Source organism: Blennius ocellaris, assembly GCF_963422515.1.
Source record: "Blennius ocellaris genome assembly, chromosome: 7".
Taxonomy (NCBI): domain Eukaryota; kingdom Metazoa; phylum Chordata; class Actinopteri; order Blenniiformes; family Blenniidae; genus Blennius; species Blennius ocellaris.
The window spans coordinates 1496158-1568246 of NC_137656.1; the positions used below are offsets into that span (position 1 = coordinate 1496158).

The 72089-nt window shown below is 44.5% G+C and overlaps 4 protein-coding genes across 4 annotated transcripts in view; all 4 read left to right on the plus strand.

Moving 5' to 3' along the window:
- Positions 1–653: 653 nt before the first annotated feature.
- Positions 654–11164, plus strand: fgf5 (fibroblast growth factor 5; the record flags this gene model as incomplete). Its single annotated transcript, XM_080499915.1, has 3 exons — positions 654–873; positions 2108–2211; positions 10790–11164. The coding sequence occupies 3 exons, from the start codon at positions 654–656 to the stop codon at positions 11162–11164; spliced, it is 699 nt and encodes a 232-aa protein (XP_080356041.1).
- Positions 11165–11694: 530 nt separating this feature from the next.
- Positions 11695–45267, plus strand: cfap299 (cilia and flagella associated protein 299; the record flags this gene model as incomplete). The annotated part of the gene is made up of 7 exons (XM_080499916.1): positions 11695–11755; positions 12785–12897; positions 15655–15689; positions 22152–22242; positions 38993–39135; positions 44982–45115; positions 45263–45267. 7 exons carry the CDS (start codon positions 11695–11697, stop codon positions 45265–45267), a joined length of 582 nt encoding a protein of 193 aa, XP_080356042.1.
- A 3568-nt stretch (positions 45268–48835) lies between these two features.
- On the plus strand, positions 48836–55511 carry bmp3 (bone morphogenetic protein 3). The gene is given in 5 exon segments (XM_080499079.1): positions 48836–49302; positions 50545–50577; positions 50580–50689; positions 50691–51395; positions 54208–55511. Coding segments are annotated over 5 exon segments (1137 nt in total). The 5' UTR covers positions 48836–49205; the 3' UTR covers positions 54400–55511.
- A 1986-nt stretch (positions 55512–57497) lies between these two features.
- eeig1a (estrogen-induced osteoclastogenesis regulator 1a) overlaps positions 57498–72089 on the plus strand; it is a 19412-nt gene continuing 4820 nt past the window's right edge. The window contains exons 1-6 of the mRNA XM_080499078.1: positions 57498–57917; positions 67301–67421; positions 67898–67927; positions 69235–69351; positions 69586–69632; positions 70265–70416. Coding sequence (XP_080355204.1) covers positions 57775–57917; positions 67301–67421; positions 67898–67927; positions 69235–69351; positions 69586–69632; positions 70265–70416 — 610 coding nt within the window. The 5' untranslated portion in view covers positions 57498–57774. The remainder of the gene's footprint in view (positions 57918–67300; positions 67422–67897; positions 67928–69234; positions 69352–69585; positions 69633–70264; positions 70417–72089) is intronic.

A 72089-nucleotide genomic window follows, 5' to 3' on the forward strand; every position in this document is an offset into this window, starting at 1 on the left:
CACATTTTTCTTTACTTTAAATTGACCGTCAGCCGAGAGAAGAGCCAGTCTGTTACAGATACAATCACACAGAGAGAGACAAATGTTTATTTCCATATCAGTTGAGCCCGTTGTTGAAGACTTCCGTCCTATAAATACTGCAGGACTGTCCCGCTGTCCCAGCTGAGGGTCTGTCCTATAAACCGTCCTTGTGTCATCATCTTAACCACACGTGTGGAGAGAAAGCGTGATCCACACGGCTCTCCCGTCTCCTTGGCCGCGAACGGCGCGCGCCGCGTCCGCCTGAAAGCCGCTCTGGTCCCTGTGCGTAAAATGCCGCGCGTCGCGCGTCTTGGCGCGGACGCTTCCCGGTGGAAACGTGCGCCGCCAGTGGCGTTTCCCTCGCGCTCCCTTCCTCTCGCCCGGCGCGCGGAGCGGCGACTCAACCTCGGCGACAATATCTGGATGAAAGTAGTGCTGAGGCATGCGTCGAGTCGTGAGATCATTGGCGTTATAAATATCTCCGCGCGCGAGCTGAGCCGTTCCAAGCTCGTGCAGCCGGGCGTAATGCCCGCGGAGCGCACCGCCGGGTTTTTTGTTTTTTTCCAGTTGCCGGACGTGAAAGGCGACAGCAAAATGCCCGTGGCCTAGCGAATGCCTCCTGCTGTGGAAGAATGAACGTTTACCTGCTGACCTTGGCTCACCTGGTTTGCGCCGCGGCGGCGGCGGCGGCGGCGGCGCGGCGCGTCTCCCCGGAGCGCCTGCGCTGGGAGGCGGAGGGCGCAACTTCTGGACGCAGGACCTGCAGGCTGTACTGCCGGGTCGGGATCGGCTTCCACCTGCAGCTCCACCCGGACGGCCGCGTGAACGGCAGCCACGAGCCCAGCCGGCTGAGTGAGTCTCTCCCCCCCTCCACCCCCCACCCCCCTGCCGCGCACTTTTTTTTTTCCCGCACGGTTCACGGAGCGAGCGCAACTCCTGCATTATAGATAAGCGCACAGCCGCGGGGGGGGGGGACCGGCGCATCCTGCACGCGCGTCGCTTTAACGACGGTGAGGACCCGCAGTGGAGGAGAAGCTCGCGCACAAACTTAAGACGTGATAAAGTTAAAGTGGCGGCAGGTGAAGTGTTGACAGACGTAGCAGGTGCAGCAGCGGGACGGCGGGACGTGTGAGGAGCGCGACGTCATCGTTTGTAAGAGTTTCGGGAGAAATAACTTACTTTACGCTACGACCAAGGCCAAAAGAAACTAATTATTATTATTTTCTTTAATTATTATTATTATTACTTTTTTTTTAATCCTCAACTTTTCTTTCAGAGATTTTTTTCTCTTTTTTTCTATATATAATAAATTCATATATATTCTAAAATGTAAATACATTCTCCAAATAAAGTCAGAATTTTGAGATTTAAAATGAAAAATAATCTCAATTGAAATCAAAACCCTGAAAATAAAGATAGAATCTTAGAATTATTATTATTTTTTAATACTGATTCAAGTCTGGTTTTGTAGCTTTTCCTTTGGTATGTTGTTGAAGGTTTTTTTTTGTTTGTTTGTTTGTTTTCATTCATCTTGTGACGTTTACCAGTGAATCAACACGACTTGAGACCTTAACCGAGGTTCAATGGAAGCTAAATGTTCTGATATCATATTTTATTGTGCTTTTAAAAGGAACACTGGCAAAACACACGGACGTGAAGTTTGTGTAACCGAAGTCATTTGTCAACTTCGCGTCTCGCAGCTTCTGTAAATAATGATTTCAGCTGTTCTCAGTTCAGAAAAGAGTCGTTCTAAAAAAAATAAAAAAAAAACGGAGCTGACCCTGAAGGAGCACGTTTCAGAGGAGGTGTCAGGTTACATTGACGTCATCGCCAGAGAGTTAAAGAAGACACCTTCCATCAAACTAATTTGACAGGTCTGGGTCAAAGGTTAGCCCCGCCCCCTTTCCCCTCAAGGTTCTTGAAACGTTCCTGTGGAACTTTAACCACAGAGCAAATTCAATGATCTTACTCTGTGTGTGTGTGTGTGTGTGTGTGTGTGTGTGTGTGTGTGTGTGTGTGTGTGTGTGTGTGTGTGTGTGTGTGTGTGTGTGTGTGTGTGTGTGTGTGTGTGTGTGTGTGTTCTCAGGTGTCCTCCAGCTGTTTGCCATCTCTCAGGGGGTCATCGGGATCAAGGGCGTCCACAGTAACAGGTTTTTAGCCATGAATAAAAGAGGACGTCTCCACGCCACCGTAAGAACCGCCGCCACGCATGTCTCCACTCAGGGTGTCCAACATATTGTCCAATACACTGCCCAACACGCACTGTCCAACACATTGTCCAATACACTGTCCAACACACACTGTCCAACACACTGTCCAACACACACTGTCCAACACATTGTCCAACACACACTGTCCAACACACTGTCCAACACACTGCCCAACACACACTGTCCAACATATTGTCCAATACACTGTCCAATACACTGTCCAACACACATTGTCCAATACACTGTCCAACACACACTGTCCAACACATTGTCCAACACATTGTCCAACACACACTGCCCAACATGCACTGTCCAACACACTGTCCAACTCACACTGTCCAACACACACTGTCCAACACACTGTCCAACACACACTACCCAACACACACTGTCCAACACACACTGTCAAACACACTGTCCAACACATTGTCCAACACACACTGTCCAACACATACTGTCCAACACACTGTCCAACACATACTGTCCAACACACACTGTCAAACACACTGTCCAACACATTGTCCAACACACACTGTCCAACACACACTACCCAACACACTGTCCAACACATTGTCCAACACACACTGTCCAACACACACTGTCCAACACATTGTCCAATACACTGTCCAACACACACTGTCCAACACACACTGTCCAACATGCACTGTCCAACATACACTGTCCAACACACTGTCCAACATACTGTCCAACACACACTGTCCAACACATACTGTCCAACATACACTGTCCAACTCACACTGTCCAACATACACTGTCCAACACGCACTGTCCAACACACACTGTCCAACACGCACTGTCAAACACACTGTCCAACATATTGTCCAACACATACTGTCCAACACATACTGTCCAACACATTGTCCAATACACTGTCCAACACACACTGTCCAACACACATTGTCCAATACACTGTCCAACACACACTGTCCAACACACACTGTCCAACATGCACTGTCCAACATACACTGTCCAACACACTGTCCAACATCCTGTCCAACACACACTGTCCAACACATACTGTCCAACATACACTGTCCAACACACACTGTCCAAGACACTGTCCAACTCACACTGTCCAACATACACTACCCAACACGCACTGTCCAACACACACTGTCCAACACGCACTGTCCAACACACACTGTCCAACACACACTGTCCAACATGCACTGTCCAACACACACTGTCCAACACACTGTCCAATACACACTGTCCAACACACACTGTCCAACACACACTGTCCAACACACTTTCCAACACACACTGTCCAACACACACTGTCCAACACACACTACCCAACACACACTGTCCAACACACACTACCCAACACACACTACCCAACACACACTACCCAACACACACTGTCCAACACACACTTTTTGAGTGGAGCATTAAGAGACCCAGAAAGCACATTCATTGGCCGAACAACCAAACTTGTGAACCGAGTTAGCATCGCGAGCATGACAGCCGTTAGCTCATAGCGGTGCTAACTAGGTAGCTCAGGTAGCTACATCCCTGTGAGAAACGCTGAGCAGGGAGCGTCTCCATGGCAACAGACGCTGATCTCCTTTTATGTCATCCATGAGGCGCCTCTCTCATCCGCTTTGTATGGGACATTACTTTGCAGTCTTTCGGGGGATTCGTTTGGAAATGGTTAAATGTTAACGTCGCAAAATGCAACAGTTTGCTTCTTGGATGATGACAAATCATCCCTGGAATTTTTATACAATTTGGTTGAGTAATTTTTGCGAAAAGCTGGTAAAATACAGACGTACAAACCAATAAGTAAAAAATACATGCAGACAAAGACATAACCTTCTTGTGATCAGGGCCAGGTCCTTTTCCTGCTGCATGTCAGGCTCTAATAGCACTTTATGGTTGTTTTATGGTTCATCCTTGTCTTTGTTTCATGATATTGTGTTTATATGTTTGTAACCTTGTGTGGTTTCATGTGTGGGACAACGGAGGATCAGCAGCCTTGAGCTAAATCCGGCTTATTTACAGCAACCTGCTTGTCTCGGCCAAATAAACAAATAAATGAAAATGAAATCTGCCACCTTTCCCACCACAGCAGATATTTTTACCCTTTTTTTTTTTCAAACCCAGTTTCTTTCCGCTCGTGGAACTTACCGGTAAACCAGAATCACCTGCGGTGAAGCAGACTGAGGCTCACGGTTCAACTGTTCTTTCACTTTTTAAAAATAAACCGGACTGGATTTGCAGACGACGGGTTTCCTCACTGGGATCAACCAAGTATATGAAGGCTTCTTACTGGTTTTAACGGACGACGATGCATCGCTCCTATCCCGGCTTCCCCCCATTTGATCGCTGTCCGTTTTAGAATTAATTTTAAGATTTTGCCCTTTACTTTTAAAGCTTCCCCAAGTTACATTACTGATACAAGCCGGCTCGCTGCTCCAGGGGTGGATCTCCTTCTGGTCGTCTCAAAGTTAAAGTTTAAATCTTAATGGGGGCCGTGAGTTCTCCGCCAGGACCCCTGGAATCTGGAACCTAAGGAGACAAGGTCTGCTTCTAAAAACCCCACTTCTATCGACTTGCTTTAAATTGACGCTTTTGTTTTGACTTGTTTTTATATTCCATAGATTTATTTTTCTTATATATGTTCTCTCTTTTTCGCCGCCTTGGACTTTAGTGTTTTCTTGCCTGTAATTTTTGCCTGTAATTTCCATCTATTATTATTTTCTTATAAATAATAAGAGTAACAATAATAATAATAATAATAATAATTATTATTATTATTATTATTATCATTATAGCAATGAAACCTATTCAGAATGGATTCTAAGAAATTAGTTTATTTATAAATACATTATTATTAAAAACAACAACAACAACAACAACAATACTAATAATAAATACTGCTCGTAGACTCACCTTCTGAGTTTGCCGTCCCTTCATTATTCCGCTGGTATTATTTCCATGGAGCAGGACCTACATAACAAGAAACAACAAATGTAAAAAAAAATTATCTAAACTATGAATAAATAAATTAGATAACTTATAGACTTTGTGTCTATGCTGCTTGACATAATCCAAAACTCTGACGTCACTGTTTGGTGACACACTGCTCTAATCTCAGAGTGTTTCGTTGTCGTTTTCGTTGTTGTTTTCCCTCAAACACACAGCGAAGTGAAACACGGCCGCTGCAGTGAAGTGGAGGAGTGACGAGCGGCAGTCCGGACGGCGAGCGGCTCCCCTGCTAGCATGTGTGGTTTGGAGGCGGCAGATTAAAGCCTGTCTGGGATGTCTGATAACATTAAACCCAGAGTCACTGTGGTGAATAAAGACCGGCTCTGATCCGGGAGCCGCCGAGTGTGTCGGCTCCGTTCGGAGGAGATTTACGTCCCTCGGCTCCCGCCGCCGTTGTTTGCTAGCGGACGGATGCGACTCGTTTCCCCTCAAAGGAACTTCTTAGCCGCGGCTCGTCCACAAAGAGACTCGCGTTGACCGTCACTTGGAGTCGCCGGTTCCGCGCCGATATCTCGTCAAGGTCAAGAGCACATTGCAAAACAGCTCAAAACTGCTTTGGCTGGAAGGACGAACGTGACAGAGCTCCGCAAAAACCAATGATCGCTTCTCAAATGTGCCGAGTTTTCAGCCTGACTTTGTTTCTTTCGTGGTCTGTTTTTTATTCAAGCAGCCATGATTGTAAAACGTTTGTCTTGTTTTAGCTCAAGCGGAGGTCTGAGACGTCTTCGTTGCGAGTCCTTCGGGAACGTCTGAGCGTCGCCTCGTTCCAACGCCACGCCGTTTCCTTGGCTAACAAAAGTTGGACGAGAAAGTTATGTCTTTGTCTGCACGTGTGTGTGTATATTTTACCAACGTTTCGCAAAAACTATTCACCGCAATTGCCTGAAATTTCCAGGGACGATTTGTCATCATCCAAGGACCAATAGATTAGATTTTGGGATGTTAGCGGCTAACTGTTTCCAAATAATCCCCAAAAGACTAGAAAGCGGATGAGAGAGGCACCCCATGGAGGAGATCAAAGGAGATCAGCGTTGTTGCCTTGCTCAGTGTTTCACAAAGTGATGTAGCGACCTGACCTAGCGAGTTAGCGTCGATATGAGCTAAGAGCTAGCACGCGAGCCAATGTGGTGTCGGGGACGGTTTGCGCTCTACCGAGTGTAGCTCTATCTCATCCTGCTTCTATCAGCGTTTCTCTGGATCGAATGAGTCGTCAGGTTCGGTTTTGACGTTAATGAAGTTACATTATGATATTAGGATTACGTTGATTTAATGTGTCAGAACAAAATAACAATAGATAGATAGATAGACAGAGATAGATATATGATATTAGTTGGTAGATAGATAGACAGACAGATAGCCAGATATAGATATATGATATTAGTTGGTATATTGATAGATAGATAGATATATGATATTAGTTGGTATATCGATAGATAGATAATAGATAGATATAGATATATGATATTAGTTGGTATATTGATAGATAGATAGATAGCCAGATATAGATATAGAGATAGATATATAATATTAGTTGGTAGATAGATAGACAGACAGATAGCCAGATATAGATATATGATATTAGTTGTTATATTGATAGATAGATAGATAGATAGACAGATATAGATATATGATATTAGTAGGTATATTAATAGATAGATATATAGATAGATAGATAGATGTAGATATAGATATATGATATTAGTATTTATATTAATAGCTAGATAGATAGATAGATATAGATATATGATATTAGTAGGTATATAATAGATAGATAGATGTAGATATAGATATATGATATTAGTATTTATATTAATAGCTAGATAGATAGATAGATGTAGATATAGATATATGATATTAGTAGGTATATTAATAGCTAGATAGATAGATAGATGTAGATATAGATATATGATATTAGTAGGTATATTAATAGATAGAGAGACACCAGACCAGGTTCTATTCACCTATAAATCACAAAGCGTTTCCCGTCTTCACCACACCTCCACACATTTCGCTCGGCGGTACGACGGCGCTGCCTTGCTCGTCAGTTGGAGTCACTCTTGTTCTCGCGAGCGGCCATGTTTGTGTAGCTGAAAGTGAAATCTGTGTCTCCAGCTGCGCCGTGAGAGTAAACTCGGAGGGCTTTAGCCGGCTCAGGCCTCGTGCCGCAGTGCTGGGCGACTTCCAGGAGCTCCTCCAGTGTGTGTGTGTGTGTGTGTGTGTGTTTGTGTCGCGGGCAATTTACAAACGGGATGTTTTCCGCCGCGGGGGTTTTATTTGCAGAATAATGAAGACAGATGCACGTCGCATGTCATCATCAGCAAACAGGCACCAGATGAACGCGCCTCCGCAAACAAGAGTGGATCCACGACTCCGGGTTTCACATCGACGGTGGAATTCGTTGGATTTTTTGTTTTGTTTTGTAACTTCCTGAAATGATTCGACTGCATACTTGATGTATTAACGACGTTTAGCTGGAGGATAAATCATATTTTATCTGATGCAGAGCTGGAGGTTAATGACAAGTAAAATACTTGGCAGATGTTGACCGTTTACATTTTTTCCCTTTTGAGTGAAATTTTTCCACAAACATTGAAAGAATCCCAGCCTGATGTTTTCTCACTGCCTCCAGCACAGAGAGCCGCAGGGTTTTCATTCATTTTATGGCATAAAGAGCCTTTTTTTTTTTGTAATTCACATTCAGAGAATCGATGGTCGGCCTTCTTAGTCGATTATCGCCGACTTTATTTCAAAGATTGTAAAGAGCTTCTAAAGTCCCAACAGGTTTTATCTCTTAGTCTTGTGCGATTATTAATTGTTCCCACACAATATCCATTTACAGTGAACTCATGCGCGTCGTTAATGACTTGTGATGCACAGACATTTTCATCTGTTTGTCGGTTTTCTGTACTACGTACTCACGTCACAACATTTGAGTTAAGATGTAAACTTTGCCCAACGAACAATATTGAATCCGTTCAACCTTTATTTTATTTGTTAGAATGCTTAAGAGCAGATTTCCCAGATTATTTGTTCATGCCTCGACCACATTAGACCAGATTTTCAGATTTGTGTAATTTTGTTTAAAGAGGTCTGGTGGGAATTCAGTCATGTTTTGTGTGTATTTCTGACATGTTTGGGAAGTACACTTTTATGTAACACAGAAATTACAGGGTGCTTGAGGACCATGGGAAAGGTCAGCCAAAGAATTATTATTGTTATTATTATTATTACTATTATTGTTTTTATTATTACTATTATTATTTTCTTTTTATTATTACTATTATTTTTACTATTATTACTATTATAATAATTATTATTATTATTATTCATCCATCCATTTTCTTCTGCTTATCTGGGGCCGGTGCGTGGAGGCAGCAGTCCGAGCAGAGTTGCCCAGACTTCCCTCGCCCCAGACACTTCCTCCAGCTATTATTATTATTATTGTTATTATTATTATTATTATTATGATTACTATTATTATTACATTTTTATTATTTGATTTTTATTTTTTATTTTTTTTATTATTACTATTATATAATTGTTTTATTATCATTATTATTACTATAATTTTTTTATTATTATTATTACTATTATAATGATTTATTTTTGTTATTAATATTACTATTATTATTAATACATTTTTATACTTTATTATTACTATTATTTTTTTATTATTATTACTATTATAATTATTTTATTTTTATTATTACTATTATTATTAATGCATTTTTATACTTATTTAGTATTACTATTATTTTTGTTATTATTATTGCTATTATTATTATTATTATTTTATTTTATTTTTAATTGTTTCATTTTTATTATTATTATTATTATTATTATTATTATTATTATTATTACAATGAATTCTGCTGTTGAAATTCAATCCCAGGTCCCGGCAGGTTGAAAGTCTTCTCTATATGATCACTGTGTGTGAATCGTCTCTGACCAGGTATTTGTTTGCGATTGTCTGCTGACGTCGGAGGAGTCGTTCGCTGCAGTCGCCCCATTGGGCCGACTGGTTCTGGCGCTTGGCGGTTCCACATCTGCTCACGTCTCCACGGCCCCTCGGCCCCTCGGCCCCTCGGCCCCTGGGCCCCTCGGCCCCTCGGCTCGCCGTGAACAAGGAGCGAGAGGTTTCAGTACAAGTGGTGGAGGCGGAGCTCCCCGCTGACTGCCATGTTTACCAAACGCTGTAACAGCATCATTTTCTGCTGCGCTGCACTCGAAGCAGAACAGTTTGTTTTATTTAAGAATGACTTGGGGGGGGGGGGGGGGGGGGGGGTCGCTCGCTGCATGTCAGAGTTTCCCACAAGGAGATATTTTTAAACACGAAACGAGCGAATACATTATATGAGCTTTCAGAGCAGAGATCATTGAGAAGTTTCGCCGTCACGACCAGAAGGACAGACGTTTTGATGAGACGGAGAGAAATGTGACTTGACGTGAGGCTGAGATGTAGTTGGAATGAAACGTCGTCTTCTCTTCACCTGAGAAACACGTTTATGGAGTCAATCTGCTCCTCGTCAGTCACGTTTGAACTCTGAACTGAGTCTTCGTCACTGTAGGTGCACCGATCCCCTCCTGGCCAGCAGGGGGCGGTGTGGGACGTCACTCTGCATGCAGACCAGCTGAGGCTGGAAGCAGGAGGACGATTTCTGTGTTTCAGTGTTCAATCGTCCAGCAGGACAGGAGAAGTCAATACTGAGGAGAACGGAACACAATACAATCTGTGCTCGCTCGCTCACTCTCTCTCTTTCTCTCTCTCCTCCTTTCCTGCTCGCTCTCTCTCTCTCTCCTCCTTTCTTGCTCTCACTCTGTTCCTCTCACTCTCTCTCTCCCTCTCTCACTCGTGCTCTCTTCCTCTCTCTCTATCTCTCTCTCTCACTCACTCTGTCTTCCTCTCTCTCTCTCTCTCTCTCTCTCCCTCTCTCACTCGGTCTGTCTCGCTCACTCTCTTCCTCTCTCTCACTCACTCTCTTCCTCTCTCTCCCTGTCTCACTCACTCTCTCTTCCTCTTCCTCTCACTCTCTCTTCCTCTCTAACTCACTCTCTTCCTCTCGCTCTCTCTTCCTCTCTCGCTCACTCACTCTCCCTCGGTCTCTCTCACTCTCACTCTCTCCTCTCTCTCTCCCTCTCTCGCTCACTCTCTCTTCCTCTATCGCTCTCTCACTCACTCTGTCTTCCTCTCTCTCTTGCTCACTCTCCCTCTATCTGTCTCACTCGGTCTCTCTCACTCTCTCACTCACTCTCTCTTCCTCTCCCTCTCTATTTCTCTTCCTCTCTCTCTCACTCTCTCTCACCACCAGTGTTATCAAATGGCTCTTCCACATTACTTTTCTACTACAATATTGTCCAGGACGCGGAGAAATGTCGGGTTAAAATGAAAGATGATTTGTAACTTTAGGTTTTAACACATTTATCAAATCTGTAAATTGTAAATTCAACTACGTAAAGAAAAAAGAAAAAAAGACCAAACTTTTCAAATGTTAATTCTCCATCTTCCCCTCTTCTTCTTCTTTTTTTTTTTGTTGTTGTTGTTGCAGGACATCTTTACCGACGACTGTAAGTTCAGGGAACGCTTCCAGGAGAACAGCTACAACACGTACGCGTCGGTGCTCCACGGGAACTCGCGGACCGGCCGCCAGTGGTTTGTGGCGCTCAACAAGAAGGGCAAAGCCAAAATGGGCTCCAGCCCGCGGGTCAAGTCGCAGCACGCCTCCACTCACTTCCTGCCGCGGGTCGGTTCGCGCCACGCCAACGAGAGCGGCTTCACCATCGCCGAGAAAAACCGGGGCGAGCGGCGAAAACCCGCGGCGACCATCGCCGCCGCCGCCGCTTCCAGACCGCCTCCGTCCAACGCCAACGTCCCGCCGAGGACCAGGCAGGTGAAGTACTGGCCCAAGTACAGGCTGGGATAGAGGCCCGGGGCGCGTGGACTTTTAATTCATGCTCTTATTTTGATACGAGGACGAGCGTCACGGACACTTTGGACGCTTCCGGGCGTGGCCGCGGTGCCGCGCACCTCACAGGACCATCAGGTACGGTCACCGAGCTTCCCTTTGTCGTTTCCCCGCAGAACGGTGTCCGTTTTATGTACGTGTAAATTATTATTATATATTTTTTTTTTTTACATTTTTTGTATTTTCTTGACATTGTATACTTTATATTAAAGGTACTTTAAATGCTTTTTGGCTACTGTGTGGCGCCTCATTTAGTAAAACGTAAAGAAAGCTGCTGTCTGTTAGCCTTGTTAGCCTTGTTAGCGCTCCTACAGCTAAAGACACAAAGTGCGTCTTTGGTTGTGTTCCCACGACGACGCCTTTTCATGTAACCACATGGGGGGGGGGATCATCCACACGGCGCCGCGATTTAGGAGCTGGAAAACGGGTTCCGGAGTGGATAGATTTTTTTTTTTTAAACGTTGACGTGTGGACGGACAAGATGCACGATGACTCAGCAGCAACAACAACAACAATGGCGGACCAGACATCTGGAACTCACAGCCGACAGTGTGTTGCAGAGTAATTATGTATAAATACTCTTCACCAGTAGAGGGCAGCACAGAACTTTGCCGGTGAAATGTAAAGTGACAGACGTCAGTGTGGTTCATCTCCACCTCCTGCTACCATCTTGTATCAAAGTACTGTGTCAGTGACAGTGATGGAGAAGTTTTTGAAAACCAGGATCTCAGCTCTTCATCCATCAGGTCCAGGTTTCACACTGAGGGAGTCACTATTAAAAAAAGGACTTTGTTTCTGTATTTACTGGATTGCTGTTGATAAAACTTTGATGAGAAAGACTTTATATTGTTAATCGAGGCTACAGAGTTTCACATTTTAACATTTTCGGGTGGTGGAGGTGTGACTCCAGATTTTTCCAAAGAAAAAAGTGTGCCTCGGCTCAAAAAAGGTTGAAAAACACTGTTATACAGGTTTGACTGTGACACACTGACCTGGTTTCTTTGTCTCTCTTAGATCTCAGAACAAGACCGAGTCGACAGATATTCAATGAAACGATGACAAAATAATCTAGAAAGTTTCACCACAAGAAAGCTTGATTTGAATAAATGAATGATTTATTTCAATTACAGCTTCAGTGCAAAAAAATTGTTTTGTGCTTTCAGTTTGTTGTGCTTTAAAGTTCACACACATGTTTTGTTTTTTCATTTTTTACCCTTTCTGTAGCTGAAATGGGTAAAAGGTAAAGCCAAGCCCTATTTTTGCTTTTCCATTTAAAAAAAAAAAAAACCCCATCAAGTTACCCAGGAAACCAGTGATAGAAGAAAAAAACTACGGTAAACAAAACATAACTGAAGTTTTTCAAAACATAACTGAAGTTTTTCATTGTAATCATTGATTATTTTACCTGTTTTTAAAACAATTTTAAGTCCATTCCATAATATGGCAGTCACAAAGAGAAACACATCAGCATTGATTATCTTTCAAAGACACACAATCCTCTGAAACTTTAATTATTTTGATCTTTTCTTCAGTCGTGTGCCTGTCTATGGCGGGGAACACGTGACTCGGTTGCCATAGCAACCGTAAACAAACACACGAGCGTTTTTCAGTGGGTCGTTTCCACACAATTTGAAGTCTATGAAGAATATCTGGATTCTAAAGTCGCTCCTCAGGATTCATTCTATTTAAAAGTGAGTCACATCCATTCTTACTGTTGATTCTTTCTCTCATTTAGCACTTTTAATGTTCTTTTTTTTTCATTTTTAACCCCTACAAAGTGTCACATAGTATAACACATCACGATATCTTTATAATAACTTATTATATAATGTTGATTGAGGCTCCATTTCAGTGTTATTGTGTAGAATTATAGTGCGAGTGAATAATGTGTCAGTTCAATGTGAATCAAGTGATTTGTGGTGTTTTTTTATTATACTTCTGACTTGTAGTGTTTCTGAGATGCACTGCAGGGGGCGCTCATAGGCAACTTTTAATACAAATGAGATTTTCATTTTAAAAAAAACCCCAAATTAAATCCTATTTTTGTCGTTTCCTTTTAGAACATAATCACATTAAATTCACTAAATTCAGATCGTCTATTTTCCATCCATCTATTTTTGTATATATGACACACATCCTGTTCAGGCTGGAGTCAATCACTGCATTTAAAATGAGGTTGTGAAGGGAAAAGTCAATCTATGACTGTTAAATAGATGCAAAACAGAGCATTTTATTCCGTACGGGAGGGAAACATGAGACATTTTACTGGAGAAATTCTTTATTGTCTGTGAAGTTTGTGGTCTTTTCCCCTGTTGTATAATGATGTTCTACATTAATCTATACTTAATACTTCTGGTAGTAAAGACGGGGACGTCCTTTCTCCGTCTAAATTACTCAATGTGTAAATTATTGTTCTGTTGGATTTATCAGTAAGAACAACAGAAAATAAGATTTAATTTGATAACAACACGTGGCATTATTATTCTCATCTTGAAAATGGCTTTTTTTTATGACGTCATGTACGGCCAGAATGTAGTTTTTCTTGTTCCTGTGGCCAAAACACGGCTCATTCATTTGAAATTCAGAAATAATATCTAGAAAAGAAAAAAAAAAACACAGTCGGGGCCTTCAACTATTAAAATGTCTGTGATTATTATTTTACGTTATAGAAAAGAAGATATAAATTCCCAGAAAATGACCATATAATTCTAAAATATATATATATATGACTTTAAGTCTCTCTGACTGTATTTCTGAGATTCACCCGTCTCATGTGAAATGAACAGTTCCACATCCGTCCAGCAGGTGGCAGACTTGCGCAGCAGCTGGCGGTTTGTTTGAACACCTGAATCCACAAAAGAGGAAGAACATGTGAGTTGATAAAGAGCTGCTGGACTCACCTTTCAGCCTGACGAGACGAAACGACTCCTCGCTTGAGGAACAAAGTTGTGTTGATGCGTTCTGGTGTGTAGCTGCAAACAAACAAACAAACAAACAAACCAAAACAAACCAAACACACGGGTCACAACAATGTGCTGACACGGATTTGAGAGCAACAACATCTTTATTTTGTGTTTGAGGATCTTGGGGTTCTGCTACTGTAATGTAGAATATAGGTCACGTTTTGTCGTTTGTGCTTTTCCTACATCAGGAGTTTTTATACAGTCTAACGTTTCACATACGTTTGTTCTTGTTGATTTTTTTTTTTTACACATTTGTTTTGTTAAGTCGACACCCAGGGTGATGCTCCGGAATGTCTTTGTCTTGTACCTGTGAAAGGTACGGGACGACGTTTCAAGTGACAATGTTTAAAAAAAAACTTGAATAATAAGTGTATTTACACTGCAGCAGCAGACACGTCGATGTAGTTAGTCTGCCCGGCCATGCGAGGGCGCTGTTCCTTGATTTTGTCATGAAACCACACGGACGTTTGCGGAGAAGAAAACGCTATTAACGTGAAGAAAATGGAGAGAACCAAGCGTCGGATGCTACCAGGGGTGAGTCTCGAGTGTAAAAACTACTGATATGGACGATAAATGTAGAACACGGACGGTGAGTCGTACCGCGACGCGTCCGCCATATTTGTTTACAAGTGGACGAGCGGGAGGCAGGCGGAGAGATACGCGCATGCGCAGAAACAGCAGCTGGCATTGCGACTCTTCCCGGTATGATAAAACTTTCACTGAACCACACTTGGACTCTGTCAACTAGTTTAGTTAACTCATCACCTGTCAGTAACCTGCCAATACCAGTACTGGTGCTGATGGGAGGAAGACAATATGTTTAGAGGATCTTGTGTTTCGGGGGTTAATTGGGGCGACACGTGCCATTACTTTTTTATTTTTTATTTTGTTTAAGTCTGCTGGTTGACTGAGTTACTAGCAGGTTGTTCAGTTATTATCAACCAGTGATACAGTCTCTCATCAAACATTCATATTTAGTCCAGGGGAAAAAAACAACAACATTAAAACCAACCAGGAAACGAGACGAGAGAGAGTTTTGGAAAAGATGGGCACATTTTCTTGAACAGAAATTAAAAGCTTTATTTGTATTTTGATTTTGATTCTGTAAAAAAAAAAAAAAATCAGTGTCCGACACCTGATCGACTGATCAGTGCAGTTTGTGTATAAGACGTGTCAAAACACTGAGCAGAACACACTTTCTATTCTTTCTTGTCTTTATTTTTTTTAATGTCTGCTGGTGAAGTAATCCAAAAGTAACTAAAAGTACTCTGATTCGTTTTTGTTTTTGTTTTTGTTTTGTTTTTTAGTACTTGGAGTAAGTTACTGATTAAATTTTTTTGACAAGAAACCTGTAATTGTAACGGACGACAGTTTTCAAGTAACCTCCCCAACCCTGGCGATCACGGTACTTTACGGTAAATATCCGGCCTGACAGTCGCGGTTCTGTCCTCATACTGACTCTTCTGGGTTCCTGGTGTCTTGCAGAGCCGGGATCTTGCAGATGGAGGACGACCAGCGAGGCTCAGTCCTCAGCAGGACGGAATCTGAGGAGGCGAAGGCGGCGGGCCGCCGGGCCTTCTTCAACAGAGCGCCGCCACTGTGAGTCGACGCTTCACCTTCACACCAGAGGCTCTTCTGACATATTTTGCCAATTCAAGTAGTCTCTGGAAGTCAAAATGGAAATGAAGATGCAAAAATTGACGGGAGCGACGTGGAGCATTTTTAAATGTTCGTCTCAGTGCAGAAACAGAAGTTTAAATGAACATTTTGAAAGTAAAAGTTTTCAATCTTTCTTGGAGGCCCTTTACCAAATGATGTACAGAAAGGTATCAGTCTACGGTTTTCATCATCCAGTCGCCATGACAACAACTGCAGTAACGTAAACAGTCGGAATAATGACGTTATAATACTAGTGTATGTGTGTGTGTATAGTGGAATACATATTTACTATGTCTTTGACATTATTGGACATTCTTACCGTACATTTTAATATACTAAACAATATTTTCAATACAGGAAGATTTATATATATAAGATTATTAGTGTTGAATATTGGAGAAGGGGGTAGGATTATAAAACATGTGTGTGTGTGTGTGTGTGTGTGTTGACAGTAAATATGTAGATTATTTGTTTTGTGTGAAAATATTTTTTTTTTCATAAAATACGGATGTATTGTTTAATATTATCAATATATCAATAAGGGTTTATGTATCTGGATATATGCATGTACACTTGACCTGTCACATGACTGGAAAGGATTAATTAATTAATTAATTAATTTCTTTATTTTGAAGTGAGTTTAACAGAACAATGAACAATAAAAAAAATTTTGGTCATAAATCCATTCAGCTCATGTACTTTTTTTTCTTTTTTCATTTTGACCTTCATTCATTGAGCTTTCTCAACAAACTGGGGTTATATCCTGTGGTTGCCACGGCAACAAAAGGAAGTCGATATCGCGTCACGGCCCTTAAAACTACAGCCGTGCATTTCCTTTTCGATTCTTCTTTATGAATTCCGTGGCTCGTCCTCCGGTCCTGCATCTTCTGAGCGAGTCTTCAACCGTCTCACTGTTACCATGGGAACGTAAACAAAAACAGCTGATCTGAGATGTTGTGCGGAAGCCGATTTCGCTCGTAATTTATGCCGATGCAGAATTGGCCGGTGTTTGTTTCAGGCCACAGCGCCCCCTAACCAGCAGCTGGTGTAACTGCAGGACATTTTCCAGGCGGTTTGATCCGTGAACGTAAAGTGAACGTCGGACGATCCAAGTGAAGCGAACTCCCGAATGGCCCTTCACTTATTCCTTCCTCCTCCTCCTCCTCCTCTTCCTCATCTCTCTCTCTCGCTCTCTCTCTCTCTCTCCATGTTCAAGCTGCTCGTTCTGCCTCCTGTTCAGGAAACCAGCGACCCCTCCCCCCGCTTTTCCTGTGGCTTCCACTGGTGAACCCCACATTCCAGCCCCGGACCTCCTGGTGGCCACAGGGCTCTTCACTGGGCTCTTCACTGCCGTGATCTCAGCCGGGGCCCAAACGCGTTACGCAATAAGTCGGGCTTCGCCTGTGGAAGGACGTCAGATTAGTCCTGCTCAGTTTAGAGATTAGGGACGTTTTTTATTACGCTCTCATTGGGTTTCTCTTTTGGTCAAGCTCCCCAGAGTGTATCTCGTTTATATGGCTCAATTCAATTACTGAGTCTATTCTATTCTATTCTATTCTATTCTATTCTATTCTATGATGTGCTATTCTATTCTATTTAATTGAGTTTAATTTAATTTTAATTAAATTTTACTTGACTTTATATTTATTGTCTATACTTTTTAATTTTATTTAATTGTATTTATTTATTTTATTTATATTTTATTTTATTTTATTTTATTTTATTTTATTTTATTTTATTTTATTTTATTTTATTTTATTTTTTTATTTTTATTTTTATTTTTATTTTTATTTATTTATTTGTTTATTTTTTTTTTTTTTTTTTATATATATATATATATAGCACCAAATACAACACAAGTCATTTCAAGCCACTTCTACAGGAGGAAAAAAAACAAAACCAAAAACAAATCTCCATAAGCAAGTAGAGGAGATGGTGGGAAGGAAAAAAAATGTCTTTCACATGAAGAAACCAGCAGAAAAAGTCTCAGAGGAGAATTACTGCTGTTCTGTTGGGGTCGATGGTGAAAAGGAGATTATAGGAGTGACAGAATCACTGAAGGTCAGACTAGAATGTTGAATCAGAATCAGGTGAAGAGGATTTGGTGATAGATGATTATTCATCAATTTCAATGAAATGTTAAAACGTTAGTGTTTGTCTACACAGCTGTTTTAATATATTGGGTGTTTATAGATATGTACTTGTGTCAACTGTTATTGCATATTGAGGTGAACAAGTTTTAAATACTTCACTTTCTACCTTCTGAGGCGACGGACGAATCTTTTCTCATCAGAAATGGTCTGAAAGCAGATTCCTCTTTCTCTCTTCTCTGATTTTTTTTTTTTTTTTTTTGCGGGGCCTGTCTGACAGCACTCAGACTTCAACCTTCTGTTATTCTTGCCTTGTGAAAACAGGAGCGAACATACGAAGAACCACCTGCAGTCTGCAGCCAGTCTGACGGAGCCTGTACATCTGGGAAAGTTCTTTGTCCAGTGAAACACGAGTGAAAATCATCCTTTCCTCTCCTCTGTACTTTTTTTTTTTTTTTTTTGTTTTGTCTAAACTCGGTTGTTTGGTGGCTGCAGGTGTACAAATAGAAGTGTTGCCGGATGTTGCCTCATTAATGAGTCTGTCTCTTTTATATTTTTATTTTTCTTAAAGACCCAACATGTTGCTCAACAAACAAAAAGCTCAGCTCAGTAATTTTTCAGGTATTCGGTTACAAGAAAGCCAAAAGGACGTTCACAAATAGGTACTACGAGTATCAGGAGGTCACCATAGCCGCGGATTCCACCGGTGTTTCGGATCAACTGGTTTCCCTGTTGACCGGCGTCCTCGACCGTCGGTTTTTTCCCCCAGCAGACGTTAAAACGACCAAAATCCCTCGCTGTCCTGGCGAACGCCATATCGTGTCCGTATGCCGCTCAGTCACTAGTTAACAGGGGCACCAGTTGAACCGCAACACCGGACAGCGACGCATCGGGAGACAGGTTCTACCGGGGGGGGGGCGTGACGACAGGGAAAACACTCCGGTGACTCCGCCCACTTCGCCGTGGTACTTTACTGAAAGTCTTTACCAAGTGATCCACCTGCTCAGAACCTAGAACCTTTTAAAACCTGCTCCGATATACAAGCTACTGACGAACAAGCGAACGTCGATGCCCCACGTATTTCGTGTGGAGCAGGAATCCCCCCCCCGAAAGAGCAGACGGTAGGGGTGGGGGGGGGGATAGAGGAGCGCCGGCGGGCCTCCGTTTCCTCTTTATTCTGGCCGGCGCTCAGCAACCCCGAAGTCCATGTCAGCAGACGTCCTGACCTCGCGTGCTCGCTGCAGCGCCGCCAGCTTTCTGTCAGGAACCCCCCCCGCAAGGCTCCCCACGGGCCAAAACCACAGCCACGCTCATTGTCCTTTGTGCTGCTTGCGCCTTTTAAATATATATATATATATATATATATTTGGTCCATCCCAAGAATTCTCCGCTCTGCTCTCGATTAACAGCCTGCGATCACTTGCAGTGAATACATTTCACCCTGATTTCAAGCTCCAGATGTGGAGCGGAATGAGATTGTAGACGACATGCGAAGCTCCGCGCAGCTGAGCTCGGGCTGGTTTTATTCTTCTTTTTTTTTTTTTATATATATAGCGAGCCAGTCTCCGGCTGCCACTGTGGTCGGAGCCCTCGGGTGGTGAACGTTTGCAGGCTCTATTACATGAGCTGTCAAGACAATTGCCGTCTTTGCACTTTGTGACTGTTAGCAGGTGTGTGTGTGTGTGTGTGTGTGTGTGTGTGTGTGTGTGTGTGTGTGTGTGTGTGTGTGTGTGTGTGTGTGTGTGTGTGTGTGTGTGTGTGTGTGTGTGTGTGTGTGTGTGTGTGTGTGTGTGTGTGTGTGTGTGTGTTGAGCTCTCTGCTTCATACGAGCTCCTAAAGTTCCGTCACGAATGGTGGGCAATGAACATCTCACTTATTTACGTGGGTGAAGGTGTCGGACCGGTTGACCTCTGACCTCCGACACGCCTGAGAGCGGCGACCCGGGAGATGCTGCAGTTTTGTTTAGTTTTTTTGCAAAAGCAAAACTGCATTTATCAATTATCAATTAAGTGCTCCACACACAGCTTCTTCCGAGTTCTGGCTCGGTAAAAAGATTTCGAAAATTCTGTCAAAAATTAGAAAAGAGCAACTGCGTTTTAAAAAAAAAAAAAAAAAAAACCTTACAATTGGTCATCATCATCATCATCATCATCATCATCATCATGCTCCTGATACCTTATGGAAACACAGCTATTTCTGCTTGTTTCTATTTACTCAACCTTTATGCTTGCAGACTAATTGTTGCAGTACCACTAGTGTCCATGTGGGGCAGTGTTACAATAACAGATAACAGTGGCGATATCATGGTGGGGGGAAAAAAAAAACAACAAAAAAAACATCTGTCTGACACTTTGATGTCGTGAACCCAGCAGCTTCTTCTGCTTCCTCTTGGTATTCCGCCAGTTTAACACAGACTAGCGCCCCCTGCTGGATTTAATGCTAAACGTTGATTTGGGATCCATTCGTCCCAAAGCTGAAGACGCGAGGCCGGATCGCCGTTACATAATCCTTAAGAGCTCATAATCAGTGCCTAATAGCCGCCGTCTTCAAAGCGCCGCCTCTCGTTCTCCCTGCTAAATGAGGCCTGTTGAATAAAAAAAAAAAAAAAGAAAAAGGCTGTTAATTGAGTGGAAAGCGCCGCTCGCCGCCCACATGTTGCACTGAAGTGCTTTTTTTGCTCCGTGACTGTGTGTTTCTTTAGCTACTGGATGGTGGAGGTGGGGGGGGTCACTTGGCTCCTCAACACCTGTGTTTACTTTGGGGCCGGAGCCTCCGTGACCCAGCAGCAATCCTTCACTTGCAAGACCAGAGTGAGGTTGGAGCTCCAGCAGAACTATGTGCTGCTCCGGCACTTTTGCTCTCGGTGTAATTCCTCTAAGACCTTCATCATGGGGGCATGGGCCAAATTACTGGTATAAACCAAGATCTCTCTCTCTCTCTCTCACTCTCTCTCTCTCTCTCTCTCTCTCTCTCTCTCTCGGTTTCGCAAATGCAGCGTGTAGATAATGGATATTTCTCTCTGTTTGTTTTCTTGAGCTGCTTCAGAAATTTTAAGAGCAGTTAAATCTGTTTAAAGTGTGTGGATTAGCAGAAAAAGCGTGTGCAGCAGGGGGGGAGGGAGGGAGGGAGGGAGGGAGGGAGGGAGGGCGTGTTGCCCCCGGCAGGTTATCGCCGACCTGTTTACTGCCCGGCCGCCGCTCTGACGAGCGCCGTGCTCGGTTGGTTCTGGAGGCCTTCCAGGCCCCGGCGTTAACTCTTCAAATATTAGCGCCGGTGTTTTTCCAGGTGTGTGTACATTAGTGTGGAAACGCCGCCGCCGCATCGCAGAGACGCATCAAATAACATCCGACCTCATTAATAGGTTTCTGAAAAGAAGGCAAATGTGACATTTTAATTTATTAATTTTTTTACACGTATGTCTGTTGTTTTTAAAACAACATTTTTGGTCGGTGCCGGAGACGACGCCACAGGTCACATCAGTTATTTTAGATAAAATCGTGTTACTGAAGGTTTGTAGGCTTTGTTTAGAGAATAAGTGCTGACGGTGATCGATATGTTCAGACTGAAATAAAACGTAACATTATGTGTGAAAGTGAAACGCTTGAAATCTCCCTCGATTCGTTTGGTGTGTTAGGATCGACCGTTTTATTTCTATTTATTTTAGACTTGATTCTTGTTTTCAGTTTCGTGTTTTTCCCCAAAAGTCGAACCCAGAAAAATAAATCTGTGGCGAAAAACTAAATCGCGACCGACGTTTCGTTGAATCATATCAGAGAAGTTTGTTTCAGGAGAACCGAAGCTTTAACTCGTCATGAAACGCCCCAGTTTGATCAATAAAGCAGATTTTTAAGACGTTTATGTGAGAAGAGTTTGATACAAAACGGTGTGTGTGTGTGTTTCGTGTGTGTATTTTAGTGTGTTTCAGTGTGTGTGTGAGACAAACGGGGACGACGATGGTCCAGATTCATGTCCACACTCGTCTCTGCAACTGGAAACAAATAAGAATCCACAAGATTCACAAACGAATATTTGGTTTATAGATAAAGTGATTTAATTGGTCACCCAGTGAATCAATGACTTCCACGTCCAGAGTTTCTAACGCTGGACCGAGGGACTGAGCGCCGGGCGGTGAAGGGTTAAGAGCTCAACGCTTCCTCGAAGAGCCTCGAGGACTCGGCTCCTTCTCGGGTCAAGAGAAACACTTGAAGCCGTCGGTGTGTTTGTCTTTTCCAGGACGCTGGCAGGTGCAGGAAAGGAGCTCCAAGACAACTTCCTGAGAGCGCTGGCGGAGCTGGAGGGCGCCAACCGCAGCGGCAAAACGACCGTGAGTACAAGGCCACGCCATCCCGGCGCTACGTAACGGGGGGGGGGATTCCCCCGAAGGACTTGAGAACTAAGATTCCCCGTTTGAAACTTGTTCCACGGGTTGATTTTTGAGATTCACATGCCGAGGTCACATTCAGGCCGTAGAGCAGGGACGGATTCAAATTCAGCGTTTATATTTCAATGGAACGTACCAGTAACACGGGTTCGTTGACGTTTCGGCGTCGGAAACTCTTGGAAGATCTTGATTGGCACTAGAAAAACGATTAAGCATCAGTTTCACAACATTTCAGACTTCCATCGTGGCTTTAAGACTCGTTTGGACTTTTTTTTCCTCGCTGGATCAAATGTTGATATTTTCGCTTGAGCTGCCGCGACGCCATCTTTGATTTCCCAGAATTCCCTGTATCGGTTTATTCTCTGTGCAGAAGTGAGACTTTTTATGGGAAGTATCTTTAAAAAATTTTTTTTTTTTTTTCTGGTAGAGTAACTTAAAGTGTCTGCAGTTTTGCTGCTTGACTGATTTCTTCAGATCATCCGTTAATCCTGACAAGCAGCAACTTGACTCAACCAGGCCCAACCAGACCAGAACCGACTCAACCAGGCCCAACCAGACCAGAACCGACTCAACCAGGCCCAACCAGACCAGAACCGACTCAACCAGGCCCAACCAGGCCAGAACTGACTTAACCAGGCCCAACTTGACTCCACCAGGCACAACTAGACCCAACTTGACTCAACCAGGCCCAATCAGGCCAGAACCGACTCACCCAGGCCCAACCAGGCCAGAACCAACTCAACCAGGCACAACTTGACTCAACCAGGCCCAACCAGGCCAGAACCGACTCAACCAGGCACAACCAGGCCAGAACCGACTCAACCAGGCACAACCAGACCAGAACAGACCAGACCAGACCAGAACAGATTCAACCAGGCCCAACTTGACTCAACCAGGCACAACCAGAGCAGAACCGACTCAACCAGGCCCAACTTGAATCAACCAGGACCAACCAGACCAGAACTGACTCACCCAGGCCCAACCAGGCCAGAACCGATTCAACCAGGCCCAACTTGACTCAACCAGACTTGACGTGAAGCTTCTGGAAACCCAGACGGACGCAGTGCTGACTCAGCGTGTGACAGGTCGAGACATTCAGCAAAACCCTTGAGGCTGTTTCACAACTTCACCAGAACCAGAACAGAATTGCCTCTAATCAATCGACCAATCAACACCTGACCGCAGTGACTCTCCGGTCCAGATGATCAATCCCAGTCGGGACTCGAGTGGTTTGACGTGGCGAAGCGATTTTCTTCACGGACCTCGGAAGTGTCGCAGCTCGTTCGCTCCGGAACACCTTGAGAAGTGCTCGTTATCTGTGGGACCACTTTGACTTTTCGGAGGATTACCAGCCTCTCCGGCTCTCCAAGTTGTGGAATTTGGCCTGTTGGCCGCTGCCCGGTGTCTCATGCCCAGAGGGGACGTCCTGCATGAAAGAGGTGTTTGTCTTTGGTCTGTGGACCCAGCACGTTCTGTATTGATAAGCCCCTGTCACTATAGATAATAAGGTGGTCAGTCATGCAGCCCAGAGATCAAGAATAGCATGGAAATTAAAGAGGAATTCCCAGCTGTATTGCATTTCAAGCTGCGCTCGGTGCCCTTTGTCCGCGTCATGGGCAGTAAAACAACAATGGCAGTTTGATTTCAAAGCAGCGGGACTGAGATGGTGAGTCTTTCAAACCTCCTGCGGCGATGGAGTCACGCCGCTCAGCCTTGTGGAGGTGAGGAAGAGAATCTGCCACAGCACAGCACCTTCCACTACCAACGACCTCCGTCCAGCTGACCCACACACATCTGGACATGTGTGGTTCTCTTGCCCCCAAATTAAGTGGAAATTTTTTTTTTCATCTGATTGTTGATGTCGCTTCTTTCTGGTCTCTGATACACACAATCTGAATTCATATTTTGTTTTTTTGGTTTTTTTTTTAACAAAGAGCTGCTTCAGTTTTAAGGCCTCTGCATAGCCTGACAGTGTTTGGTCATGTTTCGTAAATTACGCAGAGGAGAGAGCAATTATGCAATTTTGTTGATTTGTATTTCTCGATTTGTGAAGTTGTGCCAAAATATCACTTAAAATTTTTTTTTTTTTTTATTAAAAATAAGATAATTTGATGGCTTTTTAAAAAAAATAACTTTTAACAAACAAACATGACAGCAAATGGACATAGATGAGGTAAAAAACAAAGGGGGGGTCTGAACATCAGAATATTGGCGTTGCATCTCAAACTGTGTATTATGTAAGTGTGTGTGTGGGGGGGATTCAAGACCCTGCAAAATTGCAGGATCTTGAATTATTTAAATCAAACCAACTTTAAATCAAACAAACCTTTGTGTAGTTGAGGGGTTTAGCTACACAGCAGGATTTTGTCTTATCGAGGTAACTTCCAGGTTAACCCTGGGTTTTTGTTACTGTGACGCTGGTTCACTTCTTACCTGGTAAATCACCATGGAAACTGAGCAGCTTATGTTCTGGAAAAAAGACCAAACATTATTAAAGCTTGTCAATCAAGCAGTCACATTAGTGTGTCCTCATGTTTTATATTTTGTTGAAATAATATTTTTCTCACTTTGTCACTGCAGATTTGACGCTGGTGATTTTACTGAAGGGTGAAAACAACTGCAGCACATTGAGGTCACTTTTCAATGTAATTTGATTTATGCAGCCTTATATACAACACGGGCACCTCAAAGGCCTTTTAAAAACCCAACAAATCGACTTCACCAAGCTTTGTTTCCTCTTTATTTTATTTTGCTTGTGAAGGATCCTCTGGAGGGATTCTGCACTTAATCTGGGAATCAAGCTCATGTTTTCTGGGTTTTTTAGCAACATATGGAGCACATTCTTCTGGCTCCTCTTTGTTTTATCACTACGCGCTGGAATGCCTCGGCCGCGTATTATTCCACCTGAATAAATACTGGCTGGTATCTCGTCGAGTTAGCGCAGCGCAGACGCGATCCAGCGGCGTCCGGTGCAGGCGGAGGCCCCGGAGCCTTTCTTACCGAGCTTCACGCCATCAGAGCGCAGGTCCACCACTTCCTGTTTGTAGTTTCAATCTGCAATAAAGCCGCTGTTGTTCGGATTGGGTGAGACGTCTGTGGGTTACGGTTAAGGTTAGGGTTTAGGGTTAGAGTAAGGGTAGGGTTTAGGGTTTAGGGTTAGAGTAAGGGTTTAGGTTTAGGGTGAGAGTTAGGGTTAGGGTTAGGGTTTAGGGTTAGAGTAAGGGTTTAGGTTTAGGGTGAGAGTTAGGGTTAGGGTTTAGGGTTAGAGTAAGGGTTAGGGTTAGGGTTTAGGGTTAGGGTTTAGGGTTAGGGATAGAGTTTAGGGTTAGGGATAGGGTTTAGGGTTAGGGTGAGAGTTAGGGTTAGGGTTAGGGTTTAGGGTTAGAGTAAGGGTTTAGGTTTAGGGTGAGAGTTAGGGTTAGGGTTAGGGTTTAGGGTTAGAGTAAGGGTTAGGGTTAGGGTTTAGGGTTAGGGTTTAGGGTTAGGGATAGAGTTTAGGGTTAGGGATAGGGTTTAGGGTTAGGGTCTAGGGTTAGGGTTAGGGTTTAGGGATGGGGTTTGGGGTTAGGGATAGGGTTTAGGGTTAGGGTTAGGGTTTAGGGTTAGGGATAGAGTTTAGGGTTAGGGTTAGGGACAGGGTTCAGGGTTAGGGTTAGGGTTTAGGGTTAGAGTAAGGGTTAGGGTTAGGGTTAGGGTAAGGGTAAGGGTTAGGGTTAGGGTAAGGGTTAGGGTTAGGGTTAGGGTAAGGGTTAGGTTGGGTAGAATGGATCCAGCTGCTCACTTTTAGTGCTTTTCGGCCGTGTTGTAGAAAGTGTTGGACTCTGTGTGTGCTGGTTTCTTTTTTTGTTTTTGACGTTGTATTTGTGTTGTATTACCGGTTCTACTTGTGTTTCCTGTTTCCCCGATGTATCGGGCCCCACATGTGCTGCATGTTATTATGTATACGCAGTTTTTGGTGTCTATGTTCAATCTTTGAGGAATAGCAAATACTTCTTTTGTTGTTCTTTTTTGACGCATTTGTTTTTCATGTTCATGTTGGTGTTTTGGTTTGTGGGGTTGGTTTGTTGTAGGTGGGAGTTTGCTTTTTACTAGGAAGTCTTGTAGGTTAGGTTTAGGGTTAGGTTTAGGTTTAGGGTTAGGGTTAGGGTTAGGGTTAGGGTTAGGGTTAGATTGAGGGTTAGGGTTAGGATTAGGGTTGGGGTTATGAACATGGCGTTGAAGCCAACCATGCTGCACTCAGGCCAGTTTGACATGTTGAAGGTCGTAGAAGGTGAGAGGTCATCGCTACAGTGATTCCAATGATCTGCTTCACTTGACTGAAGCTTTAAAGAGCTCCAGGAAGTATTTTTCTGGGTAGGGACGATGGTTAACGCTCTTGAAAGTTGTGGGTTCAAATCTCTAAACAGAAAAGCCCTCGGTGACATGTTGCTACTGCATTAAAAGCCTGGAACACATTAAACTCTTATCAGTCTTTTTGTCTTTCAAGCTGAAGTTCTTCGCAGGATCAGTTAAAAAGGCTGTACGTTATTTGGGCCTCAGTGTGACACCAGCAGGAGCCTCACGACGGGCCTGAAGCGAGAGCTCTCTGCAGAACGCCACGCCAACTAAAACAATCATGTTTGAACACCTTTTTCCACAAGGGGAGGGGATGGGGGGGTGTGGACGACCGGGGGGGGGGGACCCCTCTGAGCTTTAATCAGGATCTGAAAACAGGCAGGCCTTTGATAAAAAGCTCTGAACATTTATCTTCTTCCACTGAAGGCTGCGCCGCCCTCGTGTCGTCTTCTTTGATCCGACCGGCGTCGGGACGCGTTTCTGCTGCTGGAACTGCGAGGTCGACTATCTGAAGTGCGTGAGGTCCTTCCCGTCGCTCTGTATACTTTAGGGAAACCACGTTATTAATTTTTGAAGTGCTGTCACAGATACCGCCCCCACCCCCCCCCTCCCCTCCCCATCCTCCTCCATGTCAAAGAGGAGCAGTGGCTGGCTGCTGGTCCCATGATGTGCACAGGCAACAATATTTATCTTGGACGTGTTCCTGGTGACGAGGCCAAAACCCCGAACAGGCCTCTTGGCAGATGTCAAGCCTGAGTGCTTTGGAATAATGCTGATAGTGGCTGAGCTGGACTGGACTATACCCACCGCTACCTCCACTTTACTTTTTGCATCAGCATGTTCTGAAGTCCTTATCCCGCCCCCCCCCCCCCCCCCCCCCCCCCCCCCCCACTCCACATCCACCGACGATAAGACTTCCTCATTCGCTGTAAATGTTTTCCTTTGAATTGCCGGAACCGAAAAGTTACTATAAGATTTACTAAACATCTGGGAAGAATACCTTTTGTTTATTTGTTTATTTGGTAAATTCTTCATATAGTACATTTGTAACCTGAAGGACACACACAGAAAATATAAACACTGGAATGCATAACGAAAAATGACCGATAGATAGATAGATAGATAGATAGATAGATAGGTAGGTAGGTAGGTAGGTAGATAGATAGATAGATAGATAGATAGATGGGTAGGTAGGTAGGTAGGTTGATAGATGGGTAGGTAGGTAGGTAGATAGATAGATGGGTAGATAGATAGATAGATAGATAGATAGATAGATAGATAGATAGATAGATGGGTAGGTAGGTAGGTTGATAGATAGATAGATAGATAGATGGGTAGGTAGGTAGGTTGATAGATAGATAGATAGATAGATAGATAGATAGATCTCATGGGTCCACTGCTGGTGATGATGCTGAATCCAATAATGACCCTAAACGTTGACAGAGCAACACACGGCGGTTAGAAAAGCTACTTCCTGTTACCACGACGACTGGAACCAAAACCCAGCGTGTTCCCGTAGCGCTAGTGTTTGTGTTCGGACCTGCGCACGCTATCTTTAAACCTGTTTGTGTGCACTCACACGTAGCGTGTGCAGATGTGTCGCTGTGTGTGTTTGAGGTTCTGGGGGGGGGGTTGGGGGTGGGGGGGGTGGGGGGGGGGGGGATAATTCCCCGTGTTTGTAGTTAATCCTCAGCGGCCCTGCACGGCTCCGTGTGGATTCGGAGGTGACCGTCGGAAACGAGCCTGTTCGCCACCAACCCCCCCCCACCAACCCCCCGACACGGAGGCCTTCGCATTTCCAACAGGATCGTCTGAGGTGGAACAAGTTGGCCCCCAAACGATCCCGTGCAATAAACGCTGAGCTTCCTTTACACGGTGGAAGCTAATTATTTCATGTTTATGAGAGGGAGGTTTCGGTAGAGTTGCTCAGATCAGATTAATGTCCAAACACTCGAGGAGGAAGTGGCGCCCCTCCCTGCCCAACCTTTGATGTGTGCTTTTAGGCCAAACTAAGAAAAACGTTGTGATTCGCATGAATCTGGAGTTCCTACAACATGTGGGACGAAACCTTTGTCCTCGTCGCTCTGATTCTGACGTGACACGCGACTTTGAATATAAATAAACACTTTTGTCTTGTTCGTATTTTGCTGCTGGCGGATCTTTCAAAGACATTTTTTTTTTCATCACACAGCTCAAACGTGAAAATTAAATGAGAACGTTCGATATGTCGTCCACGAAAATCCGTAATAATCTAAAAATAATAGGACAAACACTTGTGAAGAAAAATAGAGACAGCTCAATAACAAAAGCATCTCAATTTATATTGTAAGATTTAAAAACCACGACAGTCATCGCTGAAAAGATCATTTGAACTGATCAGAAAAGACTCAATGAACATGTTAAAAATTTACATTGAAACTAGCGAACAAGCGAAGTCAAAATCTAAACTAACCTGCAAATGAATGAAAAGACAAGGCAGACAGTTAGGAAACTATTATATCATTGGTAGTAAGTAATAATCAGGATAATAATGAAAAGTCATCGTTGAATATTGGGGATTGTATTAATATAGCATTAAATTACTTTTACTTCCTGCAAATTTCCGTTGAAGATGGAGGCTGGACACCAGGTGACGACGCCTTTAAACCTTCAATTTAAACTTGACATTTTGCACGTCGCAAATATTGTACAATTATATTTTAAGGTAAATGGATCTCTAGTCATTTTACATTTTACGCGCCAATATTCTGGATTATGAGATTTCCAGGATTTGAGTTCCCCGGGGGTTTCAAGTCAGAGATTTGAAGTAATTTCAACATGTTTCATTGCAGAGTTTTGAGTTTTATTCATGCTGACGTCAAAATGCTCTAAAACATTGCAAAGAAAATGTTTGAGAAGTCTTGAAATAGCTTTAACAAGACTGGCGAGGGGAAGGCGGTGGTTTTCCTTTCAGTGCTTCAGCTCCCTGCGAAGGGTTAATCCTGGTGATGGACGGACCTGAAATAGCGCCGCATTTTGCCCCCGTTTTCACTCTCGTGCTTGAGGAGACACTTCTGACTACAGTTACTGGACAAACACTGCAGTTCATATTCTGAGCAGCTCCACTGAAAGCAGAGAAAAGAAAAGCAGCAGAGTTTCGTTGTCGGAGCTTTTTCTCTCACGCTGGTTTCACCGCGTCGCTTCAGCCGAGACGAGGTTCGACGCGCTCGCCATGAAAGCATCTGTTGGCGAGAGGCAGAGAAAAAAAAGGCAGTCGTCGCGTAAATACAGATGTTTATTCTGACGCTCAGTCAGGTCGGACCGGTGGGTCTTGAGAGGAAATGAGTGAAAAGCATCACTTCATTTTCTGAAAGAAAGAAGGAACATTGTACATAAAAGAAAGTTTATCCCTCCTCTAAATGTGTTCTCTTCAAATTAATGTTCGCGGTGCTTCCATTCATCCCCTGTTCTCTGCTTCCACGGACATGAAGGTAGAATTCAGCAGGTCACTGATGAGTAAATCCATCGTCTGGTCTGTGAGTGGTTGTCTCTCAATCAGAAGGTTGCCGGTTTGAATCCCCATCTCCCCCTTGGTTATACCTTGAATTGTCCCTGATTAAGACTCTGAACCCCAAACGGCTCCCATTGGATGGACGGTGATTTTATTTTATTTCATTTCATTTCATTTCATTTCATTTCATTTCATTTCATTTCATTTCATTTTATTTTATTTTATTTTATTTTATTTTATTTTATTTTATTTTATTTATACATTTAACACAGTTTGGTGTCTTAATTTAATTTAATTTAATTTAATTTAATTTAATTTAATTTAATTTAATTTAATTTAATTTAATTTAATTCAAACCGCTGTTTTATTTTAAACCACTGGCCACCTCACTGTACCCTTCGCATGGCCGCCATATTGGATGGGTCTCCACATTCACTTCTATTGAGGAATGCGGCGTAAACACATTTAGAAAATAACAAACGCATACAGTTGTGCTACAGATGATAAAAGAATGCTTTACTATGTTCAAACATGGCATTTCCTATGACAATACTTTGTTTAGCTTCACAAAACAGTTGTATACTTTACACAATTTTAGTGAACTGGCATGTGGTCCTGGTCCTGGTCCTGGTCCTGGTCCCGGTCCTGGTCCTGGTCCCGGTCCCGGTCCTGGTACTGGTACTGGTCCTGGTCCTGGTCCTGGTGCACTCGACAGAACCAGACAGCAGTTTGTGCGTGCACTGGTGAACACAAACGGAAACCAAAACTATTTTAAATAATGATTTCCAATGTGTTATTTCCAAACCAACCACTAGAGGGAGCTTGGTCCACAGCGGTCCAGCAGAGGAGACATTCTGATTTGACCAGATAATTGTCCCCCCCCCCCCCCCCCCAGGCTCTGACTGTGGGTCAGACACTGAGCTCGGTTCACTCCACCGACCCGGGTCCTCGGTTCTGCTGGAGTTTGTGGGGAAACGAGTCACGACTGCTCACTCAGACTGCGACTCGGTACGACTCCCGGGACGGCCGAGAGGCCCAACAGAACCAATCCCGGCTCTCGCTGGTCAACGTTCTCCACCGTCCCCCCCCCCATGTGGGTGGCAGACGGGGATCCAGTGGCTTTACTGTGAGACGGCCAATGAGAAGGCTCCGTTTGGATATAGCGTTTATGATTATCTGTGTGTGTGTGTGTGTGTGTGTGTGTGTGTGTGTGTGTGTGTGTGTGTGTGTGTGTGTGTGTGTGTGTGTGTGTGTGTGTGTGTGTGTGTGTGTGTGTGTGTGTGTGTGTGTGTGTGTGTGTGTTCGTGTGTTTGCGGAAAAAAAGGCTGCTGACACAGAAAAACACCAAATTTAAGACATGAACATGAAAGACTTGACCCATAATCAAGACAGGATATAAAACAAGAGCCATTCGAAGTCTCCACAGAGTAAATGACTCCATAATCCCTTTTTCTCTTTCCTTTCTTTCTTCTATTTCCCTTTGCAGATTGATGAGAACAGGCCACTCCGGCGCAGCGTTCACATATATTCCAGGCTAAACTTGTATCGCTCTTCCCACCGGTAATTTAAAAGCCAGAGGAATGTGGAGAATGACCGTAGGAGTGAACGGAGAGTAAAGATACACTCCGCCTGGTCAGTTTGGTGTCTGAGATCCGGGGCTGAGGCGGCGTTCTGGGCCCCATTTCTGCTGTGACATATTTCAGGCCAGAATTCCTCCCCGGATTCAGGCACGCAGCTGATTTGCTAATCGAAGCACGTTTTTGTTTTTTGGTCGTTTTTTCGACTTTGCGGCGAGCAGAACCTCGACGTCTTTTCAGTTTGTAGGGGAACGGAGCTGGACGGTTTCAGTTCGGTTTGATTTCTGTAGCACCGAGGAAACGACACGGTCGTTTCGAGAAAAAAACAAACAAACAAAAAAAAAACAACAATTCCACATAAGCCAGACGGTGGAAATTAAAAACAATTCCTTTCGACAGGAAGTAACCTGTCAAACTGGACTTGGAGGTTGTGGAGAACCAGACCCAGAGATGGAGGAGAAGAGAGGAGAGGAGAGGAGATGAGAGGAGGGGAGAGGACAGGAGAGGAGAGGAGAGGAGATGGAGGAGGGGAGAGGACAGGAGAGGAGATGGAGGAGGGGAGAGGACAGGAGAGGAGAGGAGAGGAGAGGACATGAGAGGAGATGGAGGAGGGGAGAGGAGAGGAGAGGAGATGGAGGAGAGGAGAGAAGCAGAGAGGAGAGGAGAGGAGAGGAGATGAGAGGAGGGGAGAGGACAGGAGAGGAGAGGAGAGGAGATGGAGGAGGGGAGAGGACAGGAGAGGAGAGGAGAGGAGATGGAGGAGGGGAGAGGACAGGAGAGGAGAGGAGAGGAGAACAGAGGAGAGCAGAGGAGATGGAGGAGAGGAGAGGAGAGGAGGTCACTTAGCTGCAGTAAACATTGTAACCTAGAGCTACACTCGGTAGAGCGCAGAGGTTCAAAAGGCCACATTTTGTTTGCGGGAACCACGTTAGCATCGCTACCATGTTAGCCGTTAGCTCATATCGATGCTCACCAGTTAGGTCGGGCAGCTACATCACTGAGCGGAGCACTGAGTGGGGAAGCGTCTCCATGGCAACAGACGCTGATCTCCTTTGTGGCGCCTCTCTCATCCGCTTTGTGTGGGACCATTTTTTTCACAGTTTTTTGGGATTTATTTGAAGACGGTTTAACGTTAACGTCCCAAAATCTAATCAATTGATCCTGAGGTGATGAAGAATCATCCCTGAAAATTTCATCTAATTCGGGTCAGTCGTTTTTGTTTTTTTTTGCGAAAGGTTGGTAAAATACATACATACCAATAAATAAATACAAGCAGACAAAAGCATAACCTTCTCGGCAAACTTCAGTCGCCCAACTTTAGTTGGCGAAGGTAAAAATTAGCAGGTTCCAGAAATATGACTTCCTCACTAAGGAACTCAGCCAATAAATTAACCCACAAATGTAACACAGGGAACGTGAAATTCACATTTCACTGCTTCCACCTGTGATTTGTTTTCCAGCAATATTTCCAAAACTTCTTTTTTTTTTTAATAAAAGCTGCATATAGTTTTTGACATTGAAACTGACCTGTTGAGGTGATAAGCATTACTTTGAGTGTTTAATTACACATAATCAAACTCCCATTTCAATGTGAGCAGACCAGGAGGAAGGTTGGTTTCAGACGCTGTTTTTTATGATTCATGCCGTCAATGGACAAGAGTTGCCCTCATTTCAAGAGCAATGCAACTTTTCATTCAAGTCTGTTTGAGCTTTTAACTGTAAATGCATCTTGTAAGCTCTTAACAATTAAGGTTAAAGTTAAATTGTATGTTACAGTCGGTATCTTTCATTGATACTTTCCATTAGAATCGGAGTCGACAACCGAAAATGGCCGTCTGCGTCAACAAATCAGTACATCCACGAGTTCTATGGTACGACTTCGATGTGAGAAGTGTGAGCTTTACAGGACACGGTTTCCATGAAGTGCCTGAGATGAAAGAAAGCACCGAAGCCGCGGTGTTCCTGTTTGTTCACGTAATCACCCCGGAGCGACGAAGAAAAACCTCTCCGGACAACAACTCCAGCCGTCGTAAAACTGATGCAACGCGGAGGAAAAGTACCGAAGCCCGCCGAGCCAAGCGAAGGAGGTTTTAATAGAATTTTTTTAAGGACATCAATTGCAAAAAGCAGGGAAGCATTTTCTGATTTTAGGCGCCCTGTAATTTCAAGTGTGTGGGTTCAAGCCACTTATTTTGTGGCGGTGGCTTTTCTGGCGGGTTCCCTAAAAAGACGGAGGCCCGGTGCAGCCAAGGGTTGAGCGAGCCTTGCCTCGCCTCGCCTCCCCTCCCTCCGTCGGGCCGATTGATGGAGCCGCTTTCCCCCCTTCGGTATTTGGCAGCGGTCGCGCTGCCCTCGCGGCTAACCTCACTGGGCGTAGCTGTCCACCGTCGGTATTTAGAACGCTCGATAGGAGAGGACACCTGCTCCGGCTCTGCGCTCGGTGCCAAGACATCTGTCTGAGAGACACGCCCTTTAATTATAAACTGAAAGAAAGGCGAATGCCGTTTGATGACCTCCGTCCGTATTGCATGCGTAACACATTCGAACGTGTTGCGGCGATGAGAACAAAAAAGAAAAAAAAGCAGGAAACGAAGTGTTTGGGAGGTTTTTCTCTCTCTCTCTCTCTCTCTCTCTCTCATGGATGAACAACAAGATTGTAAACTGCATGAGAACTGCGTCTGAAATGTCAACGCTTCGAGAACTATCTGCACTCAAACCAATGAGTGTGTGTGGGGAAAAATGAACCCCAATGATGTGTATATATTTGTGTACAACTGTTTGAAACTTACAGCAGTTTATTACTGATACTGAACCTTTAAAGGGCTCATATGATGCAAAATTCACTTTCTAAAAGTTCTCCAGCAGTAATAATCGTCTCCACACCTGGAGCGACGCCCCAGAAGTGAAGAAAGTGTGTCCTCTCTCTCCTGGCTTGTTCCAGGTTTTAAAAAGTGTGTTGCTCCAAGCAGCCAATCAGAAATCAAACCCTATATAGTGTCATCGGGGGGGTTTAGCCAATCACAGTCAAGGTAGGCTCCTCCCCCCTTTGACTCCTCCCACAATCAGGCAGCTCTGCTCTGGCACATGGCGCCACGAGAGGAAGTACTTCCTCCATCTTCCCATAGATGGGCCTGTGTGTGTGGGCGGAGCCAGTCCAGCTCACACAGACACAGCAGATTCTGAATGCAGCTCCTAGGATCCAAATATCAAATGGAGGGAAAATCAAGGAAAAAGCTGGATTTATGGTAAAAAAAACTTTGAATAGAATGTTGTTGGACCAATGGAACTTTGTGAAAGTGTTGAAAAGCAGGATAATGTGACTCCTTTAATGCTTTTATACATTTCATATCTTCAGGAAGGAAAGTGATGAGGTCAAACATGTATCTAAGCACTTAACTTGACTCTGTTTTAATCATTCCAGGGTGAACACACACACACACACACACACACACACACACACACACACACACACACACACACACACACGTAGGGCAGGCATTCCACTGCAGAAAATGGGCTCCCACAGAAAACATTCCTGTAGTACAGCGTGTTTTCTTTACTCTAACAGATTTACACAGTTGTTAGTGATGGCCTGAGAATCCTCCTGAAGTGAAGCCCACCAATAATAAACACAACGACAGCTGACACCGCAACACACCTGCACGGCTCCCTGACACTGCAAGACTGTTCCCAGGGACCGAGGTGAGGGGCCGGGGGAATAGGAGAGGAGCAGTGTGTGTGTGTGTGTGTGTGTGTGTGTGTGTGTGTGTGTGTGTGTGTGTGTGTGTGTGTGTGTGTGTGTTATAGGTGGATTAGGTGGACTTTTCACCTGAATACACACGAGCATTACGAGGACTACCTTGAATTACTCGAAGTTAAATCCTCCTAAAAGCTCATTCGTCCAAACGTCTTTAGGTTTTTTTGTTTTTTTCTTCTTCTTCTTCTTCTTCTTCTTCTTTGACTCGCCCTACAAACCCCCTGATGTTTACTTCAGTGTAACACCGCAGAGTTGCACTTTCCCACACACAGGCACACACTCTCGCTTCAACTGGTGGTGGGTTTGCTTTTTTGTTTTTTGTTTTTTTTATCAAACCGCTCTGACAGTGGTAAACAACAGCTGACGAACAATGTTCTAGAAGATGAGAAAAGATGGTACATGAATGTTTCAAATGTTGATCATTTTGAAGTGTGATCCATCTCATGATATCATGTTGCATGACTCACATGTAAAAGTTGGGTCTTATCGAGGTTGTGGATGAAAACACCCTGTGAAGAAACACTTTCTCATATTCATGCTGCGTTGTGATATTGTTTGGTTTTTCTTCATGGGTATGCAACACTGATGGAATTACCTGTATTTAGACACATCACATGTTGCTCTACCGAGAAAATCTTTAAAGTATGCGTCCCATAAAGAGTGTCACTTCTTTTTATGGGAATATACAAATATGTGAAAACGAGACAATTACGGCTTATTTCCACTCATTTATGAACCACAGTCTCTCTGCTACGACAGGAAAGACTCTTAATAGGTTGTTATGTACATAAATGGTCACGCAGCCGGATCAAGATCGGCTGATTGGTTAATAATCAGGGGGAAAATGTCTTTAAACAGTTTAGTTGGGATTGGGTTGAACAGTCGTGTTTTTGGTTTTCGATGAAGCCACGGCTGATAGCTTCGGGTTCTATTGACAAGTGTGAAGACGTGGTTGGTCATTTAGTCTTTAATTGAATCCTTAATAGTTAGAATTTTTGACATTAAAGAAGTTTCCACTGGTCAAAGTGGATGTGAGGTTCGACAGAGTTGCGCATTTTTGTTAGCCTGGCTACAGCACTGAAGAGAAACTGAAGAGAAACTGAAGAGAAACGTACGGTTAAGGTACGAAACAAGAATTTTGTTCTACGAAGGAGGAAGAGTAGGCAGTTGGAGTTTTGTGGAGGGCTTTTTTTAATATAATAACAAACTATCTTCAGGCTGTTTGAATTACTTCTACGTGACTTGGTTACTATTTCGTCTCCAGTTTTCGTTCTGACTTCTTTAATGTTCATATTGTTCATTACACCGCGGAGCTGTCCTCCTCTGAGGTGTTGCTTTTATCTGCAGATGATCAATAGAATCAAGTGTGGAGGACGTGAGGCTGCTGCACCATTCTCTCTCTCTCTCTCTCTCCCTCTCTCTCTCTCTCTCTCTCTGGCCTGCAGACAGCTGCTCCCTGGCAGAGCAGCCAGCGGTGACCTCTGACCTTCAGCTGTTGGATGAGGGTGGTCCGGGTCCTGAGGCCTGGTCTCTGCTCAGTGACGTCACTGCCAGAAATCAGCTGTCTGAGATGTTTGTGTCTCTGGGACCATCTGGAAGTGATCGGCCGTGCAGCGAGCGTGGAGCTGCTCTCACTTAATCTGCAGCCCAGAAATCGCAACGCCAAGCTTTAAGCAACTCAAACCTGATGAGGGTGGCAGGATGAGGCCCACCTCTCAGACCCACTCTGCCTCTTGGTCCAAAAGCTCAACGGTCCAGTTCTCACGTGTGCCTAATTGACCGTGGCAAAAAAATTAAACTTAATTTGTGTGTTTTCAGTCGTGTTTCTTGTGTTCACGGAGGTTCCGACTGGCCTCCACCTCAAGTGAAGGATTTACCTTTTGCACTAGTAGAGACGGACAGTGAACTGAAGCTGGATCCGCAGGCGGTTAAAGGTTAAAGGTCAGCAGGTTCAGAGGATGGAGGTTCAGGAGACGATGGAGGTTGGTTCAGGAGGTGTAGAGGTTGGAGGTTGGTTCAGGAGAGGATGGAAGTTGATTCAGGAGAGGATGGAGGTTCAGGAGAGGATGGAGGTTCAGAAGAGGATGGAGGTTGGTTCAGGAGAGGATGGAGGTACAGGAGAGGATGGAGGTTCAGGAGAGGATGGAGGTTGGTTCAGGAGAGGATGGAGGTTGGTTCAGGAGAGGATGGAAGTTGATTCAGGAGAGGATGGAGGTTCAGGAGAGGATGGAGGTTGGTTCGGGAGGTGTAGAGGATGGAGGTTTAGGAGAGGATGGAGGTAAAGTTGAAGCTAAATGATGCTCAGTGGACGAAAAGCCTTGTAAAAACAAAGTGCAGTTAACTTCATGTAGATTCTCGACCTCATTTTAAAAACCTCCACATCTCTTTTTAGCATTTATTTTCACACAGAATTTTGAAAAAAAAAAATCCAAAGTTTCCCATTTTTTTCCTTTGACTTTGAACTCGACAAACATGGCTGCCGCCTCTGCAGGTCTGGTTGCCGCGGCGACGAGCTCCTCTTGATCGATCAGGACTGATAAAACCAGCAGGAGCACTTTGTGTCTTCTGTTGATAGAACCTGAGAGAACACACACACACTCACACACACACACACACACACACACACACACACACACACACACACACACACACACACACACACACACACACACACACACACACACACAGCCAGCTGTGAACCTGAGAGTGTCTGTTGAAACGTTTAAGCAGCCGAGAGAAAGAAGCTCTGTTTTCCGTCCAAGTGCTTCGATGCGACTCGAGTCTGAATCGACCCACAGGGGAAGATTCTGGAATCACACGGTGCTACTGTACACACACACACACACACACGGACACACACACACAACCACACACACACGAGCTGTTTTAGCCTTTATAACTTTTTAAAAACTTTAGCTGTTGTCACCATTCTTATGTTCCTTTTGGTTCCAGCTTTTTTTTTTTTTTTACCATTTTAGATGTTTCTTGTTTTGTTTTTTTTAAATCTTCTGCCAAAGAATCCGAAAGACGATGTAATGTAGCTGCAGACTTCAGATGGACGTGAGAAACACATAGTTGTGCTGCTGAAGCTGGAGGACTGAGGGGAAACGAGCACAGGGAGAAAATGCAAACAGCGAAGAGCAAAAAGGCCCAAAGCTTTTCTGAACCGCAGCTAGTTTAAAAAAAAAAAAAAAAAAAAATCCCAGCAGATTGAGCTTGAACTCGTCTTGAATATGAATATCTCACACAAGAAAATGAAGACGACGCCTCTCATTACATCCTTGACATGCGCCGCACGACAAGGATGTATTGAAAGTTGCTGTTTTAGAATTGGAACTATTTGCAGTTCCATGTTTTGGAGCGAAGGGTTCAGATCGTGAGGCTCGGCCGCGGCCGCGTGGGGGAAGAACGGCGGCTGCAGTGACTGTCGGTGGACGTCATTACTGAAGGTTCCTTCAGTAATGACGTCCAGTCAGACGATGGACAGACAAGCGTTCTCCACGCAGACCTTTCCTTCTTCTCTTCTCTCCACAGTCTGTCATTTTCATAAGGGATTATAATACTCTTGGACAGGAAGTGTCTGGCTATATAGACTACGCCCACAGACTCAGGACCCAAGATTTCGAAGCGTATTTCAGTGGAAAGAAGAGGCTGATGCCAGGACGCTCAGATTTATGGTGAGTCTCTCTCTCTCTCTTCACTCGCAACCCGTCCACGGTCGTCGAGGGGAACGTCTGATCAAGCGTGGAAATCTTATTATCGAGCGCCGCGGAGTCGGACCGACGTACCAAATGAAACGGGGCCGCATTGCGCCGGAACGTCCGGCGGCCGCGGCCTCGGTAAAACACGCGGAACGGATTTCAACAAAGGAGCATGCAAACTCCACACAGAAAGGCCCGACTGGGGGTTCGAGGCCCACGACCTCCTCGCCGCAAGACGAGACGGCTGACCACCGCAACGCCGTCCGGGGCTTATGATCTCAGAATCCAACTCAATATTTGAGGCTTGTTTTTCACAACAATTCACTGAAGACTTTATACCGATGTAAAACGTGACTGTTAACCCGTAGATCTGCAGTCCGGTTCAGATCCACGTCGAGGAGGATCTCGTGAGAGACGTCAGCTGTTCAGTCGTTCACGTCCATCCGATTTCTTGTTTTGTGGCTTTTTTGGATTATTCACATTACATTTTATCAGACCACCGTGTGAACATGATCGGTGACACGACGGTTTCCAGCCCCAGAGCGCAGAAGAGGCCGTAGACCGACTTAAATATGGCCGCCGAGCCAGTCGGCCACCAGGGTTGCCAGACTCACTGTTTCCAGCCTAAAACGACGTAAAACACACACCTCCATAAAGCCTGTGTAGGAATCATGCTAAAAGCCTAAACCTATTTTATGTGCGATATAGAACACGCCGTAAACACAGAAACGCGAGAGAATTTGACTCCCTAAACGGGGGATACCCGACATATCTGGCAACACAGGTCAGCGTGTCGATCCAATTTTTCAAGCGGTTGTTAAATACGAGCCGACAAAATCTCGACGACGGAAAGAAGAAAGAGAATGAAGGAAAGAAAGACGGAGGCGCTTCCTCCGGTGTTTTATCACGTAAAATGACGAAGCAGTCGCATGTAGAAAAATATCAAATATGGTGCGTCGCTCTGACTCGTGTCTCGATCTGACGTTTGTCGAGGAAACGCGAGTCTGGAGGACAGAAGCTCGACAGAAGGTCTGGAAGCTTCGAGTCCCAGACATCTGGAGGAGCGCCGAGCCAATCAGTCTGGAGGACGACAAGAAACGGATCACGAAAATAATCCACAACAAATTAGGAACTTCCTGCAGCAAACGGCCGATTTAACTTGTTGCGCCGCAGCCAAAATAGTTTATTTTTCCACGTGAGCCACAGTTATTAACAATATACGACCCAAATCAGCGAACGTGCTCGATATTTCCGCGTGGATTTGTTCCGTCGTACGAGCTTAAAGTTCATTTCTCTTTCATTGATGTCGAAAGTCTCCACTTTACTTTAGCACACACTTTTCCAGCTATTTTATAACTCAAAGTTGCTAAAGGTCTCCTCAGACAAGGAACTGGTCTCTGTGCTGGTCCTGTTGGATCTCAGTGGTTCTTTTGACTCCACTGATCATAACATCCTACTACAGAGATCATGTGAACCGAATTGTGTTAAAACACAAACACAGGTTTTCTTTTACAATCTCATACAAATGGACATTTTACACAATTTCTGTGGTGATCTTCCATCATATAGAATATACAATTATATTAAAAAAAAATAATTCAAGCTGTATGAAGTCGGGGGCAGTGTGCAGTGGAGGGTTAGATGTTGTATATATTAGATTAGATTTTCTTACACTTAGTTTGAATGTGTATTGAAAACTTAGTCTAAAAGGGTCATATTATGCAAAAATCATATTTGAATAGTTTTCCAGCAGTAAAAATCGTCTCCACACCTGGAACCTCTCTCCCCGGCTTGTTCCAGGTTTAAAAAGTGTCTTGCTCCAACCAGCCAATCAGAAGTCAAACCCTATACAGTGTCATCAGGGGTTCAGCCAATCACAATCAAGGTAGGCTCCTCCCCCCTTTGACTCGTCCCACAATCAGTCAGCTCTGCTCTGGCACATGGCGCCACGAGAGGAAGTACTTCCTTCCTCTTCCCATAGATGGGCGTGTGTGTGGGCGGAGCCAGTCCAGCTCACACAGACACAGCAGATTCTGAATGCAGCTCCTGTGGTCCAATATTCTAATGGATGGAAAAGCGAGAAACTTTGAATACAAGGTTTTTAGACTAACGAGACCCTGAAAGTGTTGAAAAGCTGGACGATACGACTCCTTTAGAACTTTATCGCGAATCCAACTGGATTAAATCCGGCAACGGGTTCATTCTGCCAACACACACAAAGTGCCTGTGGCTGAGTTGGTGCAGTGGGTTTGACTCGCCATCCCAGTGTCGGCGGTTCGATTCCCCCCAAACCCACATGTCCACATATCAAAGTGACAGTGAAGGGAGGAGGGGCAGCAGCGGTTAGGGTCGGTGTGTGTGTGTGTGTGTGTGTGTGTGTGTGTGTGTGTGTGTGTGTGTGTGTGTGCAGACGTGCTCTGTCAAGTGAATTCCACACCCCGTCTTCATACATGTGTCCGTGCGTAAAGGTCACGCGACTCCAGAACGAACCGCCGACCCGCCGGGGCCAGAGTTGAACCCGCGGGAGGCCGTTTTCGTACCGCGAGGTGAGTCGCGTACATTAAGGCCGGCCCGCAAATGGCCGGCGGTCAAAGTCGCTCCCACATTCCACACGCCCTTGTTTGGTGACACGGTGCGAACGTTTTCGGAGATGTGCGAGAAATCGCGCGAGGGCGAACACGACTCGGCGCGGCGGCCCACTGGGAACGGGCGCCGCTCGGGGGGGGGTTTCTCCAGGGTTCAGCCAAGCGGCGAGCGGCCCGAGGGAACTGCTGGCTGAACTTCCAGCTCGATCGCCGGGTCAACGAGAGGCTTCCTGCCACCGTCGGGGTGAAACGGTCGACAATCTCCTCTTTTTTTTTTTTCCTTGTGTAGAAACAGTGAGGGAAATGGGTCAAAGCTGGTGTTTAACATTTAATTTACTGGATTAACAGTGTTGCTGTGTGTCCTTGGTGGGTTTGACGTAAATAGATGGAAAAAGTCTCGTTTCGGTTGAAAGTCAGGTTATATGACAACAACAAATAAAAGTCCAATTGCTCAGATTTCCTTCCATCCGTCAGCTTCCCTTCATCCAGTTCGGGGTCTCGTGTTTTTGGTTCTGATCCACCGGGACGACCACCGACATGAGGCTCAACCACACATTTTGAATTTTGATTATTTATTGAATTATTGGCGACGGTACAAATCCAAACAAATAACCATTCGTGGCATAAAATCATATAAACCAAACAAAATTGATTATTGAATAAATAAGGTCATAGAAAGGTTGTACAAAGTCATCTGTAGTTCATGCTATTTCTGATTATTTGGAAAGTTTCGGAGTGTAAGATAATGGTAGCTTTATGTCTGAGCGTGGAAACGGTTACTGTCACTTTAAGAACGAGCAGGACTGCAATGCAGCGACATGCGGTATGGAAGTGAATTCAGTCAGTCGTGGATTATTCAAAGATTGACTTGACTTTCGAATCGTCCTGTAGAAAAGATTTAACAAGCTGCGGATTAAAGACTCTGGAAGTTTTTCTGTCCCTTTCCAATTAAACACCCACGAAGTAATCCGAGGTGAGACGGCAGGTACTATTGACCAGGTGTGTCTTTAGGCTCGCCACAATAAAAGAAAGGGCCAGCGTGCAACCAGGACCTCCACCTCCACCTCCACCTGCAAGATTCCAGCTCAGGAAAACCAGGAGCAAAAAACAAAATTTGTCGCATTTATACTTTTGTTAAAAAAGATTATAATAATAATTTTTTCAGCGATGGGAATGATATGGACTTGCTCTGAAGTGAAGAAGAAGAAGGGAAACAGTGAAGATAGATAGAACCAGCAGATGGCGATAAAGCAACTTTATGAATGCAAACTGCCGTTAAACTACAAAGACGAAGAAGAAGAAGAGAAGCCGAATAACCGATTTACTGCGTAATGACAAATTAAATATAAATTGAAGGATTGAAACCCTCAAGGTAAACGCTGGACATAGTTTTTTTTCTGGCTAACAGAGGATTTTACAGCAGACTGTCGCACATTTAAAGTAGATCACGTGTTGTTTCGCGGGTCTGGGCTTCATGAGGACCCGCCCAGCGATTCTCAATTAAAACCGATCAGAGTCCAAGTGGACAGCACAGCTAAAGGTCCTGCTGAAGGTTTGAAGGCGGGACTCCCAGGACTCCCAGGACTCCTGCTAGGTGATCATGGTTACGTTAGTTTGAGTCTTCGGGGCGTTAACACATAAAACTCACTATTGGAGTACCGGTGGTTCTCGTCCCGGATCGTCGACGTCGAGACTGTCAGAACAGATGTGAGCAGTTCAATTCCCTCCATAAGAACTCTCGGCCGCATGTTGGAACATCTGGGGGCTTTTCAAAGACTAATACAGTGTAGAAGTAAGAAATGCATGGGTCAGTCTGGAGGCGTGACGATTAAAGTAATAGATTAGTTTAACGTGGGAGTTAAAAGGACACGTCCCGATCGGAAACGACTCCAAAGGTTCGTCACGGTGGAACTTTAGCCCTTCGGTACCATAGAGGTTTAACCATCTCCGAAGCACTGCGGGTTAATGAGATGTTCCTGTGGAACTCCCATGTTTAACTTCCGTCTGGGCGAAAGAGCCGATAACACGAAGGACGTCTGATAAATCCGATTGAAAGCGGTTCCGTGTTGAACCTTCAGTCTGTCGCAGGACGTCCGGATCCAACGGTACAATCTGTTTCATGGAACTGCATTTTGATCCGAATTACATCTGTGTGAGACTGTATTTTTTTATTTAAACTTGCTATTCGACATCTTTCGGTGGCTCACTGCCCCCCCCCATACCCCCCCCCCCCACCCCCCCCTCCCCCCTCCTTCATCTCCATTTGGAAGAATAACACCCAGTGTGGTTGCCACTAAGAGGGAGCAGATGCTGGAACTTGTGCCCACTCGGTGCCCTCAACCTCCCACTGCAGGACTCGCCGTCCCGTCCCGTCCCTCCTCCCCCTCGGCCACGGCCGCAAAGAATGCGGCGCAGCCGTGCCAGGTCTGGCCTCGGCGTCCCGGCGCAGAAGTCCACATAACACACTCTTTAGGTGCCAAAACAAATAAATAAATAAAAGCAGAGAATCCTGTACGATGAAGAACCCGGTGGAGACGTTTTAGATAGATAGATAGATAGATAGATAGATAATTACTTTATTCATCCCCGAAGGGAAATTGTCTTGTTGCAGCAATCTGGTACATACGAATATTATAAAATACAAGAAAATAGAAATAAAAGTAAAATATAAAAATATCTGTGTATAAGACATAAAGTAAAACACAGAACGGAACATGGGCACATAGAAATAAGCAGGAGATAAAAGCAAGATCAATAAATATGCAGCGGCAGAGCCATTAGAAGTTTTGGACATAAAACTGACGATATGAGTTAGAATTCAGGCAGTGGACAAGATAATCATGTGTTTGTTCTTTTCACAGTCTGCTGCAGGGTGTTGCTCACCTTGGCCCATAGTTGGCGCTACAATCCCATGACGCTGCGCTGAATAAACCAAATCAAACACCAAAATTGATATCGTGAAAACATTTTTTTAAAAACCGTCGTTTCAGAAAGTGAAACTCGTATTATATGGAATCATTTCTTGTAATCGTGACGATTGTGGCTTGCAGGTAATGAAAACCTGAAATCCGTCTGCACCCGTTCAGTCGGATCCATCCCATGATGCTTTGCGACGCGATCACATGACCCACGCCCAGGAAGCACGTGGAGACGCTGGTTTAAGCCGGTTGTGAAGCGTTCTCCTCCTCGCCAGACGCTCATTCTGAATAAACTGCGTCGACGATTTTCCTCCGACAGCTACTACAACTGGAAGACCCAGACCTCCGCCTCCAACTCCAGCGCCAACTTCCAGGTGGTGTACGAAGACGTGAGCGGCCTCCTCTTCAAGAGCAAGAAGGACAAGAAGCTCCTCAGCGTGGATCCCCGGGTTGGTTGGTTTTTAATAATATCGCGTCGTTCTAATAATAATGAACGTCGGTTCTACGCTTGAGAAGAACCTCAATTTCCACGGAACCAAGAGAGGAGGGTTCTCGCGTCACGGTGAGAAAACTGACATATTAAACTTCCCCTCCCACCAGCGTGAGCTCCCTCTTCCCGCCTCTACCTGCCGTCGCTCCGGGTCGGCGAGCCGCTCGGCGCTTCCCGGACTATTTTGGACGCTGCCGGGGGGGCGGCGTTCCTGAGGCCGCGGTGCCGGAATGCCAGCGGCGTTCCAGCTGTGGTTGAGCACCGCCCCAACGAGGCAGTCTATTAAAAAACACACAAGAGGCGCAGGGAGCCAGACGCAGCAAATCACCCATCTGCGCTCGGCCCGGCTCGGCTCGACTCGACTCGACTCGACTCGGCTCGGCTCGGCTCGGCACAATACGTCACTTTGACCGATTGGCTCCTTTTGTATTCCGCCCATCGTCCCCAAATTCATTTTCAAATGTTGATTTGAAAGAAAAACCAGACCTTTATTAGTCTCCTGTCACGGAGGCGCTTTACAACGAAGAACTGGCTTCAGTTATTATATTTCTGACTAGTTAGTAGGTTTGACTCTTACCGGACACTTTTAGCACAAAACACCTTGGAAATCGTCGTCGTCCAAACGAGAAAGACGCTGCTGCGCTCAAGTGTCTGTTGAAAGTGACCGAGGATAAATGTGAAAATAATAAATCAATCAACAAAATACTGACACCCAGAATTCAGAAAGAGAAGTGAGATTCTTCCATCAACTGGTCTGTACAATATCCTGCTCTGGCCTGGTTGGTCCTGCTCTAGCCTGGTTGGTCCTGCTCTGGCCTGGTTGGTCCTGCTCTGGCCTGGTTGGTCCTGCTCTGGCCTGGTTGGTCCTGCTCTAGCCTGGTTGGTCCTGCTCCAGCCTGGTTGGTCCTGCTCTAGCCTGGTTGGTCCTGCTCTGGCCTGGTTAGTCCTGCTCTAGCCTGGTTGGTCCTGCTCTAGCCTGGTTGGTCCTGCTCTAGCCTGGTTGGTCCTGCTCTGGCCTGGTTAGTCCTGCTCTAGCCTGGTTGGTCCTGCTCTAGCCTGGTTGGTCCTGCTCTAGCCTGGTTAGTCCTGCTCTAGCCTGGTTGGTCCTGCTCCAGCCTGGTTGGTCCTGCTCTAGCCTGGTTGGTCCTGCTCCGGCCTGGTTAGTCCTGCCTCGGCCTGGTTAGTCCTGCTGTGTGTGTTCCACTCTTTCTTTCTTTTTCTAATAATCCGGTACATGATATAATCAATGCTCTCTGTCCATATATCCAGTTCTATGTTTAATAATAATAAAAAAATAAAGTTTCAGTCGGACTAGAATTATTATGTGTCACATTCTGCTTTTGGTAGATTGAAGGACTAAACCAGGTTGAGCTTTTCACTGAGTGGTTTTAACCATTTAACCTGCATTTTGTCGTAAACGCTGCAATATTTAACAAGTTTATTACAAAATGTGTTCAAGGCTTTATTTTTTGTTTTTATACAGTTTGACTATATTTACATAATGACTTGAAGATTTATTACATTATTCAAGATCAATGTTCTAGACTGAAAACCTGGAGGTGGACCTTCATCCACTCTGGCCATTAACCCTTCATCGGCCACTCATTGATCACACATTTTTGATTTCAGTGTTGTGAAATGCTTACAAATTGCAATTTTTTTTTTTAATTCCCAGCTCGCTCCCGATGAAAACACGCGCGTCCTGCAGTCGCCGCTCTACGAGCACGTGGTCATCTACAACCACCACATCAGGACGCTCTGAGCTCCGGAGGGATTCGAACCAGCGCCGGCTGACATGTGGCTCGTATACCGGAGGCCTTTAATTTTGACGGGGCGCCTCACGTCGTTTCCTGTGATGTCTGGCGGGCGGAGGCGCCGCCGATGATGGAGACTTTATTGGTTCCTCGTGACGACGACTTCAATCCTTTTGATAAGAAGCTCTTTGTTGTGGAGTGACGCTCGTCGGAAAGCAGATTTGAATGATGACGGGTGTTGTTCCACGTGTGCGTCGAGCCCTGATTGGACCCGTTAAAAAGAGCTGCTACATTCACTCATTCATCGCTTATGGATATTTGGATTAAAAACAACCCAGAAAAGGTGTTTTTGTGGAGGCGCAGGACGTTTTCTGAAGCGTCACACAATGAAAACCAGTTGTCTTATAACAGATCTTCAAATATCTCATGTGTCCCTTTTTTAAAAATCTGTATGAACATTTATTCTGCACCTTTACTTCATCAAGTCGTCCTCGATATAAATATTCTAAAAATAAAATGTCGCTTGAATCCTTAAAGTCTCGTTTGATATTCAACTTTCTCTCCATTCGTTCTTTGCGGAGCGACGCTTAAAAGAATTTCCATCAAGTACCTCGATTCCATATCGAGCCACCAAGTCAGAAGCGTCCGGAAAAACACTGCAAGAGAAGGATGAAACGGTTAAAATCAGGTTGAAAAAGAACTGGGAAAAGTGAGGAAATCCCCCGAAATCGTAACTGAAACTTCATGAGTGAGTTGCAGTTTGTGTTTCCTAACTTGACCTGGTATAAAATCACCAAAATGGCATCTTTTAGTCACGAAAGTTGCGGAACCCCCCCCCCCCGGGCGATGCGGGATAAGAGGACAGTACCTCCGTCTCCATGGTAACCAGAGTCAGAAATGGAGAATCTCTCTGTGGGAAGACATAAGTTACTACTTTTCTTTTTTTTTAAACTCAATTTAATGGAAGCAGTTGCACAGGTAGCAATAAAAATACAGTGCAAGGCCGATAACTTCCTTTTTTTTTTCACACACACCCCAAAAAAATAATTTCCTCCCTCACACCTGGTTATCAGTGCGCAACAGTCAAGGGCACGTCAGTAATACAAGTACATTTAAACAATACAGGACAAGGAAAAAAATGACGAGGATAAATAAAATAATAATAATAATAACCAAGCAGGGCTAAAAGAGGTTCAGGCTGAAGTTTTCTGAACAGTTAAAAGAAACGCCTGGATTCTTTTCACAAACCGGTTCAGTTAAATCTCCTGCATTTGAATTAAAGCCACTTTTCCAGATCTCACTGCCCCCAGATGCTCAAGGGCAGTCTAAAGAATCGAGCCGGTGCTTCCCCAGTGGCCGGGGTGTGGCGTTTGATGAGTAAGGGGGGTGGGTGGGTGTGTCTGGGGGGGGGGGGGGGGGGGGGGGGGTTTGAGAGGTGGGTGGGGAAGGGGGGGGGTGTGGGGTCCAGCATCCGGATCGCAGCCTGACGGTACAGGATGTGTGTGCTTAACTCTATTGAACCGGACTAAAGAGGCCAGAGATCCTTTAATGCGCACCGTAAGCTGCCGCATTCAGCCGCGCGCAGACGCCAGACGCAACCGCTCGAGAGGCTGCGTCACTTTGTGGCAGCAAACAAACAACAAAAAACATCAAATCAGGACTAGAACTAAAAAAAAACCTCATTTTATTACATTATACTTGTTCTGTCTGTAACCTCCAGTGTGTGTGTGTGTGTGTGTGTGTGTGTGTGTGTGTGTGTGTGTGTGTGTGTGTGTGTGTGTGTGTGTGTGTGTGTGTGTGTGTGTGTGTGTGTGTGTGTGTGAGAGAGAGAGAGAGAGAGAGAGAGAGAGAGGTGTTCTCTCCTCTCTTTCATCCATCGACCCCTGATTCTTCCTGAGAACCTCCAACACAAACTCCTGCTTCACCTCGATGGCGTCTTTATTCCCTCGCCCGGCGGGACTTGTACGTGTGCGTGTGGAGGAGACGTGTGCCACTTGTTGATCTGCTGCTGCGCGCTTTCTCTCTCTCTCTCTCTCTCTCTCTCTCTCGCTCGTCTCTCTCTCTCTCTCTCTCTCTCTCTCTCTCTCTCTCTCTCCCTCCTCTCTCACTCCGCTGCGCTCCATCATGGCTCCAACACCTCACTTGGTGCTGCTGCTCCTGTACGGATGGACTCACCTGAGCGCCGGGCAGCGCGCGCCGCCCCCGCGCGGACGCGGCGCCCGACGCGCGCGGCACGGTGGACGTTACCGGCCGGCCCGCGGGCACGACGGGGGGCCGCGACACCTTTTTGCGGGACGCGATGACGGAGCACATGCAGACGCTTTACGCGAAATACAACCGCGCGGGGTTCCGCTCCCGGGACGGAAACACGGTGCGCAGCTTCAAGGCGCACTGGGGTGAGTTGAGGGTCCGAGTCCGGCTCCTTTTTAATTGATCGTCACGCGTCACGGCGCGTCCAGGGCAATGAGAAAACTAAGGAAACTTTTTTTTTTTTAATTATTTAAAAATTATTTAAAAAGTGCAGAAAAGAAACTCCCAGAGTGATTATTAGTGTTTACTGCAGCTGGTTTTTGTTTTTTTGTTTGGTTTTTTAAATGCACCTGTTATATCTCCTGTTTTTCACACACTTTGACAACACAAACCTTAATTTTAAATCCTATTTCACACTGTCGGTTACGCGGTTCACACTCTTTAATAGTTTTTTTTCTACCCCTGGAAGCGGATTTTTAAGCTGCTTTAATTCTTTTCTTTTTTTTTTTTTTTTATGAAGTTGTTGCGGCGATGATCCTCGAGCCAACGTCGTTAAAAACGCAAGTTGCGTCGCTCCAGAACAACAAGCCAGCCTCTTCTTATCAAGGATTATACTGCCGCCTCGCGCCTTTGACGTGTACTGCAGGTCATAATCATAGGAAACGCGCCTCTGCACAATGTTTTGTCGTCCGGTGCTCAAGCAGTTCTGGGTTTTTTTTTGAGGGGGGGGGGGGGGGGGGGGGGGGTGAGAGCAGATCCACAAACCTCAGATGTACTCATTATATTATTATATATTTATTCATTTGCCAACATGCAGAATTTGAGCCCAGACCTTCTTTGCTGTGAGGGCGACAGAGCGAACCACCGTCCCAACACCGCGCCCGTAATGAGGATTGTTAAGCCTCATGCTCGTTTTCTGATGTGACGATCTGGAAACGCCAAAGATTTATCATCTCTTCTCAATTCTTCTCAATTATCGTCGATTTTTTTAGACTTAGAATATCGATTTAAGTTTACTTCACTCGTGTCCACGGGGGAGACGTGTTGAGCTGAGGTTTGTGATGGATCTGTCCCGTCGTAACAAAATATAGACACACAACGAAGCAGAAAATCAGATAATTGGTCGAGTGAAACACGACAAGACAAGACAAGACAAGACAAGACAAGACAAGACAAGACCTCAATTCACCGAGATGATTAAGATATAGTCCAAATTTAAGTTAAAGAGGAACCACGATAAAACCTTACAGAGATAAAAAGCAGTCACGAGCATTAAGCAGGATTAGAACAGAGTTAGAAGTAGATAAAGAGAATAAATACAGATGTTGTTAAAACGTTTGACGGTGATTGCGTTGCGTTGTGTAACCGTCTTCTCATTCCGCACACAGGAACCCTGAACAACAAGCGACAGCGGATCTTCAACTGACCTCGCTCACCGAGTCCGAGGACGTCCTGTCGGCGACGCTCCACTACTACGTCGGCGACCTTCGGAACGCCACGCGGGGCCACGCCCACATCCACGTCCTCGTCTGGAGGCTTGGGCGCGGCGGACGATAGGGCCAGGACGCTGGGACACTTCCGGATCGACGCGCCGACGCCGCTCGGCGGCGGCTCCGCCTCGTGGCGGTGGAGGGACATAACCCGTCTGGTCAACCGGGCCAAGAGCCACGGCGAGCTGCGCATCGGCATCGACGTGCGGTCGCGGGGGCCGCGGCTCCCGTCCGACCGCGCGCCCTACATCCTGATCTACGCCGACGACTCGGCCATCTCCGAGCCGGAGAGCGTGGTGGCCACCCTGCGGAGGCGGCGCCCGGCGGCCCGGGGCGCCGCGCCGCACCAGACGAACGGCACGGCGCGCGGGCGCCCGGCGGCCCGGCGGCGGCGCTCGGCGAACGTCCTCCTGCCGCTGCAGAACAACGAGCTGCCGGGGCCCGAGTATCCGTACGAGGAGGCGGCGGGGTGGGACGAGGCCGACGCCTACCAGCCGCCGGGCAACGGGCAGGCCCGGCGGCCGCGCAAGAAGCCGCGCAAGGGTCAGCGGAGCAAGATGAGCCTGCTCCAGTTCGACGAGCAGACGATCAAGAAGGCGCGGAAAAAGCAGTGGAACGAGCCCAGGAACTGCGCCCGCCGCTACCTGAAGGTGGACTTTGCCGACATCGGGTGGAGCGAGTGGATTATATCGCCAAAGTCGTTCGACGCCTACTACTGCTCAGGGTCCTGCCAGTTCCCCATGGCCAAGGTGAGCACGGCGCCACACGCTGGTCACAACCAACGTTTTTTACGTCGATCCCATGATCCTCCTCTTCTGGGGCGGAAATAACGAACGTGATCACTTAAACCCAAAACGTCTTATCTTGCTATGGTTTATATGGAGGGAGATGTAGATGTAGATGTAGATGATAGAGATAGAGATAGAGATAGATATAGATATAGATGATAGATATAGATATAGATATAGTTGTAGTTGTAGATGTAGATGTAGATGTAGATGTAGATGATAGAGATAGAGATAGATATAGATATAGATGATAGATATAGATATAGTTGTAGATGTAGATGTAGATGATAGAGGTAGAGATATATGTAGATATAGATGATAGAGATAGATATAGATGTAGATGTAGATATAGATGATAGATATAGATGATAGAGATAGATATAGATGATAGAGATAGATATAGATGATAGAGATAGATGTAGATATAGATGATAGAGATAGATACAGATGATAGATATATAGATATGAATGATAAATGTATATATTGATATAAATATGGGTGATAGATATAGATTATAGATATAGATATATGTGATAGATACAAATGGTAGATATAGATGATAGATATAGAGATAGAGTTGATAGATATTGATGAATAATATGATAGATATAGATGATGGATATAGATATATTGATATGGATGATAGATTTATATATTGATATAGATATAGGTGATACGTGATAGATATAGAGATAGAGATAGATGATAGATATTGATGATAGATAGATAGATAGATAGATAGATAGATAGATAGATAGATAGATAGATAGATAGATAGATAGATAGATAGATAGATAGATAGATAGATAGATAGATAGATAGATAGATAGATAGATGTAATTGTACAGGTGAAAGTGTTCACAGGGTCACAATGTCAAATAAAACGTCAATCGTCCTCCTCTTCGTCTAGAAAGTAGAAAAATGACCAGATTTCAAGACGCTTGATTATAGAACCTGTCGTTTTAAATCCAAGTCTTTACACCCGATAACTCAAAGCTTTAAAGCATCATGAGAGAAAAGGTTTGGCTCAGGGAGACTTCCGTTCCTCAGAATGAGTCTTTTAGTTATCATGGTGGCTAAAACCAGCTGGCTTTGGTTTTTAAATACAATTATTGTGGTAAACTGTGGAAAAGCATAGAAACACACATGCAGTATGAAGGACAGTTATATATGAGAATCGTTTTATCAATAAAGACCCAACGAGCTTCATCCCTCACAGAAACCTTCAGGGAAAGTTTTATTAGCTCCCGTTTCCTCCGTGTCACAAGCTGCTGTTTAAAGATGTGTCATACACTTTATTGTGGCGGGAAAACGTCCTGACAAAACCCTTCAAAGACGAGGTGAGGGAGCGTGTGGGGTTCTGGAGCTCCACCGTTATATCATGTTTCAACACGTCGCTCAGATCCACGCTGCTGAGACAAACTCAGTTCTTGGCCAGTTTGCAAACTCCTTTTGCAGATTATCAACTGAAAATAACTTCTTTTTAATTTTAATTTAATTTATATTTTATTTTAGCAGAAAAAAACCTTGTTGAGATTAAAAATCTCTTTTTCAAGAGAGTCCTGGCCAAAACAGGCACATAAAACATAGAAGAAAAATGTCTATATATTAAAAAAAAGCTAATTTGCAAAAACATAAAAAATAAAGTAAAATTAAAAAATGAAATTAAAAATGATTAGTAGTAGTAGTGGTAGTAGTAGTAGTAGTATTAATTTAATAATAATTAATTTATTAATAATAATAATAATAAGAAGAAGAAGAAGAAGAAGAAGAAGAAGAATACTAATAATAATAATAAATAAATATATACATAAAATTGCCTAGAAATTAACAGCAGTTCATTTCCCAACACGTTAAAAAACACTGTGTTTAGTACATTGATCAACTGGAATACCCTGATCTGCAACACAAATCAGATATTCTATATTCATGAAGGCAAACAAACCAAATGTCTGTTAGTCTGTTAGTCTGTTAGTCTGTGTTGGTCGACCGTCTTCCACCGGTGTGGCTCAACGTCGCGTTGTGTCGCCGAGTTATTTACTCTGAAAGAAAAACATCACAGCAGAGTAACAAGAGAAGTTAAAGTCAGTTGAGCTACTTCATTTCAGTTATAAGTCTAATAGATTTAGAATAATATGATACATAACTGCAACTATAAAGCAAAACTCTTAAAAAGTAATAGAAGTAATAGAAGTTCAAAATGAATTCATAGTGAAGTTATATCGTTAAAGGGGTCATATTATTCAGCTTTGTCTCGTTGGTCCAAAAACATTATATTCAAAGTTTATTGACCTCAAATCCAGCCTTTCATATTGGATCCTAGGAGCTGCATTCAGAATCTGCTGTGTCTGTGTGAACTGGACTGGCTCCGCCCACACATACCCATATTGGGATGAGGAGGAAGTACTTCCTCTCGTGGCGCCATGTACCAGAGCAGAGCTGCCTGATTGTGGGAGGAGTCAAAGGGGGGAGGAGTCTACCTTGATTGTGATTGGCTAAATCCCTGATGACACTATATAGGGTTTGATTTCTGATTGGCTGCTTGGAGCAACACACTTTTTAAAACCTGGAACAAGCCGGGGAGAGAGAGGACACACTTTGTCGTTCCAGGTGTGGAGACGATTTTTACTGTTAGAAAAAAAAAAAAAAACATTAGAAAGTGAATTTTGCATCATGAGAGCCCTTTGATGTTTTCCCAGTCGTGCCAGATTCTGTGCCTCAACATCAAAGACCAAAGCAGCTTTGACGTTTGTCCTCCTGTCGTTGCTCCAGGCCCTGAAGCCCTCCAACCACGCCACCATCCAGAGCATCGTGCGGGCGGTGGGCGTCGTCCCGGGCATCCCGGAGCCGTGCTGCGTCCCCGAGAAGATGTCCTCGCTCAGCATCCTCTTCTTCGACGAGGACAAGAACGTGGTGCTGAAGGTCTACCCCAACATGACCGTGGACTCCTGCGCCTGCAGATAACTGAGGAATCGGAGCGGACCAAACATCCAGTCCTCCTCCTCCTCCTCCACCCTCCTCTTCCTCCTCCTCCTCCTCTTCCTCCTCATCCAGTCCCACGCTCGCTCAAGTTCTCACGGTCCAGTGTGCACGTCTGTCCACTTTGCACTGAGGGAGAGGACGGGCGGAGGATCCGGGCGGAGAAGTGGATGGTGGGAGTTTCTACTGCTGGACGATGACTGGAGGGCAATCGCCCCACCTGCCTGACAGATCTCACACACACACACACACACACACACACACACACACACACACACACACACACACACACACACACTGACCCCCGGTTCCTGTACAGCACTGCTTCAACGCGGCGGCGCCCCCTGCTGGGCGTCACGGTGGAGCACTGCTCACTCGTCAATCACAGCAAGAAGCCTTTCTGTGTGTATTTTGCATGTTCTTCCTGTGCATAAGGTTGTTTTTTTGTTTGTTTTTTTTTCTCCCACAATCCAAAGATATTGTTAAGATAATCATGGTCTTTATCTAATGTGTGTGTGTGTGCTTGTCGACTTCAAGCCAAATATTTATACAAAGACTCAAAGGGTTTTTTTTGGTTGTTTTTTTTTACTACTCCTGTACATTGGAATGTATATAGACCGCTATCATATGGAAACGTGTTTTCAGGATAAAAGTGCCTTTTAAATTGCTGTATTTCTGTTTTGAGGAGCGTTTGATTCGTCGCCTGTCCACAGTGTGAAAGCAAACAGCTGAAAAGATCTTCACATTACAAAGAGGAATTTTACATACATATATATATATATATATATATTTTGTTTGTTTGTTTGTATTTGTTTTTGGGTTGGTGGGGGTGTTCGCCGTCTGTCAGACGCGACTCTTCCACGCCACACTGTAAATGTTGTGCTGTCAGTAAAGACACGCTTGTACCATACGCTTGCTTAAAAAATATATTTGTATATGGAAAAATACCTAAAAATAACTATTTATTTACTGTATGCTAGACTATAGAGTGGCTCCTCGACACGTTGCTGCAGTGTTTTCTCCTGCTTTAGTCACAAAGGACTTTTTTTTTTTTTTTATTAGTGCAACTGTTCATTAAACATCAAGTCTCAAGGTCACTGCTTTGTGTGTGTGTGTGTGTGTGTGTGTGTGTGTGTGTGTGTGTGTGTGTGTGTGTGTGTGTGTGTGTGTGTGTGTGTGTGTGTGTGTGTGTGTGTGTGTGTGCGTGCGTAATTGCCACCAACATGAACAGAGGACGAATCGTCCAATCAAAGCGAAGAATCCAACTGTGATTGAAAACAGCCCATTGAACAACCCAATGGGAAAAAAAAACACCTGGAAGACGGTGAATCGTGGCTGGAGGAACCGTCCTCATCGTCCTCATGGGACCGTGGAACCGAGGTGGGTGCTCAAGGGTTCTGGACCACATGGTGCCGTCGGCCTGAAGGAAGCTGGATCAAGGGGCTTGGAAAGTGTTCTGATGCATCACTCACTGTGGGGAAGAATAGGAGGTGCATTATCCTGGTTAATGACTAATAATAATAATAATAATTATTATTATTAGCATAATTATTATTCACACATACAATACATTTTTTCTTTTAAACAGAACAAATAAAATATGAACATAAATCATTCCATGTGTTTGAATTCCTGCATAGGAAATAAAATAGATTCGGAGAATGCCTTTTTTCTGTACTTTGTGTAATTTGTGGGCCATTTGGACCTTTTCAGCCAGAGCCAGCTCAGCCCACCAGGTGGCGCTGTGTCACTCTGTAGAATGAACGTCTGACAAGCTGGGTTCAGTGAAATAGAACGAGTCAGAGAAGACAGGAAGTCCAGGTTTGGACAATTCATCACACAAGAACCTCACGCGAATGACACTCGGTTCGTTTACCGACCTGGATGAATGAATGAATGAATGAATGAATGTTGAAAGCACACACTCTTTTCCATGAGGGGAAGCCTGGTTAAATACCATGGTATGAAGAAGGCTTTAAAATTATACATTTTGTTGTTGTTTAGGAAATGAAATCTCGGCGTGTCCTTCCAGTCTGGTTTTTATCCAGTCTGGTTTTTCTTTGAAAATGTTCTTTATTTAAAAACTATTTTTGTCCCAACTACTTGATAAAGAAAGTGCTATTGCCAAAACAGGTTTTTACTTGGTCTGTTGTTGTTGTTTTTTTTTTAATCCAAACCTTTTTTCCAGCCCATTTTCTTTTTTGCCCTGTCTGGTTTTCTTTATCCAGCCTGGTTTTTGTTATTTTTAACAAGTCTTAATTTAATTTAATTTAATTTAATTTAATTTAATTTAATTTAATTTAATTTAATTTAATGTAATTTAATTTAATTTAATTTAATTTAATTTAATTTAATTTAATTTAATTTAATTTAATTTAACTTAACTTAATTTAATTTAATTTAATTTAATTTGATTTGATTTGATTTACTTTAAATTTACTCAATTTAATAACAAATAATTCTAGCATGTATTATATATTTATTCTTATCCAGCTTGTATTGTTTTTTGTTTTTTGTCGACTCTGTATTTTTTGTCAAGTTTATTTATTTATTTATTTATTTATCCCCTATTTTTTATCCCCTTTCTTTCTTTCTTTCTTTAACTATCCTGTTTTTTTATTCAGCCTGGGTTGTTTTTTTTTTTTTTGTCCAGCCTGTATTTCTTTCTTTCTTTCTTTCTTTAACTATCCTGTTTTTTTTATTTATTTATTCAGCCTGGGTTGTTTTTTTGTCCAGTATTTATTTATTTATTTACTTCCGCCCGAGTTTTATTTTCTTTGTGTGTGTGTGTGTCGGGGGGGGGGGGGGGGGGGGGGTCCAGCCTGTATTAATTTCTTTGTAACTTTTTTTTTTATGTGTTTGTTTTAATGTGTTTGTTGGTTTTGTTTCTATCCACCCGGTTGTTACTTAGTTCCCCCGTGCAGCCCCCCCCCCCCCCCCCCCCCCCTCCTCCTCCCTCCTCCCTCCCCCCCGTGCGTCCTGACGCACCGCTGGACGGGCTTGACGCGGCGGACGGACACTAAAGTTGCAGCGCGGCTCGACTCAGTGCTGAGGAGGAGGACACCATGTGAAGAAGCCCTCTGCCCACCACCACCACCACCACCAGCACCACCAGCAGCAGCACCATGTCCCCCGGGAGGCCCCCCCGCCCCAGCCCCCACCTCCACCGCCGCGCGCGTCACGTCGTGTTTCCCGTCGGTGCTTCGCGGTTCGTTTGACGGGTTCCCGCAGCCAGAACCTCCGCCGAGCGGGCGGAACCCTCCCCGGCTCCCCGACACGGAAAACACCGCCGCTGCTTCCAGCCTCCAAGCCTCCAAGCCCCCCAGCCCCCCCCCCGGGGCGCCTCTCTCCCACTGAGCCATGGCGTTTTTTGCCAAAAAGAAGAAATTCAAGTTCCAGACGCATCTGACGCTGGAGGAGCTGACGGCCGTGCCGTTCGTCAACGGGGTGTTGTTCTGCAAGCTGCGGCTGCTGGACGGAGACTTTATGGCCACTTCGTCCAGGTAGGACGCACTCTTGACTCCCTGTGTGTGTGTGTGTGTGTGTGAGCGTCCGTGCGTGTGCGCGTGCGTGTGTGCGCGTGTGGAGAGTTAAACACTGGGTGTTTCCATGCGAGTCTCCAGACTAAACATCTCGCTGCTCTTCACCTCCACGTAGGCTGATTGTCACTCTCATTCCATCACTGGTGTTTTTCAGTCGTTTGCCTCATTGCCCCCCCCCCTTGCACCCCCCCCCCACCCCCCCCTTAAATACCCACATCTTACAACTTCATCTGTTGAGCTTTAACTTCCGAGCTTCATGAGTCACAACATCCAGACCAGGACGTTGATTTTTTTTTTCCTCTTTAAAACTTCACATTTGGTTCTAGTTTCTCTGTTTAATCCTGCTTCCGCACTGTCTGGTCTGCTGCACTCTTCGTTTACACCATATAAACCAATATGAATCTGGATTGGTGTCGTGAGGCCTGCTGGTCGGGCTCCACGTTACAAAGTATTGTCATTAAAAAGTAACGCCTGGATCGATTTTGCAGTAATAATGACTATAAATTCTAACATACTGACAGGCAGTTTTGGTTTCCAGTGGAAACGCGTCATTTTTTGCATTTTTTTTTTTATTTTTCTGAAAAGTTTCCCGTTTTACACTCTGGAGGAAAACGTTGTTGTGAATGTTACTGAATAAAAGCCATACCGACTAAATTAAAAAATTAAAAATAAAGGTCGGGAGTTACGTGATGCACCTGAACGCCTCACGGAGGCATGAAGCTTTTTAATATGTAAAAATAAAAAAAACAAACAAAAAAACAACTGAAAGCTTGTGAAGAAAGTGGCGTCTTATAGTCCGGTGATTACGGTACTGCAGCTGTGCTGCACATCTGCACTCGCCGTGTTTCCGACCTCTCGCTTTCTGCCGTTTCCACGGCGACGGAATGCCACCTTTGGGTGCAGTTTTATTGCTGGTTTGTGGAAAAAAAAAAATTTTTGCTTTTTAAATGTTGAAAGTTTCACTTATTTTTCTTAGAAAACTTTTATTTTGAAGGTTGGTTGTTGCTGCAGGTCAATCTGAAGCAGGTCCAACGGGAACGCTGGAGCCGCGGTTCTGTTCGGTGACGGCGGCAGAGTCCGAGGCCTCGGCTGCTTATGTAATCCCCCCCCCCCCCCCGTCTCTGTTATCGTGTGTCTGAGGACACGAGGCCGTCTCCGAGGAGCAGGAGGAGCAGGAGGAGCAGGAGGAGCCAGCCTCCGCTGCAGACAAAGACCAGCCTTATGTCCTCCAGGCTGACACACACGGTCTTTGTGGGACCGGCCCGTCCTGGACCGTCCAGTCACATGGTCACACGAAAAACCCACTGGGCTGGAACACCAGGGTCACATGGGGTTGTGGGGGGGGGGGGGGGGGCATATAACCCGTCTGATACCGATGTGATTGACGCTGGGTGACGGTGCTCAGTGGAGTAATGAAGAATCTCTTCTCAGTCATTGGTCCAGACCAAAAGAGGAAGTCACTTTAGCCCGTGGTGGCTAGGCTAGAAGGCTAGTTAGCTCGTGGCTAATGGGGAGCCCCGCAAACAACATGATATAAAGTCTTCAGACCAGAAATCAATGAGTCTGGTTCTGTTCTTCTTCCTCTCTACTTCTTCCTCACTACTTCTTTACTCCTTCCTCTTCCGTTCTCGTTCTTTACTTCTTCCTCTCTACTTCTACTTCTTTACTTCTTCCTCTTCCTTTCTACTTCCTCTCTACATCTTCCTTTCTACCTCTTCTGCACTTCTTCTTTACTCCTTCCTCTTTCTTTCTACTTCTTTACTTCCACATCTTCCTCTCTACTTCTACTTCTTTACTTCTCCCTCTCTACTTCTGTCTTCCTCTTTACTTCTTCCTCACTGCTTCTTCCTCTCTACTTCTTCCTCACTGCTTCTTCCTCTCTACTTCTTTCTCACTGCTTCTTCCTCTCTTCCTCTTCCTCTCTATATCTACTTCTACTTCTACTTCTTCACTTCTTCCTCACTACTCATGTCTGCCTTTAAGATACTTTTTCTTTCTGCGTCTGCTTCTTTTGATTGGCGCGATGAGTTTTGTTTGTTTATGACCCAGAATGCATTGCGCTCTACGTCACCCACCACTGCCCCCTACACCCCCCCCTCCCCCACCCCCACCCCCCCCCACTCCTCCCAGCCCGCGAGAAAGATTGTTTGTAAACAAGCCTTTCAAGACGACCAGAGGTCTCTGGTTCAGATTTCCACGTCGGCCTAAAGGAGCCCTGTTTCCCCCTGAAGAGACTCTGGTCTGGATCAAACTCTGGTCTGGATCAAACTCTGGTCTGGATTGAACTCTGGTCTGGATCAAACGGGGAATGTGAATCCGCCTGGGTCTGGAGACGAGGCGTAGTGAAGCTCCCGGGCCTGCTGGGACTCGTCAGGGTTTGAAGGCTGGACGTTCACTGGGGCTGCAGTTCTGCTCCGTTGGTTCTACGTTCTTGCTGCAGTAGATCCTGAAGCTCCCTGGTGACCCTGGTGGAACGTTGACCTGCCGCCTTTACAAGGCGCCTGACGACGTCATATCAACTTTTACACTTCTGCTTACTTTGCTCTACTCAACTCAATAAAATAGGTTGTAACCCTAACCCAGCCTTCTGTATCGAACAATAACATCAGGTATTCAGGAAGAAAAGCTGTAGATCAGGGGAGTCGAACATAAAAGCCAAAAAAACAACTGAGCAATTGGGAAGAATTTCAAAGAAAAACCTCTTTTTTTGTTTTAAACAAATTTCTTCAGTCGCAGACAAAACAACACCGAGACCCTGAGATCATCGCGAGTTTGTAAAAACATGCAAACGACGTTTGTTTTGGACACTTCGCTGTATTTTGCGTGAGATTTTGTTCAAATTTACTTCCAAATTGAAATTGTAATTATTTTCAGGAGTGTTGATTTTTGCACAAACGGACATTTTCATTGCGTAGAATTTGCGCGACAGCAAAGGCAAAATTACAAGGTTTAAATTACGGCACTATTTTATGCTTCTGAAAACGATTGTCTGTTTACACGGAAACGGTGAAAACGCAGCACTTTTGCATTATTTAATTATTTTTTACTTTTTATTTATTCAATATAAACAAAGCATATGAGGATGTCACATAAAATCACACCTCTTTCCATTTATAGTCAACCTAATAAAAAAAAAAAATCCTATTACCTTTACTTCTGTATACAACTTATCAGTATAAAGATAAATCTGACATGAGAATAACATTAGAATCGCACATGAATTAAACTGATATCACAGATATTCTGACTTCCCTCAAGTCGTCCAACAGAACAAATGATTTTCTTACAAAACTAAAACAGATGTTGGCATTCAAATAAAGAATAAAAAAGAGAAAAAGAGAAAAGAAGGCGTTGGATTAGTAATGGTTTCCATCTTCTCTCAAAGTTCTCTCGTTTTATTTGTAGTCTTGGCAGTAGTTTTGTTTTTTTCCCATAAAAACAACAGTTTTTACTGTCCTTCCACTGAGTTATGTGATTTATTTCTTTATTATTATTGTGGGGGGCGTGGCTTCTGCCAGTTGACTGTGATCGTATTCTTTGCTTTCAGGAGCCGGATCCTCAGTGTGTCGCTCTGCTTTTGCATTTTTGTTTCAGGGAAATTTAGTGTTTATACGGAAACGTTCTGAAAACGATGCAGTGAACAGGCCAGGCCACTAGTTGGCACTGTTTGTTGTTTTTTTTTCTTTTTGTAATGAAACAACACACGGTAAACAATAACAGTCGTGGACAGACGACCAAGTTTGATTGTTATTATTGTCAAAATAAAAGCCTCGGGAGGTTACAGAACTGGCGCTCTGCAGGGAAACGTTGGAAAAGTTAAAAAAGTTTCTCTCGGGGATCGTCGAGGTGTGAACGGAGTCGGGAACAAATGGAAGGAGTCCACGTCGTCCCGATCGGCTGCAGAGTTTTCTCACTTTCTGCTGCAGGAGAAAACAGATGGGCTCCTTCTCCATTTGGTACAAAACTCTTTAACTCTTTTTTTTTTTTTTTTTTTTTTTTTTACAGGCTTTTATCAGCTGCGGCCTGTTGTTTGTTAAAACCATAAAGATCTTGAGCAACACGAGTCCACAGTCCAAAGTTTTACTCCCACACAGCACAGAATGTCCACACAGCTGAATGTTGTTGTTTTTTTTTACTTTATTGGCAGGTCAAAGTATTTGGGGTTATTGTGGACATATTCTAAGTCTCTCGCTCTCGCGCTCTCTCTCTCTCGACAGCGAGGGGTTGTCTTTATTAACAAGCATATCAGATATCTGGAGTCGGAGGAACTGATTAGTTTTAGTTGTCTTGTGAGGACAGTTTCACCCTCGGCTGGAACGATTACATCACCAGTACTTTGGAGTCGATGATAATCTCGCTCGCGCAGAAAGATTATTAAAAGAGACTTGTGGTATTTGGCCGGCACATTCGCTTAAAAGTTTAATTCTCACTTTTCTGTGTACAAAAAAAACCTCTTCAAATGTCACCAAAATAAGAGCTGCAGTTGGCACGACCAACCTTTTGCTGTCACTCACATGCTAAACGCTAAAAACAAACATCTGAGTGAAACGTCTTGATCCGTAGTGATCACCGATTTCAAAATAAAAGCTTAAGATAGTCTTGATTGCTAATTGGTGCGTCTCCATGACAACAGACACTGATCTCCTCTATAAGGTACCTCTCATCCGGTTTGTATGGGAAATGTTGACTTTTTTCTTTTTCTTTTTTTTTTCAGATTTATTCGGAAACGTTTCGCCGTTAGCATCCCAAATTCAACTTTCTTGATCCTCGGATGACGACAAATCATCCCTGAAAAATTCACGCAATTCAGGTGTTGGAATTCTTGCGGAAAAAATTAGTAAAATACGTGCAGACATAAAAACCAACACGCAGACGAACACATAACTTTGGTCGGCCAACTTTCATTGGCGAAGGTAACTAATAGGTACTCGTATGGGTACTCGGTATCAGCGGTTGGTGAACGGGTGAATCTCTGTCCTAACACTGAGTTAAACTACACTTCCACACAGGAACACTGTTTCCCAGTAGGTTGAACAGGAAGTACTTCTTAGAACCCTCACAGGAACTAGATTCGTCCATCTTCTAGAATCCTCTTCTTGAGTCATGTCCACTGACGATATTTAGAGTCGAGATTAAACTTTTTAACTGAAGCGCTGAAGAAAGATGGAGGAAGAAGCTGCAGCTCCGTCTTGTTTGGACGGTTTGACTGTTTTGAAGGGAAGAGGCATAAAGACAGGAAGAGTCCAGAGAGGAGAGCTGGACATCGATTGGGGAAGAGCTGCTGTTCGACAGCTGTTTCCTGTTTTCAGGGAACTCTGGGCGTTTGGGCGGACGGCGAGGGGAAGGTGTGTGTGTATGTGTGTGTGTGTGTGTTTGGGCCGATGTGCCTCTGTTATCGGAGGACGTACCCACGCTGAACTCCCCCCCCCCCCCCCCCACACGAACCTCCAGGTCTTCTGTGGAGATGTTTACCTTTTAGACGTCGGCGGGTTCGTTCGCACACTGACGCCCGTTTGACTAAACAAACACTTCACACATTTCAACGTTGGCGAAACGATAACTTGTCTGTTCATAAACACGTTTTGGCCTGAAGACGTTCACATCTTTTTCATATCGTCTGGACAAAAAGAAAAAAAGAAAAAAAAAGCTAACTCCTGAGCGGGATGTTGTCCCAAGATTCATGCGTTCTATTTTTGGGGGACTTGCGTCGTCTCCCACGGTTTTGCAAGCCGAGGCCATGCGGTCAAACCTTAAAAGCCTAAATCAATATTGGTAGAACTCCACCGCCAGCGTCTTGTCCGCATAGCTGAACGCGTGTTAGCGTCTTTCCCGGAGCTTCATACTTGATAAAAAAAAAAAAAGTCAGTTCAGGACCTGCAATTAGATTAGATTTCTAATCACCTTCGTCAACAAAGTTGGCCGACAAGGTTATGTTTTCATCCGCGCGTGTTTATGTATTTGTATGTACATATTTTTCCCACCTTTCGCAAAAGCTACTCATCCGAATTGCATAAAATGTTCAGGTATGGTTTGTCATCATCCAAGGATCAGTCGTTTAGAATTTGGGACATCACCGGCTAACTGTTTCCAAATAAACACAAAAAAAATGGCCAAAAAGAGGCATATCAAGGAGATCATCCTCTGTTGCCATGGAGACGCTCCCCGCTCAGTGTTTCACGCAGTGATGTGGCGACCTGACCTTGCGCGTTAGCGTCGATATGAGCTAACGAATATCACGTGAGAGACGCTAACTCGGGTCCGTAAACAAAATGTGGCGTTGGCGAAGGCCTGCGCTCTACCGAGTGTAGCTCTAGTTTGTTTATTGGTTTTTGTATATTATTATACGTCACGAACTTTTCGCAAAAAAACTATTGACTCAAATGTGCAGGAAGGGTTCAGGGATGATTTGTCAATTTGGAGTCAAATGGAGATGTTGGCGGAAGTATTGAGGAACACTCGGGGCGACTGGCTGAGCGGCCGTCTCTCAGTCGCAAGGTTGCTGGTTTGATTCCCAAACTCCCCCTCTCCACATGTAAAAGTGTCCTTGAGCAGTGGATGGACCGATCACCGAGTTGTGTATTCATATTCATTGTTTATCTGGGTGAATGTTGGCATCAGGATGAATTTGCAATACGTCGTACTTTAATCCGCACGTAAATCTAATCGAAGGGCGAAACGATTCGGCGGTAAAACAAAGCAGCGGGCTGGTTTGTAGGCGACGCCAGAATCCACGTCGACGCTCCTCCCAGACACTCTGCTGTTATCGGGGCCGGGGGGGGGGGCCGGGGTCTGGACCAGCCTGGCCCGGCCGCCATGTGTGTTTCTTCTTCCGCTGTGGCCGCTGAACCGAGCGTCCAGGAAGAGATAAGATCCACACCGCTGCTCCGCCGACATGTTGACTCATCAGCTTTGAGGTCCGGTTTGGGGGGGGAGGGAGGGAGGGAGGAGGGGGGGGGGGGGGGGGGGTCAGGCGCTACAGCCTCTCTGTATCAGCAGCTTTGCTCAGAGTGTCTCTGTCACGTTTGCTGCACTCGCCTCACTTTTAGCCTCGCAGGACGAGTCCAGCTCACAGACCGTGACGTTCTGCTCGGCGTCTGTCCTGCTGGAGAAACTCGCATTCCTGCTCCAGGTACAAACCAACGACATCACTGGAGTCCTTTCCTCAGTCTGGAGGTCTCGTCGTTACACAACATTTCCAGGGAAAATAGTGACCCGTGGTCGTTGTGAGGCACTTTTTAATCACCCCTGTCGCCACGGAAACGGAAAAACAAGCTTTAATGAAACGTTTAGTTCCGCACAATGTTTTTTTTCTGCTAATGTGAGTGGATGATCAGTACGGATGGAAGACTGTTTGCTTATGCTTCTTCATTTACCGTAATTTCCAGGCTAGAAGCCGCTGCTTTGAACCCAACGGCGCCGCTAATTTATGGATTTTTACGGGTTGAAGAGCTGTAAAAAGAACATTTAGCTTCGTCACGTCAGACCGATGAAATGGCGGAACAGGTCACAGGGAACCAACGGAACAGTTTCTATTGGTCCGGTGGAAATAGCGGCAAATCAAACACACTGAATTCTTCGGGTCAGTTGTTCTGTGTAAATATCCCAATGCCCTAGGCGATGCGTTCAGGTGCATCATGTAACTCCGACCTACTGCGCTCCGTGGTTAACTAGCCGTCCCCAGAATCACAATCCTCTCTCACTCTCTCTCTCTCTCCCCGTGTTTAAAACTTGTTTTTTTCAAAAAAAAACAAAACAAAACAAAACTTAAAATTGCTTCACGTCTCGGTACATTATCATGTTGTCACGTTGCAAATCGACCCATTTCTACCTCGCGCCCTCGGAGGAAAGCTCCACGGTTTCTTGACGTCCGTTTGGATATCGATAGTTTTCAAAACGTTGCGGTGAAAACTCCCCGACAAAAAGTTAATTTAACATGAATGTTTTCTGGACGGCGGGACCTCGGGGCGGCATTGGCGTCGTTTGGTTTGCAGGCGAGGCGACGTGGAGGGCAATCCCGGGAGCTCGTCCCCGCGGGCGGATCGAACGTCTACGATTCGTGGCCTCGCCGTCTGTGAGCCTCCGACCCGAACGTAAACACAGACTCCAGTTGTTGTTGTTTTTTGTCGCTCGTAAGTCAGCCGAGATCTGAACCGAGATCCTGCAGAAAGCTCTCGGTCACACACAACCTGCTCCTCGTCACACGCCTGCAACGCCGACGTGATGGGAAGAAAAAAAGTAAAAAAAAAAATTAAAAAAAAGGAGTCTGGAAGCTGGCGGCTGAGATTAGAAGCAAACAGAGGAGCGTTTGTAGAAGTGCTCCTCCTCCTCGGTGCCGATTGCCAGAGTGTTGGTGGATTTGAGAGTGAGGTTTCCATGGAGCATGAACAAAGCCATCTGGACCGAGGAATGTGGTCTGGGAACGTTCCACCGCTCAAAGTGTGTGTGTGTGTGTGGTGTTTCTGAAATAAATAGACCAACAATAACCCACCTCCCCCTGCTTGTCTTGCTCCGTTCAAGACGATTTAAAGGTTTGAGTTCTGCTTGTCCCGTTTATCCTCATTTTCATGGCTTTTGGATTCACGAGGAGACATTAAATGATGAATAATACAGATTTTGGGGTGGTTTTTTTTCAAATCAAAATATTGATATACAGTCTTTATAGCAGAGTCTGGATGGAAAGTTACAATTATTTTGAGCACTATCTCTGGGCTAAAAATCTCAAACCTTCAGTTTTTTAATGAGATCAAACTGTATGAATCCGTTTTCCTTTGCTAAACCATCTTCAGTAGGAAAATCGTACAATATAGTTTTTTTCTATTCAGCTGGTGACGAAGAACTTTGTTTCTGTGTTTTTTGTTTTCGCTTGAAAATGCTCTTCTGGGAACTTTTCATCACTTTTCTTTTCAGTTTCCAAACAACGTCATTTGACTCGACGGCAGTTTGGTTCGATCGTCCAGGTCGATCCGCCCGTCATGGACTGATCAGAATATTATGCAGACATTTGTGAGACTGATTCCAACAAGAGCAGTGGAGCCCATACCTTCACCAACTCCACATTTGTCACCATGGAAACCAATAGATTACAAGGATATTTAATCCACTATTTAATCCATGTGACCCTTTGACCCCAGGATATTGACGTCACTGCATCACGTGGCACATCAATCAAACCAACATGAACAATAAAACTAGAATATTGACTGGGGGGGGGGGGGGGGTGACGCCACGCCGGAGGCCGCCATGTTTGTTATTGCCCATCTACTGAGCGCGTGCAGAAGGACTGGACTTGGCCGTGGCCCGCAGGGTTCCGCCGAGGTGCGTCTGACGTGTGGTTTTGTCTTCAGGCAGGAGGTCCGGGAGAACTGTGTTCGCTGGAGGAAGAGGTTCACCTTCGTCTCCAAGATGAGTGCCAACCCCCACACCGGCGTCCTGGACCCCTCCATCTGCAGGGTGTCCGTGAGAAAGGTAGTTCCCTGGTGGCTGACCTGGTTATTAGTAACTACTACTTTTAGTTTTTGATTAAAGTGTCCCATGTGTGGATTTGTGTGCGTGGCAGCTTTGTTTTCTCGTGCTGCGTTCGCTTGCCGTAGGACATTAGAGCTTCGCCCTTGTGAATGACGGACTGATCACAAGTTTTCATTTAATTCGTTGGCAGTGGAGTGGCAAGGCCTTCCTAATGGCTGCTGGAAGCTTTTTCTTTTAAGTAAATCAGTGCACCACATTTTTTTTTTGTTTTGAAAGAATCAGTTGGACGGATTTTGAAACCGACAGGACAGAATGAACAAAGTGCGCCGCAGGCCTGGAGCTATTCTCCCAGGAAAACGCGACCTGGATATTTCTGTAGCGACTCGGTCTGTAATTTCTCCTCCTGTAATTGGAGGCCTGTGTAATATGAAGTTGCATCTCTGGTTCCATCGCTGACTTCCTGTTTTCCCCCGCAGGAACTGAAAGGAGGGAAAGCGTACACCAAGGTAAGCGCCTCGGCCCTCGCCGTGCTGCACTTCCCGCAAGCAGCCAGGTACAAAACCTGAATCTCCCCATTCCGGCTCTGAATCACAGCTTCCCCAGACTGTGGAACAAAAAAACAAAAAGAAACATCCTGCCGGTGACACCAGAATCACGCGGCCTGAATTGAAGGTCAAACCCTCCAGAACGCCGGCTCCGTGGATCCATGCTCCTTCCTCTGTTCTCCTTTTAGATTTCCTTCGGTTAAATATACCTCGCTTCCTGCTCAGAAGGTGCTTTCCTTAAAGTGCACACCTAGAAAAACAGAAGAAGGGGAAGCGTGAACAATAAAGGACGGGTTCCTTTTTGCTTTCCAGAGCTGCGGGAAACGAACGTCACCGACGAGATTCGTCCTCGTGAGAAGTATTTAGGTTCAATGCTGCTGGAGAACACGGATTCTACTATAGCCGTGCAAAATGTATTTATTTATTTATTTATTTATTAAGTTAATGGCTAAACCGTTTCCAAAAAAATCCCCAAAACTGAAAAAAAAAGTCCCATACAAAGCGGATGAGAGAGGCGCCTCATGGAGGAGATCAGCGTCTGTTGTCATGGAGACGCTTCCTGCTAATTCAAATGGTCAGTTTGACATTTATGACCGTGAATCTCCAATTTCCCACGACAGTGAATGCAGCACGAGGCGACGCCCGAGCGGCAAGAGACTGATTTGTTCGGAAACGTTTGATTAAATTCATTATATGCTGTATATTGTCACCAATTAATAATTGTGATAGCTTTATGAAAAAACAGCACCCACTAGTGGCCGGACATGGAAACTACAGCAGCAGGATTTTTTGACTAAGCCTAAAACTACCGGCTTGTTTTGGCCACCAGATGCAGAATATAAATGATAGAATGAACCATTACTGTCTAACAAAGTGGAAAATTGTCTTGAATGAATCAAACCAAGCGTTGAAATCTGTGGGACAGACTTAGACAGACTCATTAATACCTTTTTTTTATAGCTCTATTAATAATTTTCTAAAGGGTCTCAATCAAGGATTAAAGGTTCCGAGGATGAGAGTTGTCGCATAAAGTTCTGAGTTCGAGATGCAATCAGAAAACGAGTCAGATTTTTAACGTCTCTGCAGTTTGATGACTGACGTTCATGTCGGAGGACGCTACCGTCTCGACTCTCACAATAATCCCACTCGCTTGAGCTCCACACGGATCGTCACTGCAGGAAAAAATGGAGGCGGACCAGATAGTAGACGAAGCCCTATGGTTCTAGAAAAGCGTCGTAAAATGAACCTGTCCCCCCGTTTCCTTCCAGCTGGGCTTCACGGACCTCAACATGGCGGAGTTTGCGGGTTCTGGATCGACGGTGCGCTGCTGTCTGCTGGAGGGCTACGACACCAAGAACACCCGGCAGGACAACTCCATCCTGAAGGTGAAGCAAATAAAGCTAACCGCGCGAAGAGGTAGTGAGGTAGTGAGGAAGAGGTAGTGAGGAAGAGGTATTGATATCTGGTCTGAAGACTTTATATCGCCGTCGTTTGTGGCTACCCATTAGCCACGAGCTAACTAGCCTAGCCACCACGGGCTAACTACTTCCTCTTTCGGGTCCGGACCTTATCGACGAGCCGTGTTTCTTCCTCACTTCCTTTGTCGTCGTTTCTTCCAGGTGATCATCGGCATGACGCTGCTGTCAGGAGACCCCTGCTTTAAAACGTGAGTGATGAAGACCAATGACGAAGAGGCGACGAGAACCTCCTCTCTCCGGGTTCTGAGCAAACTGAGCCTCCAGTCTGAGACGCGTCTCCTCCTAACGGGACGATTGTTTATGGATCATTGTTAAAGACAAAGCTTCATAACTCTCCTCTTCATCGCTCTGAAACAGCAGGGAGATGAAGAACTGATGGTTTTCATCAGACACTGAGGAAAGATGACGCTTGTTTCAAATGTTAGCATCCCGTATAATATGTTTTAATTCTAAGTTGAACTGTTTTGATAATATTGGGTATTTTGATTTAAAATGACAGTGTCTTCTTTCTCCACTAGAGGGAGCTGAGGAACAGTGTTGGGTCAGAATAATTTCACTTTTTGGTCTTTTAGATTTCTCTTGAGTCTTATTTTCACCTCAAAGTAAAAAAAAAAAAATCTGCTTTATTCATTAATTGGAACGTAGCGTTTCTGGATTCTTGGGCGTTTTGGCCAGATTTCTTCCCAACATTCACCTCCATGCTTCACATTCCACTGTTACTCCCGTGTTGTTGCCGTTCATCAGTTGGTATAAACTCTCTTATCTGAGCCTGTCGAGTCCAGCAGAGTCTGTGATGAAGTGCGTCTGGTTCTCCCCGCAGGCCTCCGAGCACCGCCAAGTCCATCTCCATCCCCGGGCGGGAGCACACCCTGCAGCTGGACTGTAAGGGGGAGGGGACCACGGAGCCGGGCCCGGCTGACAAGGTCTCGCTGGGCCGAGGCGCCAAACACAGACCCTCCATCGTCAGCTCAGGTACCGGCGGCACCGGCGGCAAGAGTCCCGGGATCGAGGAGCGTATGGAAGTAAAAACTGTGCCATCAGATTCTGAATTGGAATTTCTAACTCTGAATTTTTTTTTTTTACCATCGAAATCAGACTTTGAATTTTAAAAGCTGGCGGATTTCAAGTACGTATCTTTTTTTGCTTCGGATTTTTTTTTTTCAACATCTAAAAATATTCAGTGTGTAAAAATTCAATGTGTCTAGAAATTCAGCTGCAAAAAAATTCAGCTGAATTTGTTTTTGCGGCTGAATTTTTTTGCAGCTGAATTTTTTTTGCGGTTGAATTTTTTTACAGCTGAATTTTTACACTCTGAATATTTTTAGATGTTGAAAAAAAAAATCAAGCAAAAAAAGATACGTACTGCTGTCGAATTTCAAGTGCGTATCTTTTTTTGCTTCTGATTTTTTTCAACATCTAAAAAATATTCAGTGTAAAAATTCAATGTGTCTAAAAATTAGCTGCAAAAAAATTCAGCTGAATTTGTTTTTGCGGCTGAATTTTGTTTGCAGCTGATTTTTTTTTGCGGTTGAATTTTTTTACAGCTGAATTTTTAGACACATTGAATTTTTACACTCTGAATATTTTTAGATGTTGGAAAAAAAAAATCAAGCAAAAAAAGATACGTACTGCTGTCGAATTTCAAGTGCGTATCTTTTTTTGCTTCTGATTTTTTTCAACATCTAAAAAATATTCAGTGTAAAAATTCAATGTGTCGAAAAATTCAGCTGCAAAAAAATTCAGCGGAATTTGTTTTTGCGGCTGAATTTTTTTTGCAGCTGAATTTTTTTTTTGCGGTTGAATTTTTTTGCAGCTGAATTGTTTTTGCGGCTCAATTTTTAGACACATTGAATTTTTACACACTGAATATTTTTAGATATTGGTAAAAAAAAAATCAGAAGCAAAAAAAGTTACGTACTTGAAATTCGACAGCTTTTAAAATTCAAAGTTTGATTTCGATGGTAAAAAAATTCAGAGTTACAAATTCGAATTCAGAATCTGATGGTACAGTTTTCCTTCCATAGGAATGTTCATCGAGATTTCACAATGCAGCTTCACCAAACAAGAGCTGGCTTGTAAAAATACCATTATAAACACTACAGCTGCACTCAAATCTCACATTGACTGAACTGAGAGGGTTTATGTTCACGTGCGTCCAAAAGGTTGGAAAAAGAGTTCGGTGAAGCCAAACGCAAAGTTTTTATCGTCACTCACTGAAGCTTGTTCGTCACAAATCACGTCGTTCTCGCCGTCTCAAAGTATTAAAGTAAAATTAAAGTAAAAATGCTAAATGATTTAGAATAGAGATGATCATGATTCAGATCTTCTTTTTTTTTTATATTCCTCATGTACATACAAAATAAAAACAGAAATATATAGTAATCATTATAAAAAGTAATAAAAGCGACTTATTTCTATTGTGGACCTATAAAAAATACAAAATAGTGTCGTTATAATGGAACAATTAAATACAAAATCGTGTTAAAAAGATGTTATCAATTAGGAATAAATGGCTAAATTAAAGTTCTACCTATGCAATAGTATTGTCGGGGGGGTTTACATACGATATGTCGGCTGTAATTTGAATGCCAGCAGCATGTTTGGAGATAAAACTGCAGTTGTGGCTGAAACGAGACCATTTGACC